This window comes from Salvia miltiorrhiza, chromosome 8, assembly GCF_028751815.1.
Source record: "Salvia miltiorrhiza cultivar Shanhuang (shh) chromosome 8, IMPLAD_Smil_shh, whole genome shotgun sequence".
Classification (NCBI taxonomy): Eukaryota; Viridiplantae; Streptophyta; class Magnoliopsida; order Lamiales; family Lamiaceae; genus Salvia; species Salvia miltiorrhiza.
The window spans coordinates 31,585,330-31,657,418 of NC_080394.1; the positions used below are offsets into that span (position 1 = coordinate 31,585,330).

The following is a 72,089-nucleotide window of genomic DNA, read 5'->3' on the forward strand; positions in this document are numbered from 1 at the left end:
TGAAGATCCGCCCCTGATTAGTACACTTCAGGTGCACGAGTGCAATTATGTATAGTAGATCAAGGTAGTATCCAGAGGGATTGAGAAATCAAACAAGGAATTACTGCTAATAAATTATTTTTTACTATATTAGACAATCGGAATTGGGTTTGTGAATTACACAAGCAAATAATTAAAGAACTATTAAAGACAAGTAAATAACAAGCTAGAGGAAAATCAAATAGAGAAAGATATTCTAGGGTTTCGATTTCAATGGATAATCCAACCTAAACTCACTTAAAACAACCAAACATATATAAGACTCAACCTTTCCTATGATAATCATACAATTAGTATAAATCTATTGTAGTAGTGCCTAAACTGTTGATTAACATGCAAAAGTTATTGTGTCCAACTAATTACTCACATGCAACTCCATAAAGATTGGTTAGATACAATATCTTCACATTACTCTCAAGTCATGCAGCTTTATAAACTAACACGTACTATGTTCTAGTTGTTTCAGAAAAAAAATGTCATGTGTTCTAGTTCATGTGTTAAAAAAATTCTTTAGGTCTCAAATCAACACTACAAATCATGCTCAATTGGTTGTCAATCAATTAAGTAAACAATCAATTCAAGAACATAAAAAGAAAATGAGGATCGTGCTTGATTAATAAAAATAAATTCAAATAAAATAATTCATTTACTTTCATAGCAAAAAATAATCCAAAGTCAAAGAAAATCATAATTAAAAATAATAAAACTCGTAGAGAAAAATTTGATGATCTTGAAAGTCTTCAATTTGAATTCCTTGATCTTCTTTTTCTTTTTGTTCTTCTTCTCTTTTTCAAATTCTCTTTTTCAAAAGCTCAAAAATATAGAAGATATACTATTAATAAGATGATGGGAACCCTAAGATTGTGTTTGGAAGGGGTATGTATAGGTGGGGAAGGATTTTGAGTTTAATTAGAGATGAAAATCTCTCAAAAATATGAGAAAAACCCCAAAATAGAGAAATTCGGACTAAAATTTGTGTTTTTGGGTCTTAGGCCTCGCCCAAGGACGGACGCACCCATCCTGCCATGGGGGCACGTGCCCCCACAATTTTAAAATATTTTTTTACTAGTTATATATATATATATATATATATATATATTTATTATATATACTTAGTTTGAAAGAGTATTTTCTATAATAAATATCATAAAGAATCGTCTAAGCGATTGGATGAAAGATCAATGGAATACCGAGACAATAACTTTTGATAGTATTGATAACCAATCAATCATGCAAATGTTTTGGTCAATGAAATTTTGTAGGTTTTAATTGCAATACATTTGGATTATTATGTAGTAATTTGTTAATATATTTTATATTTATAATTATTTTGTGTCACCATAATAAAAAAAAATTGGATCCGTCCCTGGCCTCGCCCACGGTTTGTGTACCCTTTGGTAGTGGGACTCAACCTTGAAAAATGGCTTTTGTTGAGAAAAGGAAAAGAAAAAAAAAATGAGAAAATTGATGACCTGAAGTTATTAAACAGGGACATGATCGTTGCGATGGGAAGTCGGCAACCTGCAACTTCCATCTGCGAGGGAAGTAGGTGCGGTGTGGAAGGTAAGGACCGAAAGACGATCCAAAGATGAGTGAGAGAAGAACAGGCAAAGAGAAGTACCGACAGGCATGATGGAGGCTATGGAGGGAAGGACGGCGCGAAGGAGATGATCCGTGAGTGAGGTTAATTGTAGTTACACATTGTTATTATTGGTCTTAATTATTAGTGTTAATTTTCGTATTAATTTTGTTATTTAAAATTTATGCGGTTATGCTAGCAAGTAGCAATATTGAATATTTTTAGAAATGTTTTCGATATAGAATAAAAACAATGTGTTTTTGGTAATAATTTATATATATATTAAATTAGGAGGGCACATAATCCAATAAGCAATAATATAAAAATCCACATACTAGAAAAGGAAAGAATCATGGAAGATGAAAATTAATGATACAGGGGAATTCTTATGTGAGCACAGCTAAGGTCCATGTAATGCTTGGTTAAAGCCCAGCTTACTTTGGGCTCATTGAAAAATGCAGATATGTTTTAGATTCTTCATTTTGTTCAATTATTGACTGAGTTGGGCTTTCACTATTTCTATCGGAATTGGCAAAGACTAAAAGGGCTGTCTAATCTTTCTCCTAAGGGAATTCTTGTATGATGTACGCTTATTTTAATTTTAATTATTTACCCATAAAAAACTAGTACAAAAATAATAATTCCAGCTTGACTACCAATTACCAAGTCATCTCACATCTAATTATATTTCATTTGGGCGACATGATCGATGGATTCTTCATCATCACCACATCCCATTGTCGTTTTTTAATTTTTTGTACTCTCCAAGGGCCAAAACTCCAAACTCAAATATATCTATCTATATATATAACCTGCAATCTTCATGCTTTCATAATAGAATATTTTAGTCTAATCTTATTTACGCCTTTTCATACTAGACTATGTTTAGTCTAATTTTATTTCACGCTTCCATATTAGACTATATTTATTGTAATATTTATTTCACCAATTGTACTATTATCACGTTATGTAAGAAGCAGCATAGTATTAAAAGCCCTAGTAGTCACATTTATAATTTTCATAAGAACTTAACAATCCCTTGGAAAAAAAACATCTAAACAACCACATATATTAAATACTCCATATTTTCCATATTATGAATACCATAAGCTCTTAACAACAACTGGTAGCAAGATCTCATCAATTATAAAAATGCGGTAAATTAGAAAAATAAGATATTATACTCCATATAGCAAGAAGGCAAGAAGAAAGGAAAGTGCAGTTTGTAGTTACCAACTCCTAAAAAAGTCAATACACAATTAATATCTCAAATCTCAATCTTAGAGCTTTCCTTTCAGTATACTCTCACACACAAAACGGTTTCTCTCTCTCCCACACACATAAAAGAAAGAGAGCTGAGAAATTAATGGGAAAAGAAAAAAAGGTAAAAAACCCTTGATACGTACACACACAGACGCGCACAACAACACAAACTGTTTCCACCCCCTAGCATTTAAGCACAACCCAGAAACCCAGCTTTCTTTTTATTTCATTTTTTTAAATTTAATTACTCTTCAAGAAAAAGGAAAAAAGAATAGATGAGATGAACCCTTTTTCGAGTTCATGATCTCGTTGAATTTTTGACTTATTATCGGTATTCTGAGATTTGTAAGTGGGTGAGGAGAATAGGGATGATGAACAGTGGGGCGAGTAACAATATGATGTCGTCGTCGGCGGCGTCGGCGTCTGGGAGCAACGCGCCGGGCCCTGGTTTGAAGACGTATTTCAAGACGCCAGAAGGTAAATATAAGCTCCAGTACGAGAAGACTCATCCCGCCGGTCTACTTCACTACGCCCATGGCAAAACAGTCACTCAGGTACCTCAATTTTCCTTCTCTTTTTTCTAGGGCTCATTTTGCCCCAATTTTTAATTTTCTTATAAATTTCTTGGGGAAGGGGTTTGTTCGAAGTTTGCATCGTTTGGGCGGCAATGATTTTGTCGTGATTGTTGGTTAATTGTGGTTTCTGCTACATAGATTGTCGATTTTGGAGAGTTGGGTTTTGGGTTTGGTCAATCTGGTCCTGATGATTGTCCCGTGATTGAGGTAAAAAGTTGAAGTCTTTCAATGGGGTATTTGACAATGTGCAGGCTAGTTGAATTATGCGTGGAAATTGTGTTTTTGATACCTTCCGTGGTTTTTGAGATGTATTATGACATGCGATAAATTTCTTTTGACTGTTAAGATATTTGACTTTGTCATATTAACTCGATAACTAGTGGTAACCAATATATAGCTTTGTGCCTCGAGTAAGGGTAATGGGTATGTTCACTATATGAAGAAGATACTATAACTTTTGTTACAAGTTTCCAGTCTTATGGTTTCCAAAAGCATTTTGATGATTGCCTTTCAACCTTTCAAGCCTTCTTTCTGAAGCTAGTTTAAAATTGATAATTTGTTACAGCATCTGGTATCTACTTAAATTGTCTTCCAATTAAACATTGGGAATGTGTCATTTTTCCTTAGGAGAGCAGACTGATTTTTTAAAGTTTTCATAGATCATAGCGTGATTTCATTAATTTGTGACCAGGTGACGCTAGCTCATCTTAAGGAAAAGCCAATGCAGGCACTGTCACAATCATCATCTACTTTAAATGTAAGCAGTGGTGTGAGGTCTGCAGCAGCTAGGTTATTAGGTGGAAGTAATGGGAGTCGGGCACTTAGTTTTGTTGGAGGAAATGGTGGAAGTAAGCCTGTGGGTAGCAGCAGTACCAGAATAGGATCATTAGGGGCTTCAAGTTCGAATAATGTGGTCGGGAATCCCAACTTTGATGGAAAAGGGACTTACTTGGTGTTCAATGTTGGAGATGCAATTTTTGTGAGTGACTTAAATTCTCAAGATAAGGTACTTATCTGGTTTTCCGCACTTAACCTTTTATTTTGTTTCATAATTGAATTGATATCAAGAGGTTTTTTGTGCTGCATAGGATCCTATAAAGTCTATACATTTTAGTAATTCAAATCCTGTTTGCCACGCATATGACCCTGATGCTAAAGATGGGCACGATTTGCTTATTGGTTTAAACTCTGGAGACGGTATGCCTTTATTCTCAGAATTGTGATTAGAATTTGTATCTATATCATACAGTCTTTATTCAATATATTCTGTTTTTGTTGTGTAGTTTATTCTGTGTCTCTTAGACAACAATTACAAGATGTTGGGAAGAAGCTTGTGGGGGCTCAGCACTATAATAAAGACGGTGCTGTTAATAATAGGCAAGAAATTGACTCTTTTCTTTACATATCTTTTGTTTTGCTAATGTTATATCTGTATCTTATCTCTCATGTAATTTCTGGTTCCCATAATTATAAAAGGTCGTCTTCTTGCTCTATGAAGATTATCGCTTCAATCATTTTTTTAAGTTTACAATTACAAGACCTTGGTTATTTTGTAATCCTTGGTGGTTCGTAAAGTGGCTACACTGTTTGAAGCTTTAAACTCCATCATTTGCAGAAAAGTATTGTCTGCATCTTTTTCAAACCTGACATTGTGAATGAAGATTGCTTTTGCAGTACTTGGAATATGTGAAAAATAGGAATCCATAAGAAAAAGAATTAGAAAAGTGCATTGAAGCTTATCATTTCTACTTGCAAGAAAAGTCTATCCAGAGAGAGAGAGAGAGTTATGTTTGGTAAACCAGATATCTGGTTGCCTTTTTGTTTGTAATGTTTCATATATATGACCAGGAGTTAGTGGTATAATCTGTTTCAACTATTTTCCCTTTTCTTAACAAAGCCCATGAAAACTCCCTAGTTACTGACCAATGTTGTGAAAAGCTTAAGGCGGGATTGAGGCGTTTTGCCTTGTTGAGGCGAGGCGGTAAGCCTTAAGGCGGGTTGAGGCGTAAGCCTCACACCGAGAAAAAAAAATCATAATAAAATATCTAAATCATGAGTTCATAAGTTTTAAAATAATCAAAATAAAAGCTGAAAAGAGTTCATAAGTTTATGTCTTAAATTTTGGAACTGAACCAAGAGAGGCTGAGAAAGCTGCTGTGAAAATGAGGAGATGGGCGTTGGCTGCTGCTCATTTCTCTTGACTTGTCATGCAAAGTTATTAGTATTTATATTTACTGATACTTGAATATATAATTAAGGTTATATTATAATGGGTTTGAGTGGGCCCATTTTGATAGCAAAATTGCGGCTGACTTTAATAAAATTGCGGCTGACAACAAATTGCAATCTAAAAAAGGATAGTTTAATACAAATATCATCACCGCCTCATATTAGCCTCTCTAACCGCCTTACTGCCTCAGAGCCTTGAGGCGGCGCCTCAATAAGAAAAGGCGCTCAGTTTTGAAAAATCAATAGAAGCGCAATTTTGAAGCGGATTGTGTGACGCCTCGCCTTGAGGCGCGCCTCAAGGTGGCCGCCTCAAGCGATTTTCACAACATTGTTACTGACTACAGATCTGTAAATTTGTTGTCATGAATTGATTTATTTTCTTTTTAACAGTCGCTGTACTTGTATTACGTGGATCCCCAATGGAGATGGCTCATTTGTGGTATCTCATGCAGATGGAAATATGTATGTATATGAAAAGGCAAGTTTTGGACATTATTTTGAATGAATATGAATATATGTAATTCTGTTGTTGCTTTGCTTTGAAAACTGATACGTACTCATCTTTTCTTTTTAGAACAAAGATGGCTCTGGTGATCCTTCGTTCCCTGTAATCAAGGACCAGACTCAATTTTCTGTATCACATGCACGCTATAGTAAGGTATTCACAAATTTTTTATGTCTTTTTTTATTCAATACTCAAACTGGTTATTCATTTCCTACCTATTAAATTCACGTAGTATTTACCTTCTTTCTAAGTATTGTGGTTCATACTTCTATGTACTAGCTTCAGAGAGAATGAGCTAGTGCTATTTGTCTTGAACTTGTTAAGGGATTGGACCAAGTATTTTGTTAAATTTACCACATTTTTGTTTCAACCATATTGGGAAGAGTAGAATTTTGGTTTGTAAAGATAGCTCATTTCTTTATCCTGCTAGGTAGTTGGTCTCCATCATATATTGCTCCTCTGCTTTCAGTTTCATATCTTTGATTCTTGATGCTTGTTGTGAGCAGTGAACGATCAAGCACAGATGGATGTCTGTAATGATGTCATTTACATTTTATGAAAGGTCAATATTTTCATTGGCTGCATTTTTATATTATCATTTTTTGTTTGTCGCATTTAGGAGTTCTGGCATTAGTTAAGTGGTTATCCACGTCCGCATCTATATTCACCAGGGAAAAAAAATCACTGGAAATTTTACATATTTCCGCAGCATACTTTCTTTCTGATATCCATCTTTTTCATGATTAAAGTATTGCTATTGTGTTGCATATTATCAGGTGATCAGTGAAACATCAGTAACTGGGATGGGAACTAGTACTAATGTAAAGGGTCGGTGAGGATTTAAGTCTGCCAACATGTTGCCTTTTGGTTGACTTTATTCTTTTAGATGATTTATGATTTAAGACTCTATAGCTTTAGGCTAACAATGTATAACGATTTTCTTTGACCGCCAATTGAGAGTTATCTCATGGAAGCAATTGCTGCTCGTTGACTAGCCACAATATTGTTACATTTTAACTGTTAATTTCCCTCCTCTTATGCTCTTGGTAAACATTCACAGTCTAAATTGCTTTTATCTAATCTCACTCAATTTTTATGCAGAATCCAGTTGCTAGGTGGCATATATGTCAAGGTTCAGTAAATGGCATTGCCTTCTCAGCTGATGGTGCTTATATAGCAACTGTAGGAAGGGATGGTATTGTCATTTTCCAATTTCCATTATCCTTTTAGTGTCTAGGTTCACTTTTCCATTTATATGTTGCTCCTGTTTCTCCATCTCTATTTATTTGGATGAGGGCAAATTTTGACTACAGGTTACCTGCGAGTCTTTGACTATAAAAACGAACAGCTCATATGTGGTGGAAAAAGCTATTATGGGGCTCTTTTATGTTGTGCTTGGAGGTGTGTTTACCTTCTCTCTCTCTCTCTCTCTCTCTTTTGAGTTGAGAGGTGTGTTTACTTAATTCAGTCCAAAAGTTGCAAATTTATTTTTGCTTTCAATTTTCCCCATTATCATTGAAGTTACAGTCTCCAGAATTGAATTAGTTTGTGTCAATGTTATATGAATATTAGCTAATGTCTTGTCAAACAACAGCATGGATGGAAAATACATTTTGACTGGAGGCGAGGATGACCTTGTGCAAGTTTGGAGTATGGAAGATCGAAAGATTGTAGCATGGGGAGAAGGACACAACTCATGGGTGAGTTTCAATATTATTGAATAAATTGTTTTGCTTAAGAAGAATTCCTTGATATTGCTAACAATTAGGGCAGTGTTTTCTGTGGATAATGTCGGAAGTTAAATATTTTTCTTTTCTATAAAAAACTTTTGCACCATTTTAGACTAAGTGTTGAGTTGTTGTCTGGGCGACTGGGCGAGAATTAACTTCTGGACACGAACATGTTCTTACATGCATAGAAACAGGAATACATGATGCTACTGAAATAGCACTGAATATTTAGTATAGTTTATTAGTTTCTCATGCTGTGGATGATTCTTTTATTTCATGCTCAAATTTTGGCAGGTTAGTGGAGTGGCATTTGATTCATATTGGCTTGCTCCAAATTCAGATGGTGTTGGGGAAAACATAGTCTATCGGTTTGGTTCTGTTGGTCAGGTACCCGAATAGTATATTCATCTATTTGATAAATTTGGTTATGTAGAACCGAGTCATGATATTTATCTTCTGGTCAATCTTAGACTTCTGGTTTCTTTTTTAAGTTCAAGACCAAACAACTTATAGCTTGTAGTCCTGTACGAATATTCCCTCCACATATTGGAATTTTGATGTAGTTACCCCCAAGGACAAGCTCATAGATTTTCTCGAGCTAGATGCACCTCCTATTTCTGTGAACACTTAATGAACTGATTCTATAGACATTAGGAGGGTATTGATTGATATGAAGAAATGAATTCAAGCAGACAAAGGATGAATTTAAGAATGTAATGATGATGGATTAATGGGTAGGAAATCATTCAAGAATGACATTTCTTATGATTGGTATGTCTATGGAATGAGAAAGGAATGAATCACTTCGAGAAGAAAAAGGAGAAAGGAATTAAATCACTTCAGAAAAGAGAGAGAAAGGAACGAAAGATCCTTTATTTTAATGAAAATGAATACCAGTATTTTGATTTTTGAGTAAGAAAGATAATTAACCATTTGAGTTGATCAGTAATTTTTGTTAATGTACAATTCTCTCAACAACACTTGTTGCTTTGTGTCACTTATCTCTTAAATCTTAATCTCTATGGGCCTCTCATTGTAATCGGATGGCACAATGTTTTACATTTTCCTTGATTGTGATTAACATCGTTTGAGATTTACTGAAAATATCTTGTCAGTGCACCTTTTTTACAGTGTGCAAGTGATAAGTTACTGATAGCAGAAATTATTATGTAATCCTACTTGTAGCAGAGATTATCAACTAAACTAGTCTGCATTTTTCCAAGTTTGAGCTTTTGAATTAGACTGATTGATGCTGAAGTCAAATGTCATGCAGGATACACAATTGCTCTTATGGGATCTAGAAATGGATGAGCTTGTAGTGCCAGTTCGCCGTCCCCCAGGTGGCTCTCCAACTTTCAGTACTGGAAGCCAGTCGTCCCATTGGGACAGCGCCTGCCCTGTGGGAACCTTGCAATCATCTCCAAGCATGCGGGACGTTCCAAAGCTGTCCCCACTGGTAGCTCATCGCGTCCACACAGAGCCTCTCTCTGGTTTGCTATTCACTCAGGAATCGGTCCTAACAGTTTGCCGCGAGGGCCACATAAAAATCTGGATGAGGCCAGGCTTTGGCGACACCCAATCAACCAACTCCGAGTCTTTCATGAGCACGAGTTTGAAAGAAAAACCGCCAATAGCCGGGAAGGGAGGCGGTTCGAGTTACAAACAGTGAATGATTCAAGAGCGAGTTTGTGCAGAAAGCTTTTGCTGCGTGGGAAGAAAAGATGCTGCTTTTGCCATTTGCACAGTTTTTTTTTTCACTGAAATGACAAAGCATATGACAAAAAAATCATGTGCTGTAAGATTAACTGACAAAGAGCAATGTATAGGCAGAGAGGGCTAGAAGTTGCCTTTGGAGATATTGTTGAGATAGAAAAGCGCAGCCAAGTTTGTAAGTAGGAGAGAGCGGTCTCGTCTCATGAAAATAATTCAAGTTGCGCCCTTGGAAATTTCTCTCCATTTTTTCTTTTTTATTTGGTGGTCGATTTTGCATGGCCAATTTTGCCACATGATATAGCTGCCCAATTATTATTATTTCCAAATATTTTTGATTGGCCATTGCACTACTTGCTTTGCTACAACCCTTATGAATATTCTCCTTTTCTTCACTATTTATGATTCATTCTTGATTTTATCTTAGCATTTCCTTTCCTGATTGCGTATTTTCTCAAAACAGATTGAACTTGGTATATATTTTCAGATCAACAAAGTAAATCATGTGTCGATTTGACAACACTCTTGATCAAGATTAAAGGAAAACAACCAATCAAGAGAATGAATACCAAAGGTATAATATTTACAAAGATTTGAGCGTAACTGGGCAAAGGCAACTCTTTTCTTTGCCATATTTTGTATAAATGTGTCAGCTGTGTTGGCCGTTTCCATCACTAGTCTCCGAAGCTTGGTTTGTCTCGTGTTGGGAAGCCGACCACGTTCTCCTCCACTTGAGTATCTCGAAAAGGATGGAAGTGCCACACATAGCACCTCCAAAACCAGCAAAAGTCGCAAGCAGAACAGATAGAACCGCTTGCACATGAAGCTGTATACACATAACAAAAATTATATTGACATCTTCAGTTAGCAGAGTCATATAGCAATGTATTGTGTAAAATCTCATCATAGTCTAATGGCGAAGTACTAACCACCGAGTAAAAGATATGCGCGAAAAGGACCACCATTGTAAACTGAATAGTAGCATATATCCAAGCATATCTCCTCCTCACTACCAAGAGCACAAGAATGAGTAAAAAAGAAAATTTGAAACTCACGCTTAAGTTTGACTAGTAAAATGGCATACCCATCGTAGTCGAGGTCATTGATGCAAGTAGACCTAATATACACGAAAAGGGCAAAGATATGGCAATTGCACTTGATCCCATTTTGTTGACCTGCGTGTGAAAAAATATAGAATCATGACCTACATTTGGAAAGAATACGCAAATTCTGGAAAAAACAGAGACACACAATGAGATTGTTTCCCTAGTATAGTCATTTCACTCACCAAAAGTTGCTCCAGGAAACAAAAATATGCAAGCATGCTAACTATCACAAGAACTGGAACATCCTGCCACACCCTATATATGGTTGCAAATTGCAATAGTTAGTTTGGATTTGAGTGTTCAACGCCACTTTTCTCTTTATTATTGCAGCTCTTCAAATTCATATACTTGCCTGTATCGAGTTATTTCAGGTGGACGAGTTCCATGCCCTCGAGTCTGAGTGGTTTGAATGCGTAAAAGTGTGACAGATAAATTTTTGACCTCTTGCTTGCAGATATCACAAGTCTTGTTGCCTTTTATGCTAAACCATTTAATGGCACATTCCTGGTGGGCTAGAGCAAGTTCACCTTTACAGCTGCATTCCATCTTCAGCGTGTCTGAGCCCTCACCGAGCTCAACAAAGCAGATTCTGCAAACAGCTTCTTCTTGAGGGATGTCCTCAGCATAATCATTCTTCTCATCTGAACACAATTACTAAGATAAGTCGTGTGTTGGAAATCACAAAGTCTTAAAAAGTAAGATCAAACTTTACATCCGTAGATAAGCATGGTCCGACTAGGCCTATGGTCCCAAATGTCACTCTAACTTAACAAGGAACGTTTCTTCTCATTGCTTCGTAGGCCTTGTCAACAAAGTACATCAAACTGGTATCTAAACATCCAATACTGGTACAATAGCTCCATAGGAGTTCCCAGATTAAAGTAAATAAATTTAAAGACTAATAGCAATCGGGATAAACAAACAAGCAGATGGGTAATTAGCTGAAGATGAAGCAAGTTATTAAGACTCCTACACAATGTGGTTGTTGGAGTCTTAAATGTAGACAGTTATCCGCAAGGCAAAGAACATATTAGTTTATTCAAAAGTCTTGCCTCAAGTTTGAAGGCAGCCACCTTAATCATTTGACTTAATATATGTACCTGCACCAATGCTTCCGACAGGCACAGACGCTGCAGCAATCTGCTCAGTAACCCTTGGAGTAGTAGGCACCACACGATATACACTGCCTAAATTGTCCATCTGTTTTATACTTCCCTCTTTATTTAAAACGGGTACAGAGTGTGAACGATGCATTGGTAGCTGGTTACACCCACCTTTCTGCATAATGATTATATCTGTAAGATCCAGTCAGAAATGAGGTGGAATTGATTTGATGAGTATTGTTTACATCCATCAAATGAAATTATTCGATTACATCAACATAACAGATCATCTAGAACTATCTTCAGCAAGGTAGTAATGATGAAATAAGCGAAGGTAAGGAATTTGAGACTACAGATGAAAAACCAGGAACTGTTCATATCTTCACTCACATTTTACAAATGAAAAACAAGTCCTGACTAAAACTCAAACTAAAAAGAGAAATACTCACAGCTAAATCAGCTGCAGCACCAGTAATTCCTCCATGAGCAGACTCCGGATTTGAGTGGAAAATAGGAGAAGTTGGTAGAGATGATGTCCTCTTCATCTTGGGTGTAAAAATCTTTGTAAGAGAGAAAGTCCTGGGGATTGATGTCTTTCCCTGCATCTCAGGGGAAACTCCCAGTGCTAACATGGCAGCTTTTTCAATCTCTGAGTTTGTATTCCGAAATTTGAAGCTTAGTCTAGGAAGCAAACTTTTCATGGATGATTTTCCTTTGTTTGAAGGACCAGGAGATCCATTAAGCTTTACTCTATTAGGACTAGGTAACGGCGAAAAGTTTACTCTTTTGGGAGTTGGAATTGGCGAAGGCGGCATGTTTATTGCCACAGAGTCCTCCACATATCCCTCAACTGTTGCCTTGGCCGGTATGTGCAGAATCAGGTCATGCCCTTGATGCTGCTGACTGCTTACCGGCTCCTCAACGACTATTTCACTCGATTCTCCAACCTAGTACCAATAAAGATAAACCTTATTAATCTAAGCTTTTTAAGTAGAAATACAAGCTCATGCTATACTGTTGAAATCAGTTTTTAGTGCTGTATCAGATTTGAAGAAAAGCATGGTTAAAAAAAGATATAAATGTTTATATTCCTGGTGAATTTCTCTATAGTTTCACTACCCAAAACCAAGAAACAAACCAACTCAGAATTCAAAAGGTAACAACAGAGACAACAGTAATTATCACAATCACGAAGTTTCTTGTAACAAAGTAAACATTTGTAGAACTAAATTCTAAATGGACATAATCCCGAACCAAGAACAAAGTCCAATCACAAAATACATCAATATACATTAATTTTCAGTTCTTGCTTAACAAGTTACCCAATATATTCAAGAATTTAAACCTCATGTATTCGACTTCTCTTATCGAGCTCCAAGAGAGGAATCAATGTTACAGTTCAAACTTGGTACAAAGCTACAATCTTTACACCGTATCAATTCGATCTCAGACCAGAAAGAGAGAAATACCATCATAAATTAGGACTATTGAATACATTTGCAGAAAAAAAAAGACATAATTTCTTTCGAGGGAATGATAAACGATCATAGAAATAACAAGAGTTAGAAAAGAAAATACCTTTGGGAGTAGAGGAGGGAATGATATATTCACACACTTTTCGTTTCTAGAGCAGCCCTCTCCACTTTCCTTGGGAGACTCCATGATTGAGTATAAAGTTATTCCAAGTAATAAACTATACAACAGAAAGAAATACCTGAAGAAGAGAGAGAGAGAGAGAGAGAGAGAGAGAGAGAGCTGCAACTAAAACTAGTACAAACAATTCGTGTTAGTAACTGAAACCGTATTATGTGACAAGCGAGAACTTGTGTTGCGCTTTCTGCCTTCCTCAGTTCTAACTTCTGAAGCCGTAGCTGTGTTTATTTTGTTTTCACTAGTAATTATACTTTTCTTTTTTCAGACGGAATGAAAAATTGTCTTTCTCAATTTTGTGTTGACGGATTATCCATAAAAATATACTGATATTTACAACTGTTTCTGAAAACTATTATCAATTAATTAGAATTTAAAGTTTTATGGGATGAATGTATATAATTATTTTCATAGTCCTTGACTAAAACTATGGATTATGTATCCCTTGTTAAAATTCCTGTCACTTAACTGCGTACAGAAAAATAAAAAACTAAAGTTGAGATTCTTTTTGTTTCCTAGCTAATAGTGAAGTTTATAGATTTTATATTATTCTATATAGATGTTTATATAGATAATTTTTGTCAACGGATTGAGAGTTGAATTTGTTGGTTAGGCATTTCACCTACACTACATAGACGCATAAAAAAACACAAAGGTTAGCAATAGTTGAGGTTTTATATGTGCATAAAAAAATAAAAAAGGTTAGCAGTAGTTGAGTTCAAGACATATGAGTATCGATAAAAAGTTTCTTTCACGAGCTTTTTAACATTTATATTCATGACTTCAAATTTCATTTGCCAAATTGATATCGAATATCAAAATTGTTCGAGGCTTCGGAATTTCATAGTCATAATTGTCTCACTACAAGCTCAATTTAACTGAGGAATAATTTGATCGAGAATGGACATTGTGGTGGTAACTAGAATTGTTCTCAAGATCAAAATTTAAAAAATAATACTAGTTTATAATTTATTTAATTTCAAGATATTGTAACTGAAAAATCTGCCATTCTAGTAATTGACACTGAAAGTGAGATAATGAATTAGATAAAGTACTATCTTGACATACGCGAACGCGATATACATAAGAGATCGAAATCAATAAGACGGAAAATTTAGGATAATACAATTTACTCTTTTTTATCCAACTTGTTTTGATGCACTCTCTTATAGCTAATCAAAGTCAACATTACTCCAATGATTACTTATAGATTTTTCTTTTCTTTTTCTTTTTTTTTTTACTTAGATAGAGAGAGGTGATCCGTGGAGTTTAAATTCTAGACCTAAATATTTAGGTATTGAAATCTGCATCGCTTAGATGTTTACTTATTGATAATTGGATATTGCTTTTCAAATGGCAATTGTAGTTGTACAATTAATTTTAATTAAAATTTGAAAAAATTGAATCTCAAAATTGAGAATTAAATAAAATAGAAATAGAGTAAAAACAAAATTATAGAATATAAATTCTAATTATAGAATAAAAACAGAAATCCATATATAATAGTAACTAATTAAAACCAGAAATTGGAAAAGTAATTCATAGGAAAAATCCGAAAAACAAAAGAAAGTTGAAAAATAAAGGAAAACGCCACAGCTTAGTTAGTGAATCCAAATATCCATCAATTACATATGCCTCGCTACAATTTGGCTACCTAACCCCCAAATTTAGTCAATAAACCATGCACTTCACAGAAATGGAAAAGATGAGGGATGGAGTAATTAATTTTGAGAATTAATTGGTCCTAGCTAAGTTTAGTGGGATTCTAATAAAATGAGTCTGTAACGAGATTTAATTTTGTACTATCATGCGACGGAAAGATTCAACAAATTAACATGGATAAATTCTCATTTGAGATACTCTTTCAAGTAATAACCAAATTTTTTAAAGTTAAATGCTTCCATTTTAGCTCGTTAAGTAGATTCATTCATTTATTAATTAAATTGAAGATCGTACTATATATACACCAAACAATGAGGTGCATAATGTAAAAGGAAGTTTCAATTTCACTTAAAAGGAAAGAAGAAATATGTACGGAAGGTAGTAGATATTTCAGAAATTGGCTCGTCCAACCTCCAAACTCCCTAATTAGGTTTTATTTTTATTTTGAAGGATTTAAAGATTGTGACGTTAGGTGTTTAACTAATCAGAGGAATGATAGGTCGAAATTACAAGTACAAGGCGTGCTCCATACCACATTGCAACAAATTTAATGCTCCACCAAATGTAAACCGAATTCAAGTTTAATTATAACTATTACGCGCCTCCGGTCCAATGCACGGACCACAATATATTTATTTATTTTTAAAATTTTAAATTATGTAAAAATATCAAAATTAATACAAATTTTCTAAAATCTAATTTTAAGATACATAACAAATTTTTTATTTACAAATTCATGTTAAAATTAATACAAATTTTCTTCTCTTTAACTACATTACAAACTACTGTAATTTAAAAAGGGTTAAGTATCAAATAAGCCCCTATCATAGTGGCTCTTATCACGTTTACCTCCTTATAGTCGAAGTTGGGCCAACTAAACCCTTGAAGTCCTTAATTTTGAACAATCAGGTACACCCCCTTCACCCTCCCCGTAGTGCTCGAGAAATAGAGAATCGCCGTCGTGTCGTCCTAGAACACCACCGGCGGATCGAATTCGGCGCCGCAGGGGGGCAGGAGGGATTCGAACTTAGGAGAGTCGAGCACCACCGTCCCCTGGGGCAGCGGCAGCAGCCTGGAGACGGTTGCGGATGTGACGAAGGCGATTGCCGGTCTGGTGAGGTGGATCTGGTGGGAGATGTCGGAGTAGGAAGAGAGGGGATTGGAAGAGGAGATGATAGTGCCGAGGAAGAGCATGGAGAGGTAGAGAAGGGGAATGTGAATTTGCGGTGGAGGCTGGAGGCTAGGGATTGGACGAGGTGGGGAAGGGGAGAGAGGGGGATGCGGCGGCGGGTTGCAGCGTCGATGAGAAAGGCGGAGGTTGGGGAGGAGGATGGAGAAGACGTAGTGCGGGAGAGAGGAAGAGGGAAAGGAAATGGAGGGGCGGAGGCTTTGGAAGGTGGCGCCATTGTTCCGCCGCCGTGGATGGTGGTGAAGGGCTTCCCCAAAACAGTGTTTTCGGCCAGTTTTCGGTAAACATTAACGTGTTAAAATGATATATATATATATATAGTTAATGGTGTTAAGTCGTCGTTAGGGCAGAGGTCCTGATTGTTTGAAATTAAGGACTTCAGGGGTTTAGTTGGCCCAACTTCGACTATAGGGAGCTGAACATGATAAGGGCCACTATGATAGAGGCTTATTTGATACTTAACCCATTTAAAAATATTTAAATTTTAAATAATTACAATTAAACTATCATGTAAACTTTTTTGAAAAGGGAAAAATGATCTATTTAATTTTTTCACCAATAAACGAAAATAAAATGTAAAAGGTACGATGTTCAATATTAGAGATAAATAAGAGTGAACAAAAATTAATTTTGACATTTTAAATGATCATAACTTATTAATTTAAAATTTATCTTTTATAATTTTTATATTAAATTAAAGATCTATTATAATCTTTAAATTAACATTCATATTGAGTATTTTTTTTTTCATGAATCGAAATCAATAATTTTTCAAAAAGAAGATATAAAATTTGGAGGGAAAAAAAATATGAGGAGAGAGAAAAATTGAAGGTAAAAAAACTTATCTTTTATACTCCCTCCGTCCACGAAAGAACTTCCTATCTTTTCTTTTTGGGACGTCCACAAAAGATCTTCCTACCTATTTTTGGACTATACCCCACTACATATAATCCTCTTACTTTTCACTTTTCACAACTCTCAATATTAATTATAACACCTTTTCACCACTCCCAATACACTCAACTATCTTATATCCACTCTCAATACACTCAACAATATTTTTTCATAAAACTCGTGTCACTCCCTCCTAGGAAGTTCTTTCATGGACGGAGGGAGTATTATATATAGATTATTTTAAATATAATCAACTACAATCTACAGTTATGACCTTTTCTTAAGCATATATGTGCATAATCAAGATTAACATTTGGATTATTAGAAACTAATTGAAAGGGGAACATATATATATATATAGAAAGGGAAATAATTGTATCTTAGCTAATTGATAAATCTCGTGTAAGCGTCGCACCATTTTATGATGAGCAAAATTCGTCTTTTGAAACTTACAAAGGCCAAGTTCTATGTGCCCTCTTGTACTGTTTCTTTTCTTTTTTCTTTTTTAATAAATAAATATTAGTACCAACAATTATATATGTGGACAAATGTCAAACTCTTGTGAAGTCAACCCTCTCGTCCTAGCCGAATTGAACTTTAAATTAACGTACTCCCTCCGTCCCACGAAGCATGACACAGTTTCCTTTTTGGTCTGTCCCACGAAGCATGACACGTTTCTAAAAATAGCAAAAAAATTACCCTTTATTCACATTTTCACATTTTCACCTACCACACTTAATACACAAAATACCAATTTCTTAATTTCCGTGCCGAAAAGAAGTGTGTCATGCTTCATGGGACGGAGGGAGTAATTTGTAAGACGAAAATTTCAATTTGGATCCTTGTAGTACGCCTAACCCTAATTACATTGAAAAGATAAACCCTATTGTCTTATACATAAAGGAAAAATAGCAAATAATCCCCTATCATACAACTTCCTAACACGTTTACCTCTCTATCTTTTAATTTTGGGCTGTTAACCCCTCAACATGTCATAAAAAGTGCAAAATGCCCCCCGCTCTTAACGGACACTTAACATCGTTAAGTATTTTTCATTTTTTCTATTTCTTACTAATAATTCTTACTATAAGCATATAATTTTTTTGAATTTAAATTTAAATGTTTGTAATATTTTTTTAAATAAAATCATTTTTGAATACACACACTTTCACTGCGTTCTTGTAACAATTAAAGTTAAATGAGATTTAATATACATATATATTATAAACAAAAAAATAAATCATACCAATTAATACTCCCTCCGTCCCCAAAATAAGTTCATCTTTGGGGACGGCACGAGTTTTAAGGAAAAATGGTAAAGTGTATTGATAGTGGAGGAAAATATGTTATAATTAATATTGGGAGTGATGAAAAGGTGAAAAAATGTGATAATTAGTATTGAGAGTGATGAAAAAGTGAAAAGTAAGAATAAATAAAGTATTATTAGTGGTGGGGTAGTTGTCCAAAAATGTAAAGAAAGAAATAGGAACTTATTTGGGGGACGTCCCAAAAAGGAAAAAAAAAGGAACTTATTTGGGGACGGAGGGAGTATATAGTATATAAAAATAAAACATAACAAAGATAACTTTGTATTAATTAAAAATTCAAAAGCATACACGATATATGGAAGTAGAAATAATTCGATAGACAAAGATAACCTTGTATTAATTAAGAACGTAGTGAAAGTGTGTGTATTCAAAAATGATTTTATTTAAAAAAATATTACAAACATTTAAATTCAAATTTAAAAAAATTTATATGCTTATAGTAAGAAATTAAAAAAAAATGAAAAATACTTAACAGTGTTAAATGTCCGCTAAGAGCAGGGGACATTTTGCACTCTTTATGATATGTTGAGCGGCTAATAGCTAAAATCAAATGATATGGAGGTAAACATGTTAGAGGGCTATTTGTTACTTCTCCCTATATATAATCCACACAAATAAATGGCGGATATATATTTTGTTTTATTTTTCTTATGTAAATAACGATTCGATCGCAACTTTAGTCTTTAGATCATTTAATAAAGCTCTGGCTTCAAAATCTAGCTAATCTAATCTTCTTTAATTTGATTGGATACAACACCAATTAAATCAAACTTAATTATTACTAAAAAAAATTGTGTGTGCTGACTCAAGAGTAATAAGCACTTAAATGCCCGCTTTAACTTTTGTGCAATCATGAAACCGACTCAATTTTAATTTAGTCTTTTTCTTTTTTGGAGTTAGATCAAATGAGCCTTTATTTTGCATGATTGATTATATATAGGATTGAGTATTTTTATCTTCAAGGATAGGGTATCTTCAATCCCACCTTATTCATGAGATAAGAATCAAGCAAAATTAGCTTGAAGGACAAAAATAATCAAGGGCGTTGAGATATCCCGAAATTCCAATTCATCAAAGTAAACAAGATATTAACTTTATTATTTTTATTTATCAAGACTAATCCTTCAAAATAAACGCAGTGTTTACTTTGCATAATTGATAAAATAGATAATTTAATATTTTTATCCTTAAGAGTAGCTTAAACGCAGTTCCAATCTCACCATTAATAAGATAAGAATAAAGTAAAATTAGCTTAAATGGTAAAAATAATCAAAGATATTAGAATTTTTTTAAATTTCAATCCATCAAAATAAATAAAAAAATTAATTTTATTAATTATTTTTATATATCAAAGTTAATCCTTCAAAATAAACTCCCTCTAAGTCTATTAATTTGTATGATCTTGTATTGGTTTTGGGTAGGGATGTCAATCGGGCCAGCCCACCGGGTTTTCGGGCTAGCCCTATCGGGTTCCGGGTTAGTCGGGTGCGGGCTAATCGGGTTGGAGATTTTTTCGGGTTGTAAATCTTCAACCCTAACCCTAAACTTTCGGGTTTCGGGCTAGCCCATCGGGCTAATAAGGTTAAAGGCGTAAAAATAAAATTATCATTTGTATTTTATTATTCATAATGATCTAATGTATAATGTATAAAATATACATAGATATTAAAGATATAAATTATATAGCAAAGCATGAAATGCAAAAATATAAGATATTCAAGATTACATAAACAAAATTATATTAAAATGAGATAGTAAAATTTAACATGTATCAATGCCCTAGAATCAATCTGGATTATTACTTAATAATTAATGGATTTGCCATGCACGTCTCATTGACAGAAAAAAAAAAAATTGGTATCACTTTAAAATGAGATACTAATAATTAATTTCTAACTAATGAGATACTAATAATCAATTTCTACAAAAAATTCGTAATTAATTTTAATTTTTTTAATGAGATTGCACGCACACACACATATATATTCTAACTAATTAATTTCACTTTTTTTTAATGAGGCTACATATATATATTTAAGTAAATACCATAGATCTAAACATAGCAGAAGTTGTAACTGGATGCATCAGTCACAATTTCGTCAGCCCACCGGGCCAGCCCATCGGGTTTTCGGGCTAGCCCTATCGGGTTCCGGGTTAGTCGGGTGCGGGCTAATCGGGCTGGAGGTTTTTTCGGGTTGTGATTTTTCAACCCTAACCCTCTAATTTTGTCGGGTTATTCGGGTCGGCCCACGGGTTTCGGGCTGCATTGACATCCCTAGTTTTGGGCCAGTATCAACTGCTAGCTAGGTAGTCTCTTTCAATGGATAATGTTCCAAAAATGTCATAATAGTAATGTCAACTAACTTTGAGTTGAAGACTAGTGGATGGCATGCCAACTAAATTTTTTGTGGCCGTCAATTCACCTTCACATATAGGGCGAACATAATTTTTTTTAGGAGTTGTATTTCTAAATTCGGATTTGAAATTTGAGAATGCATTTTTCCAGTTAAATAAAATTTATTTTAAACATGTACGAAAAGTGCAATCCAATAACAAGATACTGATTATTTGACATTTTTATAGGAAAAAGAAAAGAAAAGAAAAGAATTGTTTATGACCCCTCCTCTACACTCCATGCATGCATGTGTGCGTCAGTGCGTGTGCGCATTAGCCATAAATAGTCATTAGACACTAACTTAAACACACAAGCTTCTTCATGTATTCAAAAGTTAATTACAATACACAAATCACTTTTAGGGTGATTAGATCCTTCATCAAATCACGCTACTTTGAATAAATCCAACTTTTACACTATATAAATAAGTCACTAATGAGATGAAATCAATATATCTAAAACTCTGAAATTGTCACGCCAATTGCTAAGTAAAATGAAGTGCCAACGCCACTGAACGAGACAGGCCACTAACTCACTGTCAAATTAGAACGTATGCAAGTGGAATAAACTAGCTGTAAAATAAATAATTAAACGCATTAAAAGTGCAAATTTTCTTTTGGATTAAGATATTTAGTGATTTTTAAGTCCATCAAGTTCACTTAAAGATAATCAAAACAGAGTGAAAATCAATCTCATTCAAAAAAAAAAAAAAAAAATCATCATCGGTACAATTATTTGAGTTACTTGTTAGTTCAATGACTCTATAGGAGTACGGAATATAGTTGATACTTTCGGAATTATGCTGAGTTTAATCTATATGTAATACAAAAAAAAAAGGAGTTTTTTCTCATTTGCCCAGCTTCCTCCAAATGGAGTAAGAACATTAGATCCTGGGTGATGATTAGTTCGAAGCTCGGGGTTTGTTTTTCTTTCTCTATGTTTGTTGATGGCTGGTTTGTTTTCTGCCTTTGGCTTCTTCCGTTTCTTTGTTTTAGACAGACATTCTTTTTCGTTCTTGATGTTTTTCGCTTTGGATTTTCTTTAAGAAGGTTTTAACGAGGTCCGACCCTTAGTCTGCGTTATTGTGCTTTCAAGGGTGTTTCTAGGTTTTTTCTTCTTTTTCTATAACAATCATAATTTCATCATCATAACAGAGGAGTTTTTTTACCTTCAAATTTTCTCTCTCCACCCAATTTTTTCCACCAATTTTTTTTTTCTTTTTTTTATTTGAAGTCTTTCCAAAAAAAAATCGTTAGCTTTGATTCATAAAAAATAATCATTATGAATGCTAAATTAAAGAATGCGAGAAGATCTTTAATTCGATGTAAAAACTATAAAAAAAATAAAGGGTTAATTTGGTATAAATTCACCAACTTTCACCGATTTTGAATTTAGACATGACCTTCAAAATCTGTTTGACAATACTCAACTTTTGCACCCATTTTAATTTTTGGCCCGAATCTCATCCAACTTAAAAGGGTTAAGGTGCAGATAGGCCTCTGTAGCGTAGTATTGCTCTCCATACTCACTGTGTGTGCAAATAGGCCCCCAAAGTCCGAAAAATTGATCAATTAAGCCCGTTTGACTAACCGCTGTTAGCCAAACATTAGTCAATTTTTTTTACCCCCAAATTCTTTCTTCTTTCAATTTCTACCCCCAATTCCAATTCAGCCACCGCTGACATCACCCTCGGCCTCTCTTCTCTTCCGGCGGCGACGAGGCCGTCGGTCACCTCTTCTTCACTTGAGGCAGCTGCACCGGAGTATTTGCCGGCAGCTGCGCCTTGTAAATCCCTAATTCTACCCTGCTGACGCCGCTTGAGACCTCTGGCACTGATAGATTCAGCCAATACTTCGCCCTAACCAGCGTCGGCGTTAGCGACGGATGCGAGTTTCTGATCGAGAAGAGCTGCAACTCGTTCCCGCCACTGTTAACGTCATTGTTGGTGTCATCCTCGACCTCGACGACGATGACATTATTGGTGGTGGAGGCCTGTGCAATTGACCTCCTCATCTTCATAACAGCCTGTGCAACTATGGGTTCAAATTCACATTTCATTTAAATCCCAAATAAAGAATTCTCTCTTGAACACTCTTGGATCTGCTTTTCGTGAGGCCAGCCATACTGCTGCACAGGTTGTTGCTGAGATAGCTTCAATAGAAATCCCCCGAAATGAGTGGCCCGAACTTGTTGGTTCACTACTTGCCAACATGACTAGACCAGATGGATCCCCACCTTTGAGACAGACTACCCTCGAAACACTTGGTTATGTATGTGAGGTAATTTCTGATGAAGATCTTGTGCGAGATGAAGTGAATACTATTCTGACAGCCGTTGTTCAAGGAATGAATATGGCTGAGCTAAACTCTGAAGTTCGATTAGCAGCCGTCGAATACTCCGGTGCAGCCGCCTCAAGCGAAGAGGAGGTGACTGGTGGCCTCGTCGTCGCCGGAAGAGAAGAGAGGCCGAGGGAGATGTCGGTGGTGGCTGAATTGGAATTGGGGCTAGAAATTGAAAGAAGAAAAAAATAGGGGGTAAAAAAAATTGACTAACGTATGTTAGTCAAACGAGCTTAATTGATCGATTTTTCGGACTTTGGGGACATATTTGCACACACAGTGAGTATGGAGAGCAATACGCTATAGAGGCCTATACTATAGGGGTCTATCTGCACCTTAACCCAACTTAAAATTTAACTGATATCCGTGACAATTTTTTTCCGGTGAGTGATACTACACCGTTTTGGACTAACTAATACTACGACGTTTTAGTTCAATTTGAAATTATAAAGTAACCTAAGCCCCGTTCATTTTCACCCTTTGTTCTTCATCTTTGGCTCAAACTAAGTGAAAAATGGAAGCTTCTCCACCACTTTGCCAGCACAAGATCGAAGCTGTGATGAGGACGTCATGGTTCAACGCAAATTCGGCCATGAGATACTACGGTTGCTCCTTAGGCTCGGTAATGTCCTACCTCAGCTTTCCTTTTCATTTGCTATACTCTTCGATTTTGGTCTGAAATAGGTTATGTATACATGATGGAAGATGTGAATTCTTCCAATGGATTAACTCAAGACCGAGTTTACTTTAGAGAAACTACATTGCTAAATTAAAAAGGGAGAGAGATGAAGCCTGCGAGCAACTCCGGATCCAAACATGCTTGGCTAGATAGTACAAGGAGTCCGAGGAAGATGTTTGGGACAAAGCTGGAAATATGATTGTTTTGCACCACGAATTGGAGGAGGAATTGACGGCCTTGAAAGCCAAGCGTTGGTGGATGGAGAAGATGGTGACAATGGCTATGCTCATGTTGATTTTGCTTATTGTGATAGTGGCTTAGAGTTCTTGTTTTCTGTTTTGTTGTGAATGGGAGTAGTTCTAAGAGGTTATGGTATTGGTGTAAACATATTTAGGACCTATCTTATGTTGTACTAAGTGAATCAATTTTCAATGATAATATGATGATTCAAATGGTGCTTGTTGATTAAAGAGCTTATCTGTTTGCTGAATTTTACTTTCATACTCATTATAGTATCCTGTAAATGTTGAACAAATGGAAGTAATAGCACAATTGGATACATAACACAAATTTATTGAAGATTGAATTGAACCACAATGTACCAAAATTCTAACAAGCAATGAAAAAATTGTCTCAAATATCATAATATTACATGGAATAGTAAACCAGAATTCTTATCAAAGTAGCACAATGCCTACAACATCTATTACACTTGCTTGAGTTCTCTTTACTCCATTACACTTCATCATTCTCACTTTCTTAAGTGTTTGGGAGCTCAAATACCTTCCTTGGATTGATGAATTTTGAACCCCTTTGATTGCTAGAGCCCTGTGAATAACATCCCAATTAGATTTTATTTTATACTAAGTTAAAGAGTAAGACTTAATCCTTTAATCATTACCCTGACATAGATGTTCCCTGACTCTGTGACCATCGTGCCAATTCCTTTTCTAGCAAGTGCTCTCTTATTTGCAATTGTTTTCTTGACTTGGAGTGGGAGTGATGTGGAAGCTCGAGGATTAGGAGGATTTGGGGCAGATGCTGCATTTGTAAGAGAGCTAGTCTCTGTTCCAGTTACTTGGCTTGATTGAGCCTCTGAATGAGCTTTGGCTGGTTTGCTTCTTCTTCTCTGTATTGAATATCCATTACAATATTAGGCAGTGTTATACTCATGCAAATACAAGAAAGTGTACATTACCTTTTCTTTGGCTGGTGGATCACATTTCTCATTCTTGCATCCTCTTGTATTGCCCCTGCTGCCAACACTTCTTGCAAGTCATTTTGAGGCCAAATCTCCTCAATTTGTCTGGGTTGGTAGTAGGGATGTCAATCGGGCCAAACCCATCGGATTTCGAGCTAGCCCTATCGGGTTGCGGGTTATTCGGGTGGATGTTAATCGGTTTGAAAAAAAATTCGGATAAAAAACTTTCAACCCTAACCCTAAGTGTTTGGGTTTCGGGCTAGCCCATCGGGTTAGTCGAGCTCAAAATTTTATTTTTTTTTAAATTAATTGATATATTTCTCTTGACAATATTATATTTGTAATAAATAAATAAAATTTCAACATCGACATACATAATAAAGATATGAAGAAGCAACATTATGGACAGCGTCATGTATGAGATACTAGTTGATTTGATTTATTTAGTTGTTGGGGGTCTACCTAGCCCCTCACCCTTACGTGTTTTTAAAATATATATATATATATATATATATATATATATATATATATATATATATTAAATAAGTATCATTTTTAAATTTTTATATCTAAATATTTGATCTTAAGTATTGTATTAAAAATACAGAGAAGTGAAATGATGAGACCTTATAATATTTTATCATTTTTAAAATTTTTATATCTAAATATATTTATGTTAAGTATTCGGGTTTCGGGTTAGCCCATCGGGTTAGTCGGGCCGACCCTATTGGATGTCGGGCTATTCGATTATGGGCTTGTCGGATTGTAATTTATATCGGGTTGAAAATTTTTAACCCTAACCCTCTCGGATTGACGGGTTAATCGGGCCAACCCACGGGTTTCGGGCTAGATTGACATCCCTAGTTGGTAGGGTGTTTCTCATTGTGCTCCCTTGCCCTATTTTCTTGGGCCTTCCAGCTTTCTTTGAATAGGCAGGTGGCTTAATTGGCCATCCATCCGCATGAGGCCACATCTTTTCTCCCCTTAGTGGTTTGATACTTACCTCATATGCCTTTTTGTACCGCTCAATTGTGTAAAAATCATGCTTATATTCATCCACATTCCCTTTCATGTACATAAATTGAAGCAGTAGCATGAAGACATTGGATTCCAGTCCATTTCCATGATCTACAAGAGCACACTTTCTCATCTAAACTTCTGAATTTGTCATCATAAAGATGAACCTCAAACAAGCCACCAACAGTAGGATGCACCTCACAATATCTACTTTTAAATTTCATTTCCTCTACTGTTTTCCTAACCCTACAACACAAGGTATCATTCACACTCCCAACCTCAGAAAGCTTCTTAAACTGTCTTTCTATTACCGAGCATCCAATTTCCTCACACATTGTTATTATATGCTTACCTCTGGACCTAACAATATACCTATTAAAGGTTTCACTTATGTTATTGTCAACCATATCACATTTGCAATAAGTATTTATGAAAGTCTTACAGAATTTATTAGGTTCTCTGTCCATGAAGTCAGTATAAGCTACCTCAAATTCCTTCTCATATCATCCACTGCCTGCTGCCACTCCTCCACATATGTGTTACTCTCTAAAACATATTCTTCAAGTTAATTCCATTATGTTTCTTGTTCTAGTTTACATAAGCATGCCTGGCACAATTCTTATGCTCAGACATAGGTGTTAGGTTTGCTAATGCCTTAGTCAGTCCCTGCATTTGAAAGGTATTAGACAACAAATATATATTTGAAATTGAATTGAAAAATAGTTAGAAGCTTTAGTAAAATATGACCTTCTGTTGGTTAGAAATGAAGGTGTAACCACCACCTTGCTCTGTATCCAATTGCTCTATCAGCCTTTCAATGAACCATTTCCAGTTTGCCTCATTTTCACCTCCACCACAGGCCACGATAGTGGATACATTTGATTATTACCGTCCCTACTCGCAGCACAAAGTAGCATTCCTCCTAGATGTGTTTTTAAAAAACACCCATCTAGTCCTATTATTGGCCTACACCCAGCTTTGAAATCCTTCATCAAAGAGCTAAAACCAATATATAACCCCCTAAAGACACCTCCCTCACTGCATAGGAGCTCAAATTTGCCCTCAGGGTCACTGACCATAGTTTCAGCCAAGTAATTCCTTAACTTGGCATAATGAGAAGTCACTGAATCCCTCAATGTCTCCAAAGCAATTGACCTTCCTTTGTATAACATGTTTGCTTTCACCTCTGTACCATACCTTTCACAAATGTCTGCCCTCAAATCATCAATTGTAAAATTCTATCTCAGCCTAAAAACATTCAAATATTGCTTTGCTATCCACTTTGAACTAACCAACAAGTTATACCTATTTCTTCTACATGTATGAGGGGCTGATGAAAGGCTTTTGATGACAAAAGTGCCTTCACCCTTCACCACACTGCTATAGCACCTCCAATTGCATGGCTCCTCACATCTTGCCTCATATCTTTCCCTACCCACCCTACTAAAATGCAGATTTCATCCCTCACAAATGGCTTTGGTTGTCAAAGCATCCCTACACTGATTCCCATTCTCAAATCTCATCTCAAGTTCAAGAACCAAGTTTTTATGATCACATCTTGGATCATAAGTCACCTTCCTCAGCCTGTTTCTGACCCCATCAAACTCTTCATCAGTCTCATCAGGACAGACACCATCTGTACTATCATCATACTCAGACAAAGCTCTTGTTTCGTCTTTCCCAATTACATCATCATTGGCATCTCCAATATATCTACCAATATCATTAAATGTATCTCTATCAATTCTAACCTCCCTACGGCTTCACATGTACTCTTCATCCTCATCAGCTAACTCTCTATCACTAAGGTCATCCTCAGTTTCCTCCCTATCCCTAGGCACATAATTGATCACTAATTTTTTAGCACATAATACCGCACTAACACGGTGCAATTGTAGCAAATAATCAGTAACCGAGTATCGTATCCATAGGGACTGATAAACGAAATAACCCTAGCTACTCCCTAAACAAACTATCACAGTAGACAAACAAACATAATATGAAGAAGATTTAACTAAAACTAAACTCAAATAGCAGCAAATAAAATTCAAGAAGAAAAATCAGATAATAAAAACGACTGATCCTAGGGTAGTAAATTCATTAACTAAATCCACATAATCAATTTATTAAACCTATTAACCAGTTTAATCCAGTTATGATGAAAGATCACTTAATTAATCAATTACTCTCGCTAGAGCAGCAACGATCGTAGATTAGTAAATTCTCTATCTGTCACGGACCACTCCTCGACCTAATTAAGGATAACTAAGCCGGGAGGCCGCGACGATGGGACACAGTTATCGACGGCGATAGAAAGGGAGTTTCTATTACGACCGGACTTAAGTTAGGATAAATAAGCCAGGAAAACGTAACTAAGGACACAATTATCGACGGCGATAGAAAGGGGGTGAACAAATAATAGAGGATCGAACTAAAATTTGTTTAAAGAAGGGAAAAATTATTGTACACCTGATGTTTAGTTACAAGACTCGAACAGACTAAACTGGCTTAACTGAAAGAACATAAAACCTAAGAGTACGCAGCGGAATAACAATATCTGATTACATGTATGAAGACATGTATCCAAGAGTTCATTCATTTAACCTATGACAAAAGCTCCGCTTTTCACTTCATCTCCATCAGTCACTGCTCAACCTGCACATTTAGAAATATATGCAGGGCTGAGTACAAGAGCACTCAGTGGGCACGTATGCCTAACTAAAATAAATACATGCATCATAAAACTGTAAATTGTCATGCCATCATAAACAGTACAGCAAGGGAGTTTTAGCTAAATAGGCCCAAGCTTACTAAATTCATTTGTGATTCTTAAAGTTCGACTGATCAGTCTAAGTTCTTTTGTAATCTATCATATCTGGAACTGTGTGCCGGAGAGGTGGCCACCTCTCACGGTCACTCGACCGGCCAACCCGCTAGATGACTCACGGTCCCTCGTGTACACTAGTCAAGGCAGGATAGCCATCAACTGCTCAAGACCCGAATTCGATTTCATCATTGGCAAAGCCAAAGCAGATAGATATCATACTGAAATTGAAACATTTTATGGCAAGACAATACTTGAAATAACTTTAATTCATAGATTTTGTAACGAAATAACTTGTTCAAATGGTAGCATTTAAACTTGTTTGATAGGTATATAAAACTGAAATTAACAGTTAAATCATCTGATGCATTGATTCGTATAAGAGGCCTACGATACGCAGGGGATCTCTATATACGTATAGTAAAGTAATGCCCACCTGGTAGTGGAGACTCGCGACTAAGCCTTAAGCTCTTGCGTTCAACCTTGATTCGAAAAGAAATAACGCAAGGTCTTAGTCCGAGGAAATTCTAATAAATGAGGATGCGTAGTGTAATTATGCATGGCTCATATTCCCTTTTTATTACTGAGATAATACTTAGGGAAACTTTATCCCTAGTCCTTGTTATTAACAACAATTAAACTAACTAGGTTTCATCTCATGAAGTCAAGTAATTAACTATATTGATTCGTTCTCATTAGGGTGTTCTAAAATAATAATCTCCCTTCGTGTAAGCAAGGGAAAAGAATAGAACTCAACATTCGAACACCCTAAATTCTTCCCTCTCTCTCTCTCTCTGGCGGTTTCGCTTCTGCTCTGGCATCTCGCTGCCCTCTGCTCTGGCGTCTCGCTTCTCTGCTCTGGCGTCTCGCTTCTCTGTTCTAAAAGTCAGCTCTGGCTGAAATTAGCTCTGTGGCGTAGTGACTCCTCTGGCGAGGTGATCCTTCTGGCGAGGTGATCCCTCTGGCGAGGTTATCCCTCTGGCGAGGTGATCCCTCTGCCGAGGTGATCCCTCTGCTCTGGCTGCCAGTGACTCCTCTGCTCTGGCACCCGTGATTTCTTTGCTCTGGCTGCCAGTGATTCCTCTGCTCTGGCGCCAGCGATTCCTCTGCTCTGGCTGCCGGTGATTCCTCTGCTCTGGCGCCAGCGATTCCTCTGCTCTGGCGCGAGCGACTCCTCTGGCGAGGCGACTCCTCTGGCGAGGCGACTCCTCTGGCGAGGCGACTCCTCTGACGCGGCGACTCCTCTGGCGAGGCGACTCCTCTGGCGAGGCGACTTCTCTGGTGAGGCGACTTCTCTGGCGAGGCGACTCCTCTGGCGAGGCGACTCCTCTGGCAAGGCGATTCCTCTGGCGCCTCGACTCCTCTGCTCTTGGTAGCTTGCCTCCGCTGCTCTGGCAGCTTGATTCCGCTGCTCTGGCAGCTTAACTCCGCTGCTCTGGCAGCTTGACTCCGCTGCTCTGGCAGCTATCTTTGACTCCTCTACTCTAGCCATTCCTCTTCTCGGGCCATTCCTCTGCTCTGGCCATTCCTCTTCTTGGGCCATTCCTCTGGCCATTCTTCTGGCCATTCCTCTGGGGACTCCAGTTTCCAAAACCAGAATTCTCCGTCCTTATCTCGCCTCGATTCTCACTCGTATACAAACCTTAATCTATTCCTATGTGATCATGCTGTGCTTGTTCAAGTTCATCTACGACTAAGCTAAAGTTCTCGTCGTTCATCAAGGCTCAAGTTGTAGGTTCTACACAACGTGACTTTAACATACTTTTTGTTCATTCGATCTAGAGCCTAAAACATGCTTTCTGCGAGTGTGTGATTCATGCCGAAAGAAGTAGCATTAGAGGTCGAGAGTTACCTTGTTGTTGCGCGCTTTAGTCGGACAAGCACGATGGATCCTCGCTTCTTCGATCGTCGAGGTTCAAACTGAAAAGGGAGTTATTGTTCTTAGGCTGAAACAGATGGAAAGGAACACGGCGAAGGGAAGAAATAAGGCCGTGTCTTACCTTGAATGTGTAGTAAGGGCTTCGGTCTAATCTTCTCCGTGGAAGGCGTCAAGAGAGTGATGGAGCTCTTGCTGTTGCTGCTGGATTTTTAAGAGTGCCGAAGGAATGAAAGGGTGGCACGAAGGGTTGAAGGGGAGTTTAAATAGGGGAGCTCGGCTGGTGTACTCGAGTGCCTAAGGGTGGCAGCTCTGGCTGGTATTGCGTGGCATAGGGGAGGCTCTTCAGTTGCTCGCCCAATGGAGGGGCTGCTGCTGCTCTGACGTTGCTGCTGCTGTTGCAGCGTGGAGGTGGAGTGCGGCTCTTCGGCTGCTGCCCAATGGGAGGAGCTGCAGCTGGCGTGGAAAGAGGGGGAGAGCTGCTGTGTAGGGCTGTTAGGGCAGCCTAGTCTACTTGGCTGCGGTTGGGCAGCGCTGGTGTGGAGTGAGGGGGGGGGAGCTGCCATGGCTGGCGTGTGGAGGGGGAAAGGAGGGTGGCTTATCGGTTGCCCATCCCAAGGCTGCTGCCGAGGCTGCCGCTGCTCTGGCGTGGAGGTGGCATGCAGCCCATTGGCTGCCCAGCCAATGGCTGTTGCTGCAGCCTTTCCCCCTTTTCTCCTTCCCCCTTTTTCCCTCTCTTTCTTAATCATTGTGTTGGTAGGTTAGGGTGGTAGAGTAGGGTGATGTAAGAAGAAAAGTCTAATTAAAACCCTTCAGGGTTGATTTTCTCAGTATTAGAAATACTGTTTTCTAAAGTCGATAATGCTAAATTAAATCCGTAGATTTAATTCGTTCGCTATTCTCAAACTTAAATTAAATCCGTAGATTTAATTAGCTTCAAGGTCTCGTTCAAATACTCAAATTAAATCCGTAGATTTAATTAGCTTCAAAGTCGGAAATAATTCACGACTTAAACATCAGTGTGAAATAACTTCATCTTGATAAACAACACAACTTAGCTAAGTTGGTTATAACCTTGAATAATAAAAATTCATCAACTCGAAGGTTCTCATTTCGGTCTTAAACACGCGAAGATAAATAAATGCATATTGCTAGTGCAGTGACTCTGTCTCAAAAATACGTAATTCATAAACATAGATGAAAACATAAAACGCTTCAATTACTGGCAGAAAGAAAATTAAACACATAATACCGTAATTAAAATACTGATAAAAGAGCGGGTCACTACACTATCTCCGCTAGGTCTCAAGAAAATCTATTAACTCCCAAAAGCACATAAGAATAGCTTTCTATGATCCACCTATCTTCGTCAGGTCTCAAGGTTAAGATCATATCATACATTCCTGAATCCGCTAAACAGTTATCTCCGCTAGGTCTCAAACCGAATAGCTAAACATGCAAACTATTGTCCAGATAATTCACAAGAATTCAAGCACCATGAATTATGAATCATAAATTGGAAGGCAAATAGATATTAACAAATTAATCACATGAATTAATTAACTATTTACAAACTCTAGAATCAGATTAAGAACTTAGCCAGACATAGTGAAATAAAACAAAAACATAATTAAAAAGAATGCACTTGTAAAAACTGAATTAAATAAAACTGAATAAAAAATATTGAATCTTCAATCTTCGTAGAAATTCAATCCAAGCTTTAAAAACTAGAAATCAATAATAATCTAAAGCTATGAAACTGAAAAGAATAAAGTTGAGAACCTTAAATAGGTCAAAAGAGGACCTATATATAGGCACAATGGATAAATACAGTGTAAAACTCGAAAATATTGAGAAAATCCGAAAATCCCGCAAAATCCAAAAAATTCAGAAATTCTCGTCGGACACTATTCACTGTTGCGCGCGACTTTCTTGTTTCGGCCATATTTCTCCCGTCCGAACTCCGATTTGTGAACCGTTTGCGCTTGCGAACTCGTATCGAGACTAACTACAACTTTCATTAAGACCAATAGTCCAAATTCGAACTACATATTTCTGTAAAAATTCATCAAAGTACGAACAAGTATCATATTCAACAAAATAAAGCAATTTAAGCACAAAACAACTATCAAACACTCAATTTCTTATAAAAGTAACATCATATGAACATTAAAAACCATGGAAATATGAGTGTTATCAATAATCATCATCAGTTTCAGTATCACTCTCATTTCGACATAATTGGGCCCTCTCTGATTCAATTACTCTATTTGTTTGCCTCTCACTAACCTTTTCACCTTCCTTTTCATTGATCTTCTCTGTAATTTTTTCAGTCATAAGTTTATCTATGCTTTTAGTCACCTTCTTAGTAACCTTCTCAATATGTTTATCAGTTGATTTCTCCATAGTCTCCATCACAATCTCTACCACCTTCTCCTTACCTTTACACTTCTGAGTTACTTTATCCTTACCCTTATACTTCTTTGTAAGCCGCTGCACCTCAGGACTAGCCTCATGAGTTGCATCCAAGTTATGAGCAGTTTCATTCTCAACAACCAAATTACCCTCTCCAATTGTTAATGCAGTTTTCTTACAACCCTCAACATATACTCTAATATGTCTACGCAATGGAGTCATCTGACTTTACATACCAAGAACATCACTGTCGTCCTCAACTAAGCTAAAAGCATTTGAATCCATCTCCTTGCACCAAATATGTTTCCATGATTCATATCCTAATTTCTTAATTTCATCCACTAAATCGAAGTACCCAAACAAATCAGTATCTAAACCACTACGATATTCAACAGCACCCCCACAATACTCTTCACCCCCATTAATTTCATGAAATCGACCACCATGTTGTAAAAGAAGTTTGAAAGAACTGCAAAATGAGCAATACAAGAAAATGCATAACTAAATCAACTTATTCACACAACAAATTCATTAAATTTCATCGAATTTCAAATTTGATTTACCTGTCTGCCATTATCGTGGTTCTTCAACGAAATCTGCCAAGATTCAGTTTTTCCCAACCCTAATTTAGAAATGAAGAAATGCTTCTAAGGACGACAACGTTTTTTAGTTTCTCCAGCTAAAACGCGGCCGTTTTTTACTCGTAAATGCCATGTCACTATTAAAATTATACAAGTCAAATAATTTGTGCACGCGTTAGATAAACAATGACACGTATTTGGCCGAAAATTTTCATCGGGCCAAAAATTAAAATAGGGTGCAAAGATTGAGTATTGTCAGGCAGATTTTGAAGGTCATGTCTAAATTTAAAATCGGTGAAAGTTGGTCAATTTATACCAAATTAATCCAAAAATGAATTTGAAATGAACATATTATGATCTTGTGTCAAAATTAATTTTTGTTCGATACCATTTATCTCTAATGTTGAACATCATATTATTTTTTTAAATTTTGTTTTCGTTTGTTGGTGAAAAAAATAAGTAGATGCCATTATTTTTTCTTTCAAAAAGGTTTACATGATTATTTAGTTACAATTATTTTAAATTTAAATATTTTTAAATTATTGTAATTTTTAATACAATTAAGGAGTAGAAAATTTTTATTATTAACTTTAATATGAATTTGTAAAAAAAATTAGTTATATATCTTAAAATTAGAATTTAAAATACTATATATATATATAATTATAAGTACAAATTATTTATTTATTTAAATAAACATATTTGTTGTTATATTTTCCTTTTTATGCTATTCGTATTCTTTTGTGATTTTTATTTAATTTTGAGATTTAATATGAACTTTTAATAATATTATTATTTGATTTTTTAAGAGCCCAAAATTATTATATTAAATTACGACTTTTAATTTTTAATATAACAAATATGACTTTTTTATTTATGTTTGTGTATGAAAATATATATTTATTTATTTATTATGACCCGTAATACTGTATAATAATAATAATGTGTAATGCTAAATTTTATTATTAAATAATTTTCAATCGCTTAATATAATTATCATTACACTTTATATAAATTTGAAAATTTACATTTTCAAATTCGAACTCTTATTGAGTAATTAATGTGAATTATTTTTTATTTTTATTTATTAAATATATTTGCATTTGCTTATATTTTTATTTAAACATATCGTTTAATTTTGATGTCCGTTGTATATAGGGATGGCAATCTACCCGCGGGTAACGGATATCCGCGAAAACCCGAACCTATTAGGGTGGGTTTGGATACTGTAGTAACCCGCTCTCTTAATTACAAAAAAACCGGTAACGCAATAATTAATTATTGCGTCTTTCAGTGATGATCTATGTTTGATTTCGACTTATGGCTTTGAGTTATATAATACTTGAAGCAGAGTTATTATTTTATTTCACGTGAAAATCCACAATAAGGTTTATTGAGCAGTCCATGATTATTATTTCAGATTATAACTGACTTAGCAAAGTCATGTTATTTATTAAGTGCTATAGAAATATTAATTATATTATTAGTTGTTATTATTATTATTTTATTTGAATTGTGGATTTATTTCGGCTTGTGAAGCAAATTAAATCTGCGGATTTAATTTAGATGCTAGTCAAAGAATTAAATCTACGGATTTAATTTAGATTTATTCTAAGAGATCTAGAAATCAGATATCAAGCAAATACACAGATACGCATTTCATATTACAGATTTAGAATTTTGAAGCCAAAGGGATTTTATTTATTTGCACCACAACCAACCTAGCTATTACAATACTAATATCTACCTAAGCATGAGAATGTTGACTACAAAGAAAGGAAATAGGGAGGAAATAAGAGAAGAAAGAAAAGAGAGAGGAGGCGTGCGTGTGTGAAGCAGCAATAGCTCTGCCACAGCCCCCCCAACTCCACCAATCCCCTTCTCCCTACCCTATTCCTTAGCATGCTCCAGCCGCCCAAGTCCTCCAACCACCTCATCCGCAACCGATGACTACACCTTCTCTAAAAGAGGCAGACACATTTTGACTTCCTTGTAGTATAAGCCAACAACTCCCATCTTTTAAAATCATCAGCCAAGCAATTCCATTCACTTCTTCACACGCCAACAACAAGAGAGAGATCATTCAAGCTTCTGCTTAAACTTAAGCAAATCCCCACTGAACTAAAGAAAAATACATCAGCCAATCAAGCACAAAATACACAAGGTATTTACACCATCTCAGTTCAGTTCAATTCCATGCTTCATACAATCATATCAAGCATATGTTTTCAGTTGTATGGAAATACAAATATTACAACTATAGAATGATAGAGAACTAGATGATTAGCTCAACCACAATTTATATATGCTTCTTCGCTAGATAAACGATGAGAATTCATATGACAACAGAAGAAACTTTTGCCTAGTTTTAACTCTTGCATACTCGAGCAACTCAACATACTAAGCACAACAAGGAAAATCAAGTCTTTACAGTAGAGTTTTCTGAAAATTATTCAAATTCACAAACCTCCTATGGAGTGATAAAACGAGAGGGAGGAGAACGAGTCGGACTCCGGGGAAGGGCAGCTCCAACGGGCTGGCCGCTGTCGGCAGAAACTATCTGTCGTCCCTCGTCAACTCTGGAACAACGACGCCGGCGGATCCAAGAGAGACCGCGGCCGCCGAGACTCCAGTTGACGACGGCGGCGGTGGCTCTGAGCGAGGCGGGCTGCTGGAGATCAGACCAGCGACCTCGATTCCGGGCAAGGCAGCTGCAACTCCGGGCGGCGGCGTTACCTCAGCAGCGGCGACGTCCGGCGATAGAGCTTCCAGGCGTGTCGGCGGACGGCGGCGGTTGCACCAGATCTTCGCCAGCCTTCTAGTTGCAGCGGCGGCGGCGCTCTCTGATTTGGGGAGGAAATCAGGGCTCTCTTTTCATTTTGCCTTCGTCCGTGAATCGAGACGGAGAATAGAGGTGTGAGAAGGAGAAGGCGCCGACTGATTTGCCGGATTCCGGAGCTGCGGCAGCGGACTCCTCGGCTGAGGGCGGTGCGAGAAAGAGAGATGTAAGGAGGTATACTGGTGCCAAGGTCCGGAGCAGCGGCCGCTCGACGGAGGCAGCAGACGCCGACCGGAGCAAGAGGCGGCGAGACTTCTGGACGGAAGTGGCCGAGCGGTCCTCGGCGGAGAAGAAGAGGCCGAGCGTCGGCCTTGAGAAAAAGAGGAGAGAGATTCGGACCTTGAGAAGAAGAAGAGAGAGATTTGAAGAGAAAGAGAGAGAGAAATGGCTGAGACTAATTTTGAGAAATAGAGAGAGAACCGAGATTGAGGGAGAGAGTGAGGATTTTGGGCTCTTTTTTTTGGGCTCTTGAATTTTTTGTGATTGGGCTTGAGGAATTAATTCATTTGGGCCAGCTTTATTTCATTGGGAAAATTTTAATTTATTTAAAATGGGCTTCGAGATTTTATCATTTGGGCTCCTACTTTTTAGTTGATTAAGTCCAATGAGATTATTTAGTTAAGCCCAATGAGACTTATTAATTTAGGCCCCCTTTATTAATCCTAATTATTTTAATTAGTGATTAATTTTAATACTTGCTAATGGTTAGTTGGTAAGTGAGTTAGACTAATTCAAGATGAGTGGATTATTAAGATTTATAATCTTGTATCATAAGACGAGTTTTAATCCAATAGTTGGATTAATAATTAAAGGAATATGAGTCATGCATAATTACATTACGCATCCTCATTTATTTGAGAATTTCCTTGAATTAAAATCTTATTTATATTCTCGTAATAAAGGTCAAGCACGAGATTAATAATCAGTCAAGGAGCTACTGTACCACAGAAAGTTTCAATCAGGTGGGCATTACTTTTACTATACGTATATAGAGATCCCCTGCGTGTCGTAGGCCTCTTATACGAATGAATGCATGAGATGATTTAACTGTTAATTTCAGTTTTATATATCTATCAAACGAGTTTAATGCTACCTTTGAACAAGTTATTTCGTTACAAATCTTTGAACTGGAAAATATTACAACTGTTGTCTTGCCATAAAATGTTTAAATTTTAGTATGATATCTATCTGCTTTGGCTTTGCCAATGATGCAATCGAATTCGGGTCCTGAGCAGTTGATAGCTATCCTGCCAGGGCTAGTGTACACCAGTGACCGTGAGTCATCTAGCGGGTTGGCCGGTCAAGTGACCGTGAGAGGTGGCCACCTCTCCGGCACACAGTTTCAGATATGATAGATTACAAAAGAACTTAGTCTGATCAGACGAACTTTAAGAATCACAAATGAACTTAGTAAGCTTGGGCCTTTTTAGCGAAAAACTCCCTTGCTGTACTGTTTATGATGGCATGACAATTTACAGTTTTGAAGCATGTATTTTTATACCTAGGCATACGTGCCCACTGAGTGCTTTTGTACTCAGCCCTGCATATGTTTTCTAAATGTGCAGGTTGAGCTGATGTGATGATGGTGCTGCAATGAGCGGAGTCTCCAGGGTTGTTAATAAATAGTTAACCTGTCTAGAATATGTCTTCATACATATGTCTAGCTACTTTCCGCTGCAAGATGTTGTTGATGTTATAGTATGTTATGTCATACTTTGAGTCTTAAGAGAATGGTTTCATACGATGTATAACTTGATTAATGATATTAATTAAGTTTTATGCTGTCTTTCATAGACTGTCTTCAATTGAGTATTAATGAATAAAAATGACGAGTTTTATTAAGATGAGTAAGTTTTACGGCTATAAATGACGCCCCTTTTCTTCCCCTTCTTCTTTAACCCCATCCCTAGTCGTGGATCACTCAGCCTAACTATCCATAGTTAGGGCGGGCTGTGACAGAGTGGTATCAGAGCGAAGGAAAGCTCTGAATTAGAAGTCTTGAGTTTAGTCTAGTCTAGAATGAGCCACTAGACTAATAGTTATTAACAACCGTGAGCTCAGCGCACCATCACACCAGGCTCAACGAGGTATGTAAAATTTCAAAGTTTATTTGACGTTAAATTTTGAAGAGCATGATGTTGAAATTATATGATGAGTTATGATGTTACACTTTGAAGGTGCATAGTTTGAGTTTGAGGATAACAACATGATTAATAATGAGTTATTATGTTGTAAGAGCATATGTTGACGTTACATGATGAATCATGAGAGCGTTTATATCATATGATGTTATATGATTGAGGATGCATAATTATGAGTTATGATGTGATGTATTTGAGATGTTCTGTGATGAGAATTGTTTGAGCAGTTGTGATAAGTCACGATGATTTAGATGAAGGAATCTAATGTCATTGTTAAGAGAGATTTTTTTTTACTAAGTAGAAGGATGAAATGAGAACTTAGAGCTAAAGCTTGAGAGAATTAGAAATTGCTTTAAGTACTTGTTTGTATAAGTTATGAGTTTGAGTTATGAGCTTGAGTATAATAGCATGATTAATGATGAGTTATTAGCATGCTGCAATGAGATATTGTACGATATGTTGAGTTATTTTGTGACGCGAGTTTTGCTCACGCAACCTTAATGGTACTTGAAGAGGTATCATGAGCCATAGTCTTTGGAGATGGCTTTGAGAGAGAATTGTTGAGTTGTCTTACTGAGTCACGATGATTTAGATTAAGGGATCTAATATCATTGTTTAGAGAGATTCCCTACTAAGTAAAGATGGGACGAGATGAGAATTTAGATGTTTTGAGCTTGAGTTTTAAGATAACAGTACTACTTAGTAGGAGTTTTGCTAAGTTATGTTTTGTTTATTTCTGTTGCTGGAGCCAAGTAGAGTTAGTTCCTAGAGTCACCTTTAAGTTCTCCTTATAGGTTGGCCAGGACTGTTGTGAGATCGAACGCAGGGAAGATCAGATACGAGGACGAGGCGTACAGTATGTGGTACAGAGATACCCTAGCAGATTTTCAAACACATGTTCATAAACTATGAAAGGATGAGAAAGAGCCAAGGAAGGCTAGGGTTGAAAGGATGAGAAGTAGCCGAGGAGGGCTAGAGTTGATGAGGATGAGAAGAGAATCCGATGTAGGCTAGAGCTAAGGATGATCTTGAGAGTATGAGCAGTACACCTTTGTTTTTGATTAGTTTCAATTACATTGCGATGTATATAACTTACTTAGGAGATACTGATACTTGACCTTTTGACATGCTGATAGATAAGCATGCGAATATAGTACCCTACTGATGTTAAATAGATGGATGTTCCTAGTGTGCTAAAGTAGCAACTAGATGAGTTAACTGGTAGCAATTACCGTAGGAGGTCCAGACCGAGACATAGTACTATTAATGGTGTCGGTTTAGAAGGGACATTACGATAGATACTATGGTTTTTGTAGGGTTTAAATAACCCCTTTATGTAAGTCCTCTAAAAAGAGGCATTCTACTGATGGATATATTAGGTTGACCAGAGTGGTCTTTTTGTTAGTATTTCGTGAGTGCTTATTGCCTTACAGATGAATGTTAAGGTGACCGTGAGGGTTTCCTTAAAGTTGAGTTAGTAAATTGAACTTGAGTTTCGAGGATGCTTAGAGCGTTGGTCGAGTTGAGTTTTCCTTTTGTGATTTCAAAAATGCCTCAAAGATGTCATCAAGAGTGTGATGTGAAGGATAGGCGGGATAATACGCCACCACCACCGCAACATGAGAGGAGAGTCAAAAAAATATTGAACTTTCGAAACAAGAGTCTAGAACATAGGACCCTGAGTTTAAGCTTTTAGCTTGTTGGTGTGAACTTAAGTTTTGTTATGTATAGTATGTTGAGGGTTTAGAAGACACAGAATTTCCAAGTTCGGGATAGTATATCCCGTGTGACTGGGGAGTGATTATGTTGGACCTGGCCAGTCCGCATGATCCAAATCTCAGTAGACGTGTTTTGGGTTTATAAACCCATGTGTTTCAACCTTCGGTTGAAAAGCCAGATGGGTTCTTACTCTAGGTCATTTTTGTTCGACCTGGTAGTTACTTCATTCTACCCTCTGGTCATTCATTTGAGTCTCTTGAACAATTTGTTTTGATGTCGTTCTAGTGTTGAACCCTTACAACTTTTGAGTTATCCTAGTAGATTCTTTTGATGTATAAGACTAGTGAGAGGCACGTCAGAAGACTTTAACACCCGAGCAACTGGTAAACTACACCTGAGAACAATTCAAGGCTACTCTTGAGAAATATGTACCAAGGAGTACAGTAAGCAGCAAGAGGCTGACTATCGAAGTTTGATGCAAGGAAAGAAATCAGTTGTAGAGTATAACCGAGAATTCTGTGAGCTATCACGATTTGCTCATCAGAAGATGGATACTGATGATGAGATGTCTGAGTTTTATGTGCCGGTTTAAGGCAGGACTTTAAGGTAGTATTGGGCAAGTTATTGGATGCATCAGTTAGAATCCTGTTTAATACAGGAGCCTCGCATTCTTTAAGTGTTTGAAGCATGTTACCTTCAAACTCGAACCAAAACGAGCTAGTCCCAAGTTGAGAGTAATCACTCCTGTAGGAAGAGCTACTACAGTTTCTCACATGATTTCTAAATTAGAGTTTGAGTTATGATCACTAAAGATGAAAACAAGAACCTTGCACTTAATGCCTATGTGGAACGTAGACATTATTCTAAGGATGGACTGGTTAGAAGAGAACTTTGCCCCGATTGATTGTTAGAAGAGACAGATAACTTTCCAACCACCTGGGAAGAAACAGACATGTTTTCACGGCATTGATAGAAAGAAGAGAGTTCCAATCATTTCGGCACTTCAGGCGTCGAAATTGGTAAAGAAGAAAGGAGCACAAGCTTACCTAGTTTACTTGAATGATGAAGGAGAATCAAGTAAAAACTTTGAGGATGTAGTAGTGGTAAGGGAATATAGAGATGTATTTCCCGAGGTCTTACTAGGATTGCCACCAACAAGATAGTTGGAGTTCACTATCGACCTAGAACCTGGATCAGCACCAGTGTCGAAGGCACCCTATAGAATGGCGCCTAAGGAGCTACAAGAGCTGAAGATTCAGCTACAAGAATTGCTCGAGTTAGGTTTTATTAGACATAGTGTATCCCTGTGGGGAGCACCAGTCCTTTTTGTCAAAAAAGAAGGATGACACGTTGAGAATGTGCATAGATTATCGAGAGCTGAATAAATTGACACTCAAGAACAAATATCCTTTGCCGAGGATAGATGACTTGTTTGATCAATTACGAAGAGCGAGTTTTTCTTGAAAGTTGACTTGAGATCATAATACCACTAGTTCAAATTTTGACAGGAGGATACACCTAAGACAACTTTTCAAATGAGGTATGAGCACTATGAGTTCATAGTTATGCCATTCGGTTTGACGAAGGCACCAGTAGTTTTCATGGATCACATGAATCGAGTGTTCCATCAATAACTGGATAAATTTATCCTAGTTTTCATAGATGATATTCTCATCTATTCGAAGAATGAGCAGGAGCGCCAAAACATTTGAGAATGATGTTGGAAACACTAAGAGTTGAGAAACTTTTTGCCAAATTCACCAAGTGCGAGTTTTGGTTGAACGAAGTAACTTTTCTAGGACATATTGTATCATCCGAAGGAATTAAAGTTGACCCCGTCAAGGTACAAGCTGTACATGAGTGGAGATCACCAACTACGCCTAACAAGATTCTCAACTTTTTAGGCTTAGCAGGATACTATCAGAGGTTTATTGAAGGATTTTCCACGATAGCAAGACCGATGACACAATTACTTAGAAAATAAGCTAAATACAATTGGAAAGAGGAGTGTGAAGAGAGTTTTTAAGAGCTTAAAGGAAATTGACTACAGCACCAGTGCTGCTAGTCCCGGAAATGGATAAAGAGTATACCATTTACACAGATGCGTCAAAGAATAGGTTAGGATGTGTTTTGATGCAAGGAGGAAGAGTTATAGTCTATGCATCACGACAACTTAGATCCCACGAGATAAATTATCCAATGCATGATTTAGAGCTTGCAGCCGTTGTGCATGCCAAAAAAAAAAATTTTGGAGACATCATCTCTACGGAGTTAGATGTGAGATTTTCACGGACCACAAAACTTTGAAATACTTTTTCAAGCATAAGGATATTAACATGAGGCAAATGAGATGGCTCGAATTAGTAAAGGATGTTAACTGCGACATTAATTATCACCCTAGCAAGGCCAATGTAGTAGCCGATGCATTGAGCCGAAAAGTCTCGTCAAAGTTAGGATGTCTTCTCACGAGAGAGGATGAGCTTATAAAGGACTTTGACAAGATGAGGATAGAGATGATAAAACCACCAGGGACGATAGCGAGTATTGTTGAGACGATGCCTAGTTTGAGGAAAATGGTGATTGAAGCACAAGGAAAGATGAGACAATGAACAAGTTACGAGAAAGGATAAGAGCAGGAGATCTCAAGAGTTACAAAAAAAAAAAAAAAAAAAAAAAAAAAAATCAGACAATGCTATCTTATTTAAGGGGAGAAGATGCATTCCCCGCGATGATGAACTTAAGAATACGATCATGAGTGAGACTCATGACACGCCTTACACCGCCCACCCAGGAGGCACACAGATGTATCAGGTTGTGGAAAAAAAAAGAGATTTTTGTGGGACGGAATGAAACGAGACATAGCTTTGTTTGTAGAGCGATGCTTAGCTTGTCAGCAAGTGAAAGCATTACACCAACGACCCTATGGGAAGTTAAAACCGTTGGAGATTCCCGAGTAGAAATGGGATCACATAACGATGGATTTTGTGACAGCTTTACCCAAAAGTCAAAGAGAAAATACAGCAATTTGGGTGATTGTAGATCGACTAACAAAATCTGCACATTTCATACCGATCCTAATCGCGTATGGACCAGATAAGTTAGCACAATTGTACGTTCGTGAGATTATAAGATTGCTTTGAGTACCGGTGTAGATCACCTCAGAGAGAGATCCAAAAAAAAAAAATCATCACGTTTATGGATGAGTTACAGAAAGAGTTGGGTACAAGGATGAATTTTAGCATAGCAGACGATGGAAGATATGATAAGAACTACTATCCTTGATAGAGGAGTACATCAGGAGAATGTGTTGCCACTAATTGAGTTTGCCTATAAGATGTGAGACAAAGTTTCGAGATTGGAGACAAAGTTTTCTTGAAGGTTTCACCCTCAAAAGGGGATGAATAGATTTGGAGTTAAAGGACAGCTTAGACCCAGAGTTATAAGTCCTTACGAGATATTGCAAAAGATAGGTCCAATAGCATACAGGTTGGCTTTGCCACCTAGCTTTGGAAATGTGCATAACGCGTTTCACGTGTCACAATTGCGAGGATATATATATTTTCGACCCAAACCATATGGTTTACTAAGAAGAAATGATCTTAGAACCATACTTGAGTTATGAAGAGAGACCTCAGATGATGCTAGATCATAAAATTTGGCAATTGAGTAATAAGTCGATTGCGTTGGATAAGGTCCAATGGAGATATGATAATTAGAAAGAAGTGGAAAGAGAGCTGGAAGACAAGATAAATAAAAAAAAAAAAAAACCCCGAGTTGTTTTAGCAGAGATATGCAAATTTCGGGACGAAATTTTTGTTAAGAGGGGTAGTATGTAGTAACCCGCTCTCTTAATTACAAAAAAATCGGTAACGCAATAATTAATTATTGCGTCTTTCAGTGATGATCTATGTTTGATTTCGACTTATGGCTTTGAGTTATATAATACTTGAAGCAGAGTTATTATTTTATTTCACGTGAAAATCCACAATAAGGTTTATTGAGCAGTCCATGATTATTATTTCAGATTATAACTGACTTAGCAAAGTCATGTTATTTATTAAGTGCTATAGAAATATTAATTATATTATTAGTTGTTATTATTATTATTTTATTTGAATTGTGGATTTATTTCGGCTTGTGAAGCAAATTAAATCTGCGGATTTAATTTAGATGCTAGTCAAAGAATTAAATCTACGGATTTAATTTAGATTTATTCTAAGAGATCTAGAAATCAGATATCAAGCAAATACACAGATACGCATTTCATATTACAGATTTAGAATTTTGAAGCCAAAGGGATTTTATTTATTTGCACCACAACCAACCTAGCTATTACAATACTAATATCTACCTAAGCATGAGAATGTTGACTACAAAGAAAGGAAATAGGGAGGAAATAAGAGAAGAAAGAAAAGAGAGAGGAGGCGTGCGTGTGTGAAGCAGCAATAGCTCTGCCACAGCCCCCCCAACTCCACCAATCCCCTTCTCCCTACCCTATTCCTTAGCATGCTCCAGCCGCCCAAGTCCTCCAACCACCTCATCCGCAACCGATGACTACACCTTCTCTAAAAGAGGCAGACACATTTTGACTTCCTTGTAGTATAAGCCAACAACTCCCATCTTTTAAAATCATCAGCCAAGCAATTCCATTCACTTCTTCACACGCCAACAACAAGAGAGAGATCATTCAAGCTTCTGCTTAAACTTAAGCAAATCCCCACTGAACTAAAGAAAAATACATCAGCCAATCAAGCACAAAATACACAAGGTATTTACACCATCTCAGTTCAGTTCAATTCCATGCTTCATACAATCATATCAAGCATATGTTTTCAGTTGTATGGAAATACAAATATTACAACTATAGAATGATAGAGAACTAGATGATTAGCTCAACCACAATTTATATATGCTTCTTCGCTAGATAAACGATGAGAATTCATATGACAACAGAAGAAACTTTTGCCTAGTTTTAACTCTTGCATACTCGAGCAACTCAACATACTAAGCACAACAAGGAAAATCAAGTCTTTACAGTAGAGTTTTCTGAAAATTATTCAAATTCACAAACCTCCTATGGAGTGATAAAACGAGAGGGAGGAGAACGAGTCGGACTCCGGGGAAGGGCAGCTCCAACGGGCTGGCCGCTGTCGGCAGAAACTATCTGTCGTCCCTCGTCAACTCTGGAACAACGACGCCGGCGGATCCAAGAGAGACCGCGGCCGCCGAGACTCCAGTTGACGACGGCGGCGGTGGCTCTGAGCGAGGCGGGCTGCTGGAGATCAGACCAGCGACCTCGATTCCGGGCAAGGCAGCTGCAACTCCGGGCAGCGGCGTTACCTCAGCAGCGGCGACGTCCGGCGATAGAGCTTCCAGGCGTGTCGGCGGACGGCGGCGGTTGCACCAGATCTTCGCCAGCCTTCTAGTTGCAGCGGCGGCGGCGCTCTCTGATTTGGGGAGGAAATCAGGGCTCTCTTTTCATTTTGCCTTCGTTCGTGAATCGAGACGGAGAATAGAGGTGTGAGAAGGAGAAGGCGCCGACTGATTTGCCGGATTCCGGAGCTGCGGCAGCGGACTCCTCGGCTGAGGGCGGTGCGAGAAAGAGAGATGTAAGGAGGTATACTGGTGCCAAGGTCCGGAGCAGCGGCCGCTCGACGGAGGCAGCAGACGCCGACCGGAGCAAGAGGCGGCGAGACTTCTGGACGGAAGTGGCCGAGCGGTCCTCGGCGGAGAAGAAGAGGCCGAGCGTCGGCCTTGAGAAAAAGAGGAGAGAGATTCGGACCTTGAGAAGAAGAAGAGAGAGATTTGAAGAGAAAGAGAGAGAGAAATGGCTGAGACTAATTTTGAGAAATAGAGAGAGAACCGAGATTGAGGGAGAGAGTGAGGATTTTGGGCTCTTTTTTTTGGGCTCTTGAATTTTTTGTGATTGGGCTTGAGGAATTAATTCATTTGGGCCAGCTTTATTTCATTGGGAAAATTTTAATTTATTTAAAATGGGCTTCGAGATTTTATCATTTGGGCTCCTACTTTTTAGTTGATTAAGTCCAATGAGATTATTTAGTTAAGCCCAATGAGACTTATTAATTTAGGCCCCCTTTATTAATCCTAATTATTTTAATTAGTGATTAATTTTAATACTTGCTAATGGTTAGTTGGTAAGTGAGTTAGACTAATTCAAGATGAGTGGATTATTAAGATTTATAATCTTGTATCATAAGACGAGTTTTAATCCAATAGTTGGATTAATAATTAAAGGAATATGAGTCATGCATAATTACATTACGCATCCTCATTTATTTGAGAATTTCCTTGAATTAAAATCTTATTTATATTCTCGTAATAAAGGTCAAGCACGAGATTAATAATCAGTCAAGGAGCTACTGTACCACAGAAAGTTTCAATCAGGTGGGCATTACTTTTACTATACGTATATAGAGATCCCCTGCGTGTCGTAGGCCTCTTATACGAATGAATGCATGAGATGATTTAACTGTTAATTTCAGTTTTATATATCTATCAAACGAGTTTAATGCTACCTTTGAACAAGTTATTTCGTTACAAATCTTTGAACTGGAAAATATTACAACTGTTGTCTTGCCATAAAATGTTTAAATTTTAGTATGATATCTATCTGCTTTGGCTTTGCCAATGATGCAATCGAATTCGGGTCCTGAGCAGTTGATAGCTATCCTGCCAGGGCTAGTGTACACCAGTGACCGTGAGTCATCTAGCGGGTTGGCCGGTCAAGTGACCGTGAGAGGTGGCCACCTCTCCGGCACACAGTTTCAGATATGATAGATTACAAAAGAACTTAGTCTGATCAGACGAACTTTAAGAATCACAAATGAACTTAGTAAGCTTGGGCCTTTTTAGCGAAAAACTCCCTTGCTGTACTGTTTATGATGGCATGACAATTTACAGTTTTGAAGCATGTATTTTTATACCTAGGCATACGTGCCCACTGAGTGCTTTTGTACTCAGCCCTGCATATGTTTTCTAAATGTGCAGGTTGAGCTGATGTGATGATGGTGCTGCAATGAGCGGAGTCTCCAGGGTTGTTAATAAATAGTTAACCTGTCTAGAATATGTCTTCATACATATGTCTAGCTACTTTCCGCTGCAAGATGTTGTTGATGTTATAGTATGTTATGTCATACTTTGAGTCTTAAGAGAATGGTTTCATACGATGTATAACTTGATTAATGATATTAATTAAGTTTTATGCTGTCTTTCATAGACTGTCTTCAATTGAGTATTAATGAATAAAAATGACGAGTTTTATTAAGATGAGTAAGTTTTACGGCTATAAATGACGCCCCTTTTCTTCCCCTTCTTCTTTAACCCCATCCCTAGTCGTGGATCACTCAGCCTAACTATCCATAGTTAGGGCGGGCTGTGACAGATACCATTTGATATCCACAGATAGTTTCGTGGTTGCAATTCACTATCCATTTAGTTTGTGGGTATGGGTTTGGATACTTACTATCCATACCCGCGAAACCCGTTTACCCGCAAAAAATACCCGCCAATTACCCGTCAATTATCCGTGAATTACCCGTCAAATATCCACAAAAAATTCCATAAAATATGGGCTTTGAATATATATTTTGAGATTATGGGCTAGCATATTATATCCTAGAATAGGCCCAAACAGAAACTGAACTAAGGCCCAAATTCTAATAGTCTAATTTAAATTTGAATTTTGTTGAGCAATTATAGAATTTTGTTGGATTTTATATTTAGTTGATGAATTTGAATATAAACATTGTTCTTTGTGGATTTCAACATATGGATTTGAACTATGTTATTTGTGTTGATTTTTTTTCTATTAAATTTGTTGTAAATTTATATTTAAATTTTATTTTGTGAGTATCCGACGAATAATAGGTGGCGGGTATCCGGCGGATAGTGGGTATCCGGCGAATAGCGGGTGACGGATACCCGCCGAATAGCGAGTTCGTGGATACCCAACGGGTAGCGGGTATCCGCGGGTAGCGGGTTTGGATACCATTTGATATCCATGGATAGTTTCGTGGTTAAAAACCACTATCCATTTAGTTCGTGGGTATGGGTATGGATAGTCATTATCCGTACCCGTCGTACCCGATTGCTATCCCTAGTTGTATATCCCACTGGAGAATGTACTAATTCTTAATTAATAAGGCGTTTGAAAATTTGTAAGTTTTAAAAATCATATATTAAAAGTTGCTTGTAAAATTGCCTCAAAAAATAAAATAAAAAATATATTGCTCGTAAATGCTCGTATCTTACGGGTAACCTTTGAACGAATTAGTTGCGAATACTCTTGTCTCTTTTTAATCTCCTAAAAACGATCAATAATAATTCTTCATTTTTTTAATCTCTTTTTTTATCAATTAAGTTGAACTTTGTTGTCATTCTTATCTTAGAGTGACGAGGGCCAATTTTCAATACTCGTTCTTAACTAAATAAATTAAATTATTTTTTTATTGAAAAAAATAGGGAAGAATTGAACCTAGACCTAAAATTGCTTTTAGTTCATGATCTTAATTGAGATTTTCTAACATTTTTTTTTTTTTGTGACAGTTAATGTCTAATACCTTACTATACAATTTAAATGATGCCTTTAGATAAGTTTGACCAAACCATCTAGAACTAATTATTGACGAGATCCTTTCTCTACAAAAACAAAAACAAAACAAATAAAATAAATATAAGAATAAAAGAATGACATCCGTGAAATTTTTTTCTGTCATGTAACTCGAAAAAATAATACTCTCTCCAACTCTGATAAATATATTATTCTAAAATACATTTGAAAAATAATATATATATATATATATATATATATAAGGTCATATTTCATAATATGTTGTAAATATATCTTCTAGATATATCTTATGTGTGTTGACCAAGAAATCTCCCTAAAACCCTAGCTTCCTACTTGTATAAATAGAGGCCTTTGGCCCTCATATTGAATACGCTCAATACATATTCTCTTCTCTATTCTCTTGTTTCTCTCTAGTTTATAACACGTTATCAGCACGATAGTTCTAGTTCTTTCATCTCCCTTCGATCGTAGATTCGATCGTAGAAAGGTAATTCTACTTTAATTTTTATATATGTGTCGATTTTATGTGAATCAGAGTGTAGTTAATAAAATAATTTCATCTCTATTTGATTTCATGAATTCTCGCATTCATATTTGATTCAAAAAGTTTGATATTTTTCCGAACTGTATAATATTTGTTTAACAATTCTTGATATTAAAGTCACGCATCAATTCATGTATGTTAATATACTCAATTTTTTATTGTTTAATTAAGTGGCTGACGATGATTAAGGTTTTCCTTCACATAATTTATTTATGTTCAATTGCTTTTCTACTCCAGTTAAATCAAACCAATCAATTTATTTAAATACGCGATCATACCAATCAATTGGTTCCGGAAAACGAAAACATAATAACTTAGTTAGGCTATATATATTATAGCTATTTTTTTATCTTCGATCTGAACAATTTTTTTTATGATTTTATGCACGTTATGATATTTGGTCCTGCAACATGAGCATAGTTTTGGACTTACACGCGCGAGTCATCGAAATCAAACCACTGTGGTTCATAAATGCTTAAATAATTATCCCAAAACACCTTTATAGGTGGATCTCAAAATAGAATTGGTTTATTTTATTTTATTTTATTTTTAACAAATATTAGTGGATCCATGATTTGTGTTATGAGTTCGTATTTTATTGAGTGATTTTGATTTATGGAATTATACCATCATTTTTTTTAGGCTATCTATTTTACCTGCCTATGCATACATCTATATTGTTTGAGTGATTTCGTGAGTTTAATAATATTTGAATGTTTATTTATTATATTGAATTAAAATATCCGGTGACCTCACATATAAGTATATATGATTTAGTGGATCATTATTTATTTATCATCATGTACCAATCACTTCAATATCTGTACATCTTATATCATGCTGTGTATTCCATCGAAAGTAAATTTTTTTTGCTTTTATAGTCCACCAATATAGATCGTGATTTATAAATCAAATCAATTTGTTTACTGTGAAATTTATTGTTATCAATTTTCATGTCAAATTCTGTGATTTTTGTGCTCTTATTTTGAGATTTGACATATTATATATGGTCTATTTTTCTGAAATGATCTTGAAAATTAATTGATGCTATTAAAGTAGCACACGTAGTATTCCTAAATAATACTATTACATTTAAGATCTTAAATTGATGCTATTAAAGTAGCACAAGTAATATTCCTGAAGAATATTACATGCTCTAAGAGCAAGTAAATTAAATATTTGGATAACATATCCTTGAATTTTTATCTATTTGATTCATATTGTTGCACCCGATGTAGCACAATCAATATTCCATGAAGAATATTACATACTCTTCAAGAGCAATCCATATTACATGCTCTTGAAAATTAGACCTTGAAGGTCAAACGGCCCTAAAGGCTGAATGGTTGTACTCTTTTTCCCTTACTAAGTTTAGACTCTTCAAGAGCAATCCATATTATTTTTACATACTCTTCAAGAGCAATCCATATTACATGCTGCAACATTAGTTCGACATAAGCCAATTATGAATACTTCCCAATGCAAATTATTTTTTGCTGAGAACCTAATGTTTCTCACTTACAAACTTTTGGTTGCGCGGTTTAAGTCCCAATTGCACCCCCCACAACGAACAAAAATGGGTCCCCAACAAAGACTTGGGATATATGTTGGATTTGATTCACCCTCGCTTATAAGGTATATAGAACCTTTAACAGGTGATTTATTTACTGCACGTTTTGCAGATTGTCATTTTGACGAAATGACATTTCCAACATTATGAGGAATAAATCTACATCCAGAAAAGCACAAGGAACTCTCTTGAAATGAGAAAAACTTATCACATTTTGATTATAGAACAAATAAATGTGAATAAGAAATTGAAAAGATCATTCATTTGCAAAATATTGCAAATCAAATTCCTGATGCTTTTGTAGATACAAGAAAAGTGACACAATCTCACATACATGCTGCAAATACTCCAGCTAAAATTGATGTCCTTGAAGGACAAATAAATTTGACAGCAAATGAGTTTAAACTTCGTCAAAAACGTGGTCGACCAGTTGGTTCCAAAGATTCTATGCCTAGAAAAAGAAAGGGGCAAGATGGAAACCAAACAATGACGAAAATGACTAATCAACCAAATGAAAGCGATGTAATTCCTGAAGAATTACAAGTATCTGAAAATCATGAGATCTCAATAAATTATTTACATCAGATACTAGAGAGAGAAAATATCATTGTTGATGATATATTTGCCTTTCATATAGCTCTTCATGTTTTAAATGAGGATCCTCAACTAAAATCTGTTGCAGAATGCAAACAGAGACTTGATTGGCCAAAGTGAAAAGAAGCTATAGAAAGGGAATTAAATTCCAGTGATAACCGGAAAGTATTTGGATATATAACCTTAACTCCGGAATCTAAAATTCATGTTGAATACAGGTGGATCTTTGTTAGAAAGAGAACCGAGAAAAATGAAGTTATGAGATATAGAGCAAAACTCGTAGCACAAGGTTTCTCACAAAAACCAGGAATTGATTATGAGGAAATATACTCTCCCGTAATGAACGCTATTACTTTCAGATTTTGATTAGTCTGCCTGTGTCACAAAGGCTTGATATGCGCCTTATTGATGTAGTAACTGCTTATCTATATTGGTCATTAGACAATGACGTATATATGAAAATTCTCGAAGGATTTAAAATGTCTGAAGGATTGCAGTCAAAACCCAAAAGCATGTATTCAATTAAACTGCAAAAATCGTTGTGTGGGTTGAAACAGTCTAGTCGTATGTGGTATAATAGACTGAGCGAGTATCTTTTGAAAGAGGATACAAGAATAAAGATATCTGCCTTTGTGTTTTCATTAAGAAAACAGAAAGTGGATTTGCAATCATAGCAGTTTATGTTGATGATTTAAATTTAATTGGGACTCCTGAAGAGCTCAATAAAACTGCTGAATATTTGAATAAAGAATTGAGATGAAAGATTTGGGAAAGACAAAGTTTTGTCTTGGTTTGCAAATGGAACGTATCCGTGGATGAATGTTTATCCATCAATCCACATATACAGAAAAAGTGTTAAAACGCTTTTACATGGATAATGCACATTCATCACCAATGGTCGTTAGATCTATTGATACTAAGAAATATCCATTTCGACCAATTGAAGAGGGTGAAACAATACTTGGTCCTGAAGTACCATATCTAAGTGCAATTGGAGCGTTGACTTATCTGGCTAATAATACTAGACCATATATAGCTTTGTCTGTCAATCTTCTAGCAAGATTTAGCGCTGCACCCACTTTGAGACATTGGAATGGTGTTAAGCACATTCTACATTATCTAAAGGGGTACCATTGACCTTGAATTATATTATCAAGAAAAATCTAATAATACTCTAGTGGGGTACTCGGATGCAGGATTTTTATCCGATCCACATGAAGCTAAGTTACAAACTAGATACGTTTCACATGTGGTGGAACTGCTACATCATGGAAATCTGTGAAGCAAACCTTGACTGCAACATCCTCAAATCATTCTGAAATCATTGCAATCCACGAAACAAGTCGAGAATGTGTATGGTTGAGAAATGTGACGAGTCATATCCAAGAGTCGTGCGGGTTAGCTTCATCAAAGGCCGAACCAACTATTTTATATGAAGACAATGTTGCTTGCATCGCGCAACTCAAGGAAGGATACGTCAAAGGCGATAGGACGAAGCATATTTCTCCTAAGCTCTTCTACACACACGACCTTCAAAAAGGATGGTGATATCGACGTTCAACAAATTCGCTCAAGTGATAATCTGGCGGACTTATTCACCAAGGAATTACCAACATCGACATTCAAAAGTTGGTACACGAGATCGGCATGCGTCGACTCAAAGATATTTAATGATTTCAAGTTCAGGGGAAGCAGTTGTACTCTTTTTCCTTCGACTAGGTTTTGTCCCATTGGGTTTTCCTAGCAAGGTTTTAATGAGGCAACATTTTTATTTTAGGGATTGGTCAATCAAGGGGAAGTGTTGTAAATATATCTTCTAGATATATCTTATGTGTGTTGACCAAGAAATCTCCCTAAAACCCTAGCTTCCTACTTGTATAAATAGAGGCCTTTGGCCCTCATATTGAATACGCTCAATACATATTCTCTTCTCTATTCTCTTGTTTCTCTCTAGTTTATAACATAATAGACATTGTAGAGGCTAAAATCTACAATTAAAGATGACGTCTGCACGTCCCGATAGATTGGGCGCTAGCAACTTGTCAACATACGAACACGTAAGAGTCCTAGGTTGAGCACCGGGAGGGGGTGTCGACCGTAGAGCCTCCAACACTCAAGTTAGTAATAGAATAACAAAATAGAATGGTAAACAGATTCAAACAAAAGAGAAAGACAAATTGGAATGAGTAGTTATTTCAAGGCGTCGGAGGGTGCAAAACCGTGACGGCGGGTTGTGATGGTAGAAAATGGGAGGCGGAGATAGGCCAAACTGGCTATTTCCGGTTCGAAAGAGCAATTAGCATAGCAGCGGAGTAGAGAATTCAAGGAGTGGAGAGTAAGTAGTCTTTTTCGTCCCCCTTTATGACCTAGTCTGGATGTTTATATAGAGGACATCCAGCCTCTAGGGTTTCTATAGCCTGGCCTCGTCAAAACCCTAATCTCCTAGGTTGTTGCGATTTGGACGGGATCATAAAGATTTACCCTTTGACCGCGTCAGCTTGGCGAGAGACGTCTTTTAGGGTTTGACGGCCGGGTCTGGTAACCTTGTTAATCTAGGTTGACAAGAACCCTTGGGTTGCATGCGATATATCCAGCTCGGTTGTGGATTCGAGTCGGCCTATAGGTTTTTGGGCTAGACTGACCAATTTGTTTGACCGATTGGGCTTTTAGGGTCGTGCCGGATCGACGAGCTAGTTTGATGGGCTTGAAGTGTAATAGTCAACCTGAGGCGGTCCAGGCTGATCTTGTAATAAATACAAGTTGACTTATCGGGCTGGACGAACAAGTTTCCTTAAGTAGTTGGGCCAGCTTTGTTATCGATCCAAGTTGGTTCGAAGTTTGACGGGTTGGACTAACCGGTTCGCTTGGCTCATTGGTCCAGTTTGAAATGTTAATTGTGCTTGAGTTAAGTTGACGGATTTTGCCCACTACAGACATAATATATTTTTAAGGAAAATAAGAAAATGAAAAAAAGGAAGTAACAATTTCCACAACCGAGTGAAATCTTATTATAGCCTACTTTTATAAAAACATAAGTTTTATAGCCTCAGTTTATAATAGATAAATACATAGCTATTTTAGGCTTAAAATACTACAACACCTTATAGTCTTTTAAGCCTAAAAAAACTACTCCATCCGTCCCAATAAAAATGTCCACCTTTCCATTTTGGTTTGTCCCACTAAATCACTTTCTTAAAATGGAATGTTTATTACTTAATTAAGCTCAATTAATTAGTTTAATTGAAATTTCTAATTAAATCTAAATCATCCTTTAAAATAACATACACCCAAAACACACATCGTTCCAGCTTCTCACCACCATCACAAAACCTCCCTCTTATCTCTTCTTCTCCGGCGGACGCCACCCCCATGGCCGCCGTCGCCTCTTGCCCCTCTGGCCGGACGCCACCGTTCCAACTTCTCTTTTCCCGTCTCTATCATCTCCCTCCGCCGCGACCTCCATGGCCGCCGTCCCTCTGGTCTGCGCCGCGACCACTATCTCCCTTTTCTCTGTCTTGCATCTCCCTCTCGCCCATCTGGTCTGCACGGCGACCACTATCTCTCGCATCCCCCTCTGTCTCCAACTAGAGAGATGGCGCAATTTGGGGGCTAGGGCTTTCAGGTGGCGGCGACTGCGACCCTTTATCCTCACCGCGCGATTTTGGGGGCCTAGGCTCCGATTGGCGACGGCCCTGTTGCTGGCAAATAGGGGCAAGATCTGGTTTGGGTGTCTGGTTTTGGAGAATTGTGATTGTGATTCCAGTGTGAAATTGAAGAATTGGGTGTCTGATTTTGGAGATCTAATTTTGGAGAATAGGTTTTTAGAGAATAGGTTGAGGAATTAAGGGTATCGGCGTCGCCGTCACCGGCGGCCAGAAAATGGAACATATGCAGTGAGAAGAAGACAAAGATCTAGGTTCAAGAAAATGTTAATTAACTCTTTAATTTTGATGGACCAAACTTAATTAAAACATAATAATTCCCTTCTTAATCTCTCTGCCGAAAAGATTGTGGCCACTTTTAACAGAACAAAGGGATTATATAACTTGTCTATTGTAAATTGAAACTATAAAACTTATATTTTTTTTTATAAAAAATGGCTATATGTTATAATTCCCATGATCATTTATCTTTGCCGGGATTTCATTTGTCATCATGTAATCATTGACATAATCCAAGATACGAATCCTACCAAATGACTATTTTATATGTATATATACAAATATATATTTAGTCACAATCAATATAATTATAGTTTTATTTTACAAATGCCAAATTAAAATGAATAAACAAAAGTAAATAGCATCAATCACCTGATGTAGAGAAAGAGATGACGCACCCAACACCAAAAAAGAAAATTCTAGTCGTTCCTTAAATGACAAAAAATATGATTGCATATACCAACCACCTACTTGAATTACTTTATAAGAGTTTTATACAATTACGAAATTATTATAATGAAATCTTTTGTATTCTGATAGAATCATTATAGTTTTACACACTGAACTAAAAGAATGTAGTTTCTACAAATGCTTTAAAATACGTACTAAGAAAATAAATAAAGCTCTTAATATGAATTTTTTTAAAGATTAAATATAGGTAAATGACGATACTAATTAAAAATAACGTTTTCAATTACAATGTTTTATAACATTAAAAAAAATTACAATGTTTTAATATATTCATTAATTGTTCAGTCAATTTTATAGTTGACATTAAAAAGAAAAACATAAAGATGTTCAGTCAATTTTAAATTACTTTTTCAATTACAATGTTTTATAACTTTAAAAAAAATTACAATGTCTGTCCCCAAGGGGACACCAAGCGATACGACCTCCTGTGTGTGAACAGTGAGGTCCCGGATTCAAACCTCACTGCTCCCCCTCCCCAACTCCCCGAAGTCAAAAATAAAAATAAAAAATTACAATGTCTTAATATATTAATTAATTGCTCAGTCAATTTTATAGTTAACATTAGAAAGAAAAACTTATAGATGTTCAATCAATTTTAAATTGCTTATGAGTGACATAATTAATCCAATACCAATGTAACATTCAGCCCAGCACTGGAAGAGCCCATAATTGAGACATCGATTATTGAGTTTTATTTTTATCAAAATTGTAATTTGTAACTCCAACGTTACACACTGTGACACTGGACAAGTTTCGCGGCAAGAAATCGAGCATGCTAATTTGTTACACATCAAAAGATGGGAGGTTTATCCAAGAAATATTTTAGAAGTCGCATCGAATTTACAAAATGAGAATGACTAAAATCATGATGGCATCCAACTGAACAAACTGAATATTTAGTGTATATATATATAGATATATAGATATAAGATTTTCATGAAGCAGTGAAAGGCGGATTTGTTCATTCATCACTCCCATTGCTCACCTTGATCTCCAAAAGGCGCTCAATGGGCTGCCGGCATATCGGACATCTGTTGGTTTGAAACCTCAAAACGTTGGCACACTCGCGGCACATGCACTGCATCGGACAAACGTATTACTCAAAAAGTTGTTAACATTAGCCAATCTTATTCCCAGAAATCAAGGTGAGGAAGGGTACCATATGTCGACATGGAAGGACAGTGGTGTCCCTCGATTCTGAAAGGCACACGACACATTCTTTTCCGGGATCATTCGATTCATTCCCATCAAATTCATGCTCGAGTGAATTTCCAATCCCGAAAATCTCCTGTAGTTCATACCTCATCCCATTCACCCATAATATTTGTTTAACAACTTTAACCTGATATTCTTCTCTGTCCTTCTCAAACACAGCCAGGGTTATCTGGGAGTTTGTGGGCCTGCTATCTGCATTTCCACTTTTATCATCCGATGAGGCCTCTGCCTTAATCGCCAGAGGGTACACGCCCGAGTCACTTTTATATGACAATCCTCCCTCTTGAAAATTTGATAGGTCTACCCCAGTTCCAGAGGGTTGTTTAAACTTCTGCGATAAACCTTTTTCAAACTGCACGGTTATGGGCTGATACAAGCTTTCTTTAATCGGAGTCAAGTGACAATCTTCACCCTCATTAGCACAGAACATTAACGTTAAGCTGCATTAACATTGAAATTATAAGTCAAATTTATTGTCATCATTCAGTAAAAGAGGCAGCAGAGCAGAGACTGCCATAATACTTGGAAGAAAAATGAAGGAATTCCATGCATCCCTCTCTTTCTACGCACGAGCCTTTTCTCAAGTAAAAATGATACTTGAGCATAATGGAATGGAATTGGAAACAACAGCTAACAATGAAATTAAAAATCACTCTCCTTACTCATTCCCATCCCAACACAACACCTAGAGGGGCAAAATTTAATAACAATGACCTTGATCTTCCTATTCTTTATAGTTACATTAGATTAGTCAAAACTGTTGAGCTTGAGCACAGAAGATGACACAATCCATCCCTCAGTCGTTTCCTAACTTTATTTTCCTATCTTTTCACTGATCACCACTTGTCCCATAAAAGAGCATTCAAATTTTATTAAAAACAATTAAAACTTTTACAAGTTTCACTTAAGCAAAGATCAAGAAATGGTGGTTCAGTGACTATTGATATCCTATTACAGCACTTAAGAAGTGTACTGAAACACAATAATAAGGTCCATACTTCATACAAAAGGAAGGTAATACACAAATGACGGTTACTCATGAGTTACCATTAGCTGTCCACTCCAACTGATTCAAAAGGACAAACAAAAACCACAATGGGGGAAAAGCATGTAAGGGGTCGAGTCTTTTAGAAAACACTGATTCACCACATTCACAACAATGTTGAATCAGGCCACTGCACTCTGATATTGAAAAACTCAAACAAAGACAATGTCACACACACATAGTTCCGTGTTACCAGCCAGGCTTCACTGACGAATTAATCTCCACAACTCCAATCCATCAGAAAATGATAGAATGTGTTTGCACATTCAAGTCACTACGACAAAATTATAGGTGAATCTTGGCAAATGGCAAACTAACCAATCAAAGGAACCTTCTTGAGTTAACCTAGCTAACATGAAAGATCACCAGATACCAGCTAGGAAACAGCAATATTAAGGTCCAAACTTGCTAATTTATGTATCAAGTGAAGCTTTAATGAAATTCTTATTAAACTGTATACCAAGAAAATCTAGATCAGCAAAGTTTATTGAAGAGGAGCAGCCAAATCAGTTGGTCAGAATTCCTTCACATAAATCAATCAAAACTATTTTGCAGGCCAAATTAAGCAGTAAACAGAGTAGATAATGGAGGATAACCGCAAACATTTCCACTGGATTCGTCAACAGGTACAACTAATCCTATCAAATTTCCAATAGATTAAAAACTCACACACAACAATACGATAGGAAAAACAAATAGAGAGTGAATTAGCACCTCCCGGCCACCGTGGCATCGAAGCAGAAGGCGACAAGGAACTTTCCAGAACCGTCTTCATCGGGCTCGAGCCTGAGAGTCTCCTTCTTGACATTGACATCGTTCCGAATGGTGATGGCCTTCTGATGCTCGACGACCGGCGTAGGTGGAAGCATTGGGTACCGAGCAGTGACCCAATTGGCATGCGGCGCCGGCAGAGGGATCGGCATCGCCGCCGGGTGGGGGTAGAAACCCGGGTACTGGTTATACGGCGGCGACGAAGGCGCGAAAACGTTGTGCGGAGGCGGGGGTTGGGAGCTTCTGCTACTGCTGCTGTTGCCCATCGTTGAAGAAATTCGTGGGAGAGAGAGAGGATGAAGGAAGGGCTCAACTCAAGAGTTTGGATTTCAGCTGAATCAAAATTCCGATAAATGAAAGAGACAGCCCCTCGTTGGGGTTGGGGGAAAGACAAGTAGGACCCAAACAAATTTATCTAATTATCTTATTTCTAGATTAATATTTGCATCGGCCTAAATAGATATTAAGGGTTAGGCCAATTTGGATATGTATCTAACAAGTAACAATTTGAGTTGCTTCATGTCCGGCTATTAATATGAGTGACTCTTGAGAATTTAAAGCGTGTTCATGAACAATCCATAGATAAAGCTATTAATTAGACTGTTGGATTAGTTAATAAAATAAATTATTCCATCGCTCCTAATTCAATAAGCCACAAGGCATAAGTATGAATATCAAAAAATAAATAATTTATACTCCATCCGTCTCATTATTCATGGCTCGTATTCATTTTTTAGCCGTCCCAAGCTACTTGGCTCGTTTCTTTTTTTAGCCATAATTAGGGAACTATTAACAACTTAATTAAGTTGACTATTTAAAGTAAATTACAAACCCTAAATCTACCCAACCCCCCCCCCCAATTCACTTCGCCGCTCTCTGCTCTCTTTCTCTCTCATATGCGCCGCCCTCTCCCGCCTCTCTTGCCGCCCTTAATCGCAGTGATGAAGCCTTCCTTCCCTTGGAAGGAGTATCTGAGCGACGAGTTCATCCCCGATACTGAAGATTTGCTCGGCTTCATCGACGATCCGCCGCCTGTGTACTTCTCGTTCTCCATGTCGGAGGCGTTGACGGCAGCCTCCCAGGAGTCGTGGCTCGGTGCATCTGAGGTTGAAGACGAAGGAGAGCTTAGGTGTGATCAGAGTCCATCCCCTCAGCTCCGACCTCCGATCTATCGCCGCCCTTGTCCCGCAAGGTTCAAAAAGTATGAAACCCCCTCCTTACCTCTCTCATTTACTCAGTCCTCTGATTTAGGTCAACATACTGACCTTCTCAGGTACGAATCATGGGCATCGGTTTTTCTGAGCGAGGAAACCCCTAGATTCGATGCCAAATCGGAAGATTTAGAGGCAAAATCGGAGGAATCAGGGGTGGTCCAATCGAATGAATCATGGACCAAATCGGAGGAATTGAGAAGGAAATCCGACGAGTGGTGGCTCACGACATTCGAAGGTGGTGGTCGTCGTCTACCATAAATAAGTAACATTTCAACATCGACTTACATTAATACTCCCTTCATCCCCCAAATAACAACCTATCTTTCTTTTTTAGGTCGTCCCCCAAATAACTTCCTATCCATTTTGGGACACTACTATACCCCACCACTAATAATGCCCAATTTATTCTTATTTTTCACATTTCACCACTCTCAATACTAATTATAAGAGCATCTCCATTCATACATCCTTATTTAGAGGTTTTTACTGATATCATCAAATACACATCACCTGATTACCTTTCTTTATTTTCTCCCCCAACAATACCTATTCAAATTTAGGTTTTTGCTGACATCATTCTTTACCCACTTTTTCACCAATTTAATATTTATTCACATTTAATTTAAATTTTGTATTTATTTTTTATAATTTAATATTATAAATTAATTTGTTAGTTATTTTTAATTAATATAAAGAAAAAATTATTTAAAGCAAAAAAACATAACAAACTGGTGTTGGTAATACTGAAAAGATAGAAGAACAAAAGAAATTATTTAAAACATAACAAAAATAACATAATTGTGTATTTATAAAAAATGTAACAAAACAAAAATTATTTAAAACAAAATGTAATATTGTATTTAAAAATAAAATATTATAAAACAAAAATTATTTAAACAAAACGTAAGAAAATGAAAAGCAAAACGAAAGGAAAAAAAAGTAGAACATAAAGAAAGAATGGAGTGTAAATCCATTTGGAAAGAAAAAGAAAAAAAAATACAATTTCTAACACTTTCTCTATATTTCAGAGGTAGTGCTACCATATCTCCTCCTCATCTAAATGCATCTCCACTATAGAAGCCCACAATAATAACTTTGGGGTTGCATCCCAATGCAACCCCTATTAGAGATGCTCTAACACGTTTTCACCACTTTCAATATACTCAACAATTTTATTTTAAAATTTGTGTCCATTCCTTTTAGAAAGTTATTGGGTATGCAACTTTTTTATTAAATAATTATCATTTTTTTTACATCTAAATATTTTATGTTAAGTATTGGATTAAAAATATAGAAAAGTGAAATGATGGGTATAACTTTCTAATATTGAATCATAATACATTTCACAAACTTTTGGAAAAAAATATCTATTATACTAATTTTCAAAAGCAAAGTAATGAAGTTGAAAATCAAATAACATGAAAAATTTCATATAATAAAATGAAAATATTATTTTCGCCTCAGTCCTATAGGGTTTCGGATTATTTTCAAGCAATTCCTATCAGGTGTCAGACTATTCAGACTGTAAAATTTATCGGGTTGAAAATTTTCAGCCATAATCCTCTCAAATTGACGGATAATCGTGACAGCTCACAGATTTCGGGTTAGATTGACATCAATACCCACAATGAGACTCTCTACACTTGAGTTCTTAAATTTATATTTCATTTTATTTTTATTTTAAATGCGTTTCTAAATTAAATAAAACATTGAAATCAACAAAACACAATAATCATTAAAATTAAAATTCAACATTATATTAATTAAAAATATATATAATACTCCCTCCGTCCCGCTAATAATGGCACGTATTCCATTTTGGATTGTCCCACTAATAATGGCTCGATTCTATTTTAGATAATAATAAGGGATAGCTAATCTTAATTAAAACACTAATTAAATGCCTAATAAAACCTACTTTGTTGTAAATATATCTATAAGATATATCTTATGTGTGTTGACCAAGAAATCTCCCTAAAACCCTAGCTTCCTACTTGTATAAATAGAGGCCTTTAGCCTCCATATTGAATACACTTGATTCATATTCTCTTCTCTATTATCTCGCTTCTCTTTAGTTTATAACACGTTATCAGCACGATAGTTCTAATTCTCTCATCATCTCCCTTCGATCATAAAAGGTAATTTTATTTTAATCTTTGTATCGATTTTATGTGAATCATATAAGAGTATAGTTAATTAAATAACTTCATCTTTATTTGATTTCACGAAATTCATACATTTATATTTGATTCAAAAAGTTTGATTTTTCGATATGTATAATATTTGTATAACAATTTTTTTTTTTTTTGAAAATCACGCATCAATCCATGTATGTTAATATACTCAATTATTTTTTTAGAATGAAAATACCATTGGATTAGATGTGTGGAATATACGATTTGTAAGAATGAGATCTTAATTTATATCTAAATAAGTTTACGTTTGATGATGTGTATGTCAAAAGCATGTTGTCGCCATATATATTGCCCCCGCATATATCTATTGTTTATGCAATGCATTTAATCAATGTATTAATCAATTTTTCTATTTTTTTTATTAATGAATTGATTACCTCTGTATAGTATATGTTCAATTGCTTTCTTACAATTAAAATTTTATTCGACTGAATTAAGTTAAAAATTAAATTCTTATTATTTGTTTTGAGTATCGATTTAAATACAATAGTTATGCCTATGTTATTTCGATGGAGCTAGTATCATTGGGTTAGTTTGTTTGCTAATAATGCACAACTTGTTTTGTATTTCTTTGTATATGCAATCTATTTTTTTTCCTCGAAACAATCTTGAAAATTAATTGATGCTATTTAAGTAACACAAGTAATATTCTGAAGAATATTACATTCAAGATCTTAAATTGATGCTATTAAAAGTAGCACAAGTAATATTCCTGAAGAATATTACATGCTCTATGAGCAAAATAAATTAAACATTTGGATAACATATCCTTGATTATTTTGTGCAGAATTGCACGAATGGCAAACATAGCCAAACTTGAGTTCATCGCCCTTGACATCTCGGGCAAGAATTACATGTCATGGACTCTTGATGCTGATATTCACCTGATCTCAAGGGGTCTAGGAGAAACTATCAAAGAAGGAAACAAAGCGTCCGACCAGGATCGCGCTAAGGCATGATAGGTTTGGACATCCTGGAGCGACTATGATGCGCCGAATAATCAATAATTCATATGGGCACAACATAAAGAATCAAAAGATTCTTTCTACAAATGAATTTCCATGTGATGCTTGTGCGCAAGGCAAGTTAGTCATTAGACCTTCATATACGAAGGTTAATACTGAATCCTCATCTTTCTTAGAAAGAATTCAAGGAGACAGTTGTGGACCTATACATCCACCTTGTGGACCTTTTCGATACTTTATGGTATTGATTGATGCTTCTTCTAGATGGTCACATGTATGCTTGCTTTCTACTAGAAATGCAGCATTTGCTAGACTACTTGCTTAAATCATAAAATTAAGAACTCAATTCCCAGACAATTCAATTAAAAGAATTCGTCTTGATAATGCTGGTGAGTTTACATCTCAAGCATTTGATAACTATTGTATGACTATTGGAATTGAGATTGAACATCCAATAGCTCATGTCCATACTCAAAATGGTTTAGCAGAATCGTTTATTAAACGTCTTCAAATTATTGCTAGACTATTACTTATGAAATCAAAACTCCCAACTACTGCTTGGGGTCATGCCATATTACATGCTGCAACATTAGTTCGACTAAGGCCATCAGCCAATCATGAATACTCCCCAATGCAAATTATCTTTGGTCGAGAACCTGATGTTTCTCACTTACGAACTTTTGGTTGCGCGGTTCAAGTCCCAATTGCACCCCCACAACGAACAAAAATGGGTCCCCAACGAAGACTTGGGATATATGTTGGATTTGATTCACCATCGATTATAAGGTATCTAGAACCTTTAACGGGTGATTTATTTACTGCACGTTTTGCAGACTATCATTTTGATGAAATGACATTTCCAACATTAGGAGGAATAAATCTACATCCAGAAAAGCATAAGGAAATCTGTTGGAATGAGAAAAACTTATCACATTTTGATTCTAGAACAAATCAATGTGAACAAGAAATTGAAAAGATCATTCATTTGCAAAAGATTGCAAATCAAATTCCTGATGCTTTTGTAGATACAAGAAAAGTGACACAATCTCACATACATGCTGCAAATACTCCAGCTAAAATTGATGTCCCTGAAGGACAAATAGCTTTGGCAGCAAATGAGTCCAAAATTCGTCAAAAACGTGGTCGACCAGTTGGTTCCAAAGATTCTATGCCTAGAAAAAGGAAGGGGCAAGATGGAAACCAAACAATGACGAAAACGACTAATCAATCAAATGAAAGTGATGTAATTCCTGAAGAATTACAAGTATCTGAAAATCATGAGATCTCAATAAATTATTTACGTTCAAATCAGATACTAGAGAGAGAAAATATCATCGTTGATGATATATTTGCCTTTCATATAGCTCTTCAAGTTTTAAATGAGGATCCTGAACTAAAATCTGTTGCACAATGCAAACAGAGACTTGATTGGCCAAAGTGGAAAGAAGCTAAAGAAAGGGAATTAAATTCCTGTGATAACCGAAAGTATTTGGGCCTATAGCCTTAACTCCGGAATCTAAAATCCCTGTTGGATATAGATGGATTTTTGTTAGAAAGAGAAACGAGAAAAATGAAGTTACGAGATATAGAGCAAGACTCGTAGCACAAGGTTTCTCACAAAAACCAGGAATTGATTATGAGGAAACATACTCTCCAGTAATGGACGCTATTACTTTTAGATTTTTGATTAGTCTGGCTGTGTCACAAAGGCTTGATATGCGTCTTATGGATGTAGTGACTGCTTATCTATATGGGTCATTAGATAATGACATATATATGAAAATTCCCGAAGGATTTAAAATGCCTGAAGGATTGCAGTCAAAACCCAAAAGCATGTATTCAATTAAACTGCAAAAATCGTTGTATGGGTTGAACGTATATGGTACAATAGACTAAGCGAGTATCTTTTGAAAGAAGGATACAAGAATAATGATATCTGCCCTTGTGTTTTCATTAAGAAAACCGAAAGTGGATTTGCAATCATAGCAGTTTATGTTGATGATTTAAATTTAATTGGGACTCCTGAAGAGCTCAATAAAACTGCTGAATATTTGAAGAAAGAATTTGAGATGAAAGATTTGGGAAAGACAAAGTTTTGTCTTGGTTTGCAAATGGAACATATCCGTGGAGGAACGTTTATCCATCAATCCACATATACAGAAAAAGTGTTAAAACGCTTCTATATGGATAATGCACATCCATTAGCATCACCAATGGTCGTTAGATCTCTTGATACTAAGAAAGATCCATTTCGACCAATTGAAGAGGGTGAAACGATACTTGGTCTTGAAGTACCATATCTAAGTGCAATTGGAGCGTTGACTTATCTGGCTAATAATACTAGACCGGATATAGCTTTTTTCTGTTAATCTTCTAGCAAGATTTAGCTCTGCACCCACTTTGAGACATTGGAATGGTGTTAAGCACATTCTACGTTATCTAAAGGGTACCACTGACCTTGGATTATATTATCAAGAAAATGTCACAGCCCGCCCTAACTATGGATAGTTAGGCCGAGTGATCCACGACTAGGGATGGGGTTAAAGAAGAAGGGGAAGAAAAGGGGCGTCATTTATAGCCGTAAAACTTACTCATCTTAATAAAACTCGTCATTTTTATTCATTAATACTCAATTGAAAACAGTCTATGAAAGACAGCATAAAACTTAATTAATATCATTAATCAAGTTATACATCGTATGAAACCATTCTCTTAAGACTCAAAGTATGACATAACATACTATAACATCAACAACATCTTGCAGCGGAAAGTAGCTAGACATATGTATGAAGACATATTCTAGACAGGTTAACTATTTATTAACAACCCTGGAGACTCCGCTCATTGCAGCACCATCATCACTCAGCTCAACCTGCACATTTAGAAAACATATGCAGGGCTGAGTACAAAATCACTCAGTGGGCACGTATGCCTAGGTATAAAAATACATGCTTCAAAACTATAAATTGTCATGCCATCATAATCAGTACAGCAAGGGAGTTTTTCGCTAAAAAGGCCCAAGCTTACTAAGTTCATTTGTGATTCTTAAAGTTCGTCTGATCAGACTAAGTTCTTTTGTAATCTATCATATCTGAAACTGTGTGCCGGAGAGGTGGCCACCTCTCACGGTCACTTGACCGGCCAACCCGCTAGATGACTCACGGTCACTGGTGTACACTAGCCCTGACAGGATAGCTATCAACTGCTCAGGACCCGAATTCGATTGCATCATTGGCAAAGCCAAAGCAGATAGATATCATACTAAAATTTAAACATTTTATGGCAAGACAATACTTGAAATAACTTTAACTCAAATATTTTGTAACGAAATAACTTGCTCAAATGTAACATTAAATTCATTTGATAGATATATAAAACTGAAATTAACAGTTAAATCATCTCATGCATTCATTCGTATAAGAGGCCTACGACAAGCAGGGGATCTCTATATACGTATAGTAAAAGTAATGCCCACCTCGTTGTGTCTCTGTATCAATGAGTAACGTCACTCTCTCCCTCAAGTCGTTACTTCCCAAAAGGACCTTCATCGTTATGAAGAATTGGTGAGAAGTTATAAAAGAAACCTCGATTAATAATCTAATTTCTTTTATGAAACATTAGTATCTCTAATGTTCATCTCTCTTGATTGTTAATCAATATAACAATTATTATCTCTCGTCATTACTCATTAATTATAACATCCTTATGTTATAATTAGCAGCGCTTCAATTAAAAGAAATATTTAACACATCGAAAAGTCCACTTCCTTAGCAGATCTATTCGCTCTCATCTCGTCTAATTAACCAATTAGAAAGTTAAACTTTCCATTAGGCATGTATTTGAGTCACGGGTCAACAAGAATTGACTATGCTCAAATTCTAATTTCACTAAAAATTTCGGCATGACCTATTCATATATAATGTCAGCCACGAGATTTCAACGCGTGAATCTCACTACGTGAACTCGTCTCTCGACTCAAAACTTAACATCTTGACATCTTTTCAACGCAAACCAAACAATTCAAAATCATCAAAACTCTTTATCAGTAAACTATCATTTATACTCGACACCAATTGTTCGAGTGTCAGATACCAACATTTATGTGCGTTAATCATAACTCTCACAACTCACACCATTTAGTCATATCGTATCATCCATCAAAACAAATATAATCAAGTTGTTTTCTAGAAAGTTTTGCTGTTTTTGTGTCATCTTTAAAAATTCATAACAACCAACTCAATCATCATAAACTCTCATACCAATTGATCTCAAAAACTCCATGAAGTGTAGTTCACTCTAAAAATGGTAGTTAACCAAAAAGGTTAAAGGTTTTTGGAGATATTGCTCTTTTAGTGCAGGCTGTCAAAGATTGACAGTTTCTGCCAATTTTGTTTAGGCCATTAGAAACCAAGGCAAACCTTAATAAAATTCCATCAAATTTAATCAGCCAAAACTAAAGGTATCCTTGAAGATTTGGTTAAAAGTTCACAAGAGAAAACGTTCATATGATCTGCCAAATAAACAATGAAACTCATACACTTTTACTGTTGGAAAAATATGACAGCAGAACAGGGCATTTTTGAAATAATAAACTGCTCTATTTCAGAGGTCATAAAAATCGAAATCTTATGTTTTTAGAAAAGTATTGAAGTCTAGTTTCGTTTAAAAAAAACGGTGATGCAAAATCCTTCATGGATTAATAGATATAAACGTTTTTGTGAAGTCTACCAATAGTTGACAGATTCTGTCAAGGAGTTTTCAAAATATCTTTAAAATAGCAAACATCATCCAAAAGACATGAAATTTTGCAGCAACGAAATACACATATCATAGATAAACATACTAAAATTTCAGAGCCATCAAGCAATGAAAACTCATCGAAACATAATCTTGAAACTGCTGTAAAATTTTGACAGAATTCCAGTTTTAATTTCGTTCAACAATTATCATCCATAAATTGTAAATCAATTAGCATGCTCATGTGATATCGTAGAACACATATACGCAATAATATTCATTATGCAACGTCTCAAACTTCACGAATTTAAATAATCATACTCTAAAAATTTATACAATTTTCGTGCTTGGAAAAATACGAATTTAATATATATCGATTCTAGCATACCCTTAAGCACAAATATCAAGTCAAAACGATCAAACAAAAATCGAAAGACAAGCTAATATGTGAAAAACGGGGCTGCCCTCATGGGTTTCATAGCTACGGTTCGTTCCGTTCTTACTCCCTTCATTAAACATGCTCAACATCTACCCAAGAACAACATACTAAAATTTCACGACGATCCGACGTCGTTTCAAAATAAAGTCGAGAATCGACGTTTTTCGACGTCGACGAAAATCGAAAAGAAAACCATCAAAACGTAGGTAGAGATCTTACCTACTTAGATACGTGATCGAAAAGATGATCGGCGCTCGTCTCGGTGCTCAAATCGGAAGTCAAAAGCTTGAGCTCAAGCTAAAATGAAAATGGCGTGAAGTGTGTGTGTGTTTTAGGTGTTGTGTGTGTGAATGTGTTTGTTGTTGTGTGAGTTGGCTGATATAGCCGTGTAATAAATGTGAGTGGGTGGGTTTGGTTGGTTGGGGGGTGGTTTGGGGTAGGGTAGGTTTAGATATTTAGGATATTAACCCGTTAGTCGTTAAATATCTCGTTTCGTCTCGTTTTAACGACTAACTACCCATACTCTTCGTTACTCGCCCTCTCAACCTCTACTCACTTTCATTGCACTCGTAATTCTATATAAATAAAGAAAACGCAAGCTCGTTCTCGAAATTCTGATAAACGAGCTCATTTCGTTTATCGAGAAATCCTGATTTACTATTCACTCGTCGTCCAAAAATAAAAACTTTCATTATTGGACTCGTATCGAAAAATTAAGAATATTTCTCGACGACGTGCACATAAGATTTTGAAAGTCGACAAAAAGACGAAATAACAGTATTTTACTATTCATCGTCAAAAAGTCAAAATTTTGAAAAACGTCTTAACGGACTCAGATCTCACTTCCGAGTTCATCGTTCTCATTCAAATAATTATCTCGAATTATTCAAATACTCAAACTCAAATACAGATATAAAATCTCACATCATTCTCACATCATCGAAAGAACATCTCAACATCTTAAAAAAAATAACAAGAAAACTTCATATAACTCCTCATCTCTTTACAAAGTAAATCAAACAAGGGATCTAAACCCTAATTACTCAAACTCAAGAAATTAAACACGTCATCAAAAGCCCGGGTATTACATTCTGATAATACTCTAGTGGGGTATTCGGATGCAGGATTTTTATCCGATCCACATGAAGCTAAGTCACAAACTGGATATATTTTCACATGTGGTGGAACTGCTATATCATGGAAGTCTGTGAAGCAAACATTAACTGCAACATCCTCAAATCATTATGAAATCATTGCAATCCACGAAACAAGTCGAGAATGTGTATGGTTGAGAAATGTGACGAGTCATATCCAAGAGTCGTGCGGGTTAGTTTCATCAAAGGCCAAACCAACTGTTTTATATGAAGACAATGCTGCTTGCATCGCACAACTCAAGGAAGGATACATCAAAGGCGATCGGACGAAGCATATTTCTCCCAAGCTCTTCTACACACACGACCTTCAAAAGAATGGCGATATCGACGTTCAACAAATTCGCTCAAGTGATAATCTGGCGGACTTATTCACCAAGGCATTACCAACATCGACATTCAGAAAGTTGGTACATGAGATCGGCATGCGTCGACTCAAAGATCTTCTATGATCTCAAGTTCAGGGGAAGTAGTTGTACTCTTTTTTCCTTCGACTAGGTTTTGTCCCATTGGGTTTTCCTAGCTAGCAAGGTTTTAATGAGGCAACATTTTTTGTTTTAGGGATTGGTCAATCAAGGGGAAGTGTTGTAAATATATCTATAAGATATATCTTATGTGTGTTGACCAAGAAATCTCCCTAAAACCCTAGCTTCCTACTTGTATAAATAGAGGTCTTTAGCCTCCATATTGAATACACTTGATTCGTATTCTCTTCTCTATTATCTCGCTTATCTCTAGTTTATAACATACTTTAATTAAAAACAAAAACTTTCACTTTAACTCTCTCTCTCTTCCGCTTTAGCTCTCTCTCTTTCTCTCTCTCTCTCTGCTACACCCTCGCCGCCTCTCCTTCTCCACGGCGACGGCGCAGCGACTCTGCGTCCACCCACCGCCTCCGCGTCCACTCACCCTCATTCGCCGACTTCCCTCTGCTCGTCGCCGGAGAAGAAAGCCTTCTCCTTCCTCTGGCCTCCCCTCGCTCACCCGCCCGCCCTCCCACCTCCACCTGTCGCGCCACCGCATCGCGCTGCCCTCGTCGCCGCCGCTTCTTCCTCTAATTCTCCAGCCAACAGCAGTATTAAGTTGCCACCGCCTCGTTCCCCCAAACCTTAGATCCCTAAAACACTTCTTTCAATTCTTCCTCTAATTCTCAAGATCTGGTAAGGTGAGGGTAGCTATGGAAATGCTGATCTAGTTAGTTTTGAGAGGGAGTTGTATGGAGGGAGATTGAGCTGGAGATGGAGTTGTTAGCCATGGAAATTGCAGGGGAGAGAGTTCTTAGATTCCATGAATGTAGTGAATTTCTTGATTTTCTTTGTTGGTTGAAGCAAAGGATGGTGTGTAGAGGTGGAGGGAGAATACAAGCACAAATAAGGTGAAGGGACGACGGCGGCGGCCTCGCCGGTGGCGGCAGCAACTGATATATGGAGGACCAAATGCCTCCTTTATTAATTATATTTAAGATTCAATTAAACATGTGGGCCCATATAACTTTTCTTCTAATATCACTCTCCTTAATAATCGCGCCGAAAAGAAACGAGCCATTATTAGCGGGACGGAGGGAGTGATAAACAATGAATAATATTCATATCTATTTTCTCATCAATTAAAATTTATTTGTACATTAAAATAAATATTACTCCATCTTCCATTCGTCTCAATAATCATGACTTGTTTCTTATGGACACATGTATTTAGGAGACTAAAATTAAGAGGTAAATTGTGTGTCCCACATACTTAATGTTATTTTAATTAAGAGCTCTTTCTCTCTCTCTCTCTCTCACCCCTTCTTCTTCTGCAGTATTTCTCTTTCCCTCACCTTAATCTCACGCTGCCTTTTTCTCTGGCGGCAGCGACCGCCGGCGGGCCCTCGATCTCATCCCTCATCCTTCTCTTCTTATTCTGTTTACAACAACACACACAAGTCGCCCGCCGCTCGTGTATCAAGCGGCGACGCACAACAAATTGCTAACCCTTCTCCTTTTTGGGCACACACACAACAACAATAATCCAAGCTGAGCTTGATCTCCCCACCTATGGCTTCAGCTGCCGCTGCGAA

General features: G+C 36.6%; 3 protein-coding genes and 4 long non-coding RNA genes across 7 annotated transcripts; 3 read left to right on the forward strand and 4 right to left on the reverse strand.

Annotated features, from left to right (window-relative positions):
- The first annotated feature begins 2,839 nt into the window (after nt 1-2,839).
- Nucleotides 2,840-10,025, forward strand: LOC130997715 (uncharacterized). The gene is made up of 11 exons (XM_057923130.1): nt 2,840-3,435; nt 4,148-4,462; nt 4,545-4,653; nt 4,740-4,833; nt 6,076-6,163; nt 6,260-6,343; nt 7,292-7,385; nt 7,504-7,591; nt 7,785-7,890; nt 8,215-8,307; nt 9,194-10,025. The coding sequence occupies exons 1-11, from the start codon at nt 3,250-3,252 to the stop codon at nt 9,587-9,589; spliced, it is 1,653 nt and encodes a 550-aa protein (XP_057779113.1). The 5' UTR covers nt 2,840-3,249; the 3' UTR covers nt 9,590-10,025.
- A 54-nt stretch (nt 10,026-10,079) lies between these two features.
- Nucleotides 10,080-13,831, reverse strand: LOC130997716 (uncharacterized). Its single transcript, XM_057923131.1, has 8 exons — nt 13,418-13,831; nt 12,289-12,786; nt 11,837-12,014; nt 11,089-11,377; nt 10,919-10,991; nt 10,715-10,805; nt 10,560-10,639; nt 10,080-10,456 (listed from the first exon to the last, which is right to left on the reverse strand). Exons 1-8 carry the CDS (start codon nt 13,499-13,501, stop codon nt 10,280-10,282), a joined length of 1,470 nt encoding a protein of 489 aa, XP_057779114.1. The 5' UTR covers nt 13,502-13,831; the 3' UTR covers nt 10,080-10,279.
- A 21,692-nt stretch (nt 13,832-35,523) lies between these two features.
- On the reverse strand, nt 35,524-37,616 carry LOC130997717 (uncharacterized). Its single transcript, XR_009093164.1, has 2 exons — nt 36,357-37,616; nt 35,524-36,005 (listed from the first exon to the last, which is right to left on the reverse strand). It is a non-coding gene; the product is annotated as an uncharacterized LOC130997717 (long non-coding RNA).
- LOC130997718 (uncharacterized) lies at nt 35,922-38,492 on the forward strand. Its single transcript, XR_009093165.1, has 3 exons — nt 35,922-36,053; nt 37,631-37,690; nt 38,294-38,492. It is a non-coding gene; the product is annotated as an uncharacterized LOC130997718 (long non-coding RNA).
- Nucleotides 38,493-44,826: 6,334 nt separating this feature from the next.
- Nucleotides 44,827-46,074, reverse strand: LOC130997719 (uncharacterized). The gene is made up of 2 exons (XR_009093166.1): nt 45,660-46,074; nt 44,827-45,308 (listed from the first exon to the last, which is right to left on the reverse strand). It is a non-coding gene; the product is annotated as an uncharacterized LOC130997719 (long non-coding RNA).
- On the forward strand, nt 45,225-47,795 carry LOC130997720 (uncharacterized). The gene is made up of 3 exons (XR_009093167.1): nt 45,225-45,356; nt 46,934-46,993; nt 47,597-47,795. It is a non-coding gene; the product is annotated as an uncharacterized LOC130997720 (long non-coding RNA).
- A 9,254-nt stretch (nt 47,796-57,049) lies between these two features.
- Nucleotides 57,050-59,853, reverse strand: LOC130997721 (probable E3 ubiquitin-protein ligase LOG2). The gene is made up of 3 exons (XM_057923132.1): nt 59,273-59,853; nt 57,458-57,953; nt 57,050-57,376 (listed from the first exon to the last, which is right to left on the reverse strand). The coding sequence occupies exons 1-3, from the start codon at nt 59,593-59,595 to the stop codon at nt 57,260-57,262; spliced, it is 936 nt and encodes a 311-aa protein (XP_057779115.1). The 5' UTR covers nt 59,596-59,853; the 3' UTR covers nt 57,050-57,259.
- Between the last annotated feature and the right edge of the window lie 12,236 nt (nt 59,854-72,089).

What these genes read in the sequence shown, in the direction of transcription:
- LOC130997715 (XM_057923130.1), top strand. Translation starts at nt 3,250, where the DNA reads ATGATGAACAGTGGGGCGAGTAACAATATGATGTCGTCGTCGGCGGCG. An exon ending in ATGGCAAAACAGTCACTCAG is followed by an intron (nt 3,436 to 4,147) that starts GTACCTCAATTT and finishes ATTTGTGACCAG; the next exon opens with GTGACGCTAGCTCATCTTAA. An exon ending in GAGAAGGACACAACTCATGG is followed by an intron (nt 7,891 to 8,214) that starts GTGAGTTTCAAT and finishes AAATTTTGGCAG; the next exon opens with GTTAGTGGAGTGGCATTTGA.
- LOC130997716 (XM_057923131.1), bottom strand. Translation starts at nt 13,501, where the DNA reads ATGGAGTCTCCCAAGGAAAGTGGAGAGGGCTGCTCTAGAAACGAAAAG. An exon ending in TCCCTCCTCTACTCCCAAAG is followed by an intron (nt 12,787 to 13,417) that starts GTATTTTCTTTT and finishes TATTGGTACTAG; the next exon opens with GTTGGAGAATCGAGTGAAAT. An exon ending in GTTTCCTGGAGCAACTTTTG is followed by an intron (nt 10,806 to 10,918) that starts GTGAGTGAAATG and finishes TTTCACACGCAG; the next exon opens with GTCAACAAAATGGGATCAAG.
- LOC130997721 (XM_057923132.1), bottom strand. Translation starts at nt 59,595, where the DNA reads ATGGGCAACAGCAGCAGTAGCAGAAGCTCCCAACCCCCGCCTCCGCAC. An exon ending in GATGCCACGGTGGCCGGGAG is followed by an intron (nt 57,954 to 59,272) that starts GTGCTAATTCAC and finishes ATGTTAATGCAG; the next exon opens with CTTAACGTTAATGTTCTGTG. An exon ending in TCCTTCCATGTCGACATATG is followed by an intron (nt 57,377 to 57,457) that starts GTACCCTTCCTC and finishes TGTCCGATGCAG; the next exon opens with TGCATGTGCCGCGAGTGTGC.